Source organism: Hordeum vulgare, chromosome 7H (assembly GCF_904849725.1).
Source record: "Hordeum vulgare subsp. vulgare chromosome 7H, MorexV3_pseudomolecules_assembly, whole genome shotgun sequence".
Taxonomy (NCBI): Eukaryota; Viridiplantae; Streptophyta; class Magnoliopsida; order Poales; family Poaceae; genus Hordeum; species Hordeum vulgare.
In genome coordinates, this window is record NC_058524.1 from 413749464 (window position 1) to 413821552 (window position 72089).

At 44.6% G+C, this 72089-nt stretch overlaps 4 protein-coding genes across 5 annotated transcripts; 2 read left to right on the forward strand and 2 right to left on the reverse strand.

The window, feature by feature from the left end:
* Positions 1–32102: 32102 nt before the first annotated feature.
* On the forward strand, positions 32103–33260 carry LOC123407574. The gene has a single exon (XM_045100740.1). The coding sequence runs from the start codon at positions 32423–32425 to the stop codon at positions 32987–32989; it is 567 nt and encodes a 188-aa protein (XP_044956675.1). The 5' UTR covers positions 32103–32422; the 3' UTR covers positions 32990–33260.
* A 348-nt stretch (positions 33261–33608) lies between these two features.
* LOC123407575 (pre-mRNA-splicing factor SLU7) lies at positions 33609–37511 on the reverse strand. Its single transcript, XM_045100741.1, has 9 exons — positions 37327–37511; positions 36912–37075; positions 36703–36815; positions 36103–36513; positions 35847–35982; positions 35435–35734; positions 34619–34835; positions 34153–34256; positions 33609–34067 (listed from the first exon to the last, which is right to left on the reverse strand). Exons 1-9 carry the CDS (start codon positions 37340–37342, stop codon positions 33921–33923), a joined length of 1608 nt encoding a protein of 535 aa, XP_044956676.1. The 5' UTR covers positions 37343–37511; the 3' UTR covers positions 33609–33920.
* A 143-nt stretch (positions 37512–37654) lies between these two features.
* On the forward strand, positions 37655–43000 carry LOC123407576. Its single transcript, XM_045100742.1, has 10 exons — positions 37655–37887; positions 37985–38084; positions 38177–38281; positions 38382–38459; positions 38771–38826; positions 39190–39247; positions 39849–39974; positions 40109–40204; positions 40337–40408; positions 42517–43000. Exons 1-10 carry the CDS (start codon positions 37757–37759, stop codon positions 42577–42579), a joined length of 885 nt encoding a protein of 294 aa, XP_044956677.1. The 5' UTR covers positions 37655–37756; the 3' UTR covers positions 42580–43000.
* A 2671-nt stretch (positions 43001–45671) lies between these two features.
* Positions 45672–48342, reverse strand: LOC123407577 (uncharacterized membrane protein YuiD-like). 2 transcript variants are annotated; one of them, XM_045100743.1, is made up of 5 exons: positions 47992–48342; positions 47736–47892; positions 46862–46912; positions 46233–46325; positions 45672–45990 (listed from the first exon to the last, which is right to left on the reverse strand). In XM_045100743.1, the coding sequence occupies exons 1-5, from the start codon at positions 48132–48134 to the stop codon at positions 45913–45915; spliced, it is 522 nt and encodes a 173-aa protein (XP_044956678.1). In that variant the 5' UTR covers positions 48135–48342; the 3' UTR covers positions 45672–45912. The 2 variants fall into 2 exon arrangements, with proteins under 2 accessions (XP_044956678.1, XP_044956679.1); XM_045100744.1 differs by having other exon boundaries at positions 45672–45974; positions 47992–48252.
* Between the last annotated feature and the right edge of the window lie 23747 nt (positions 48343–72089).

A 72089-nucleotide genomic window follows, 5' to 3' on the forward strand; every position in this document is an offset into this window, starting at 1 on the left:
CCATCTTGGTCATCATATAAACTCCTTGAACCCAACAGATGGACTTCAAGAAGTGCCTATGGACAAATCCTATAAATGTAACTCAAGGCAACCATTAGTCCATAGGAATTGTCATCAAGTACCAAAACCACATATGGAGATATATGCTCCAATATATGCTCCAACAGGATCAGATCGTCGTGGGCATTGGCAACGTACTCCAGGTCGTCGAACTTAATCTGCTGCTCCGTGGCGAAGCCGACGATTTGGTCAAGGTGACCGGCCGTGTTAGCTTGTACGACGATGCCGCCAAACGCGAAGAACTGGTCGAGGTTGAAGGCATCCCCGGTGTTGTTGCTATCGCTGATGATCAAGTGAGCCATCGATCCTTCAGTGATCCCACAGGAGAACTCTCAATGAAAGCACCAATGTCGGTGTCAAAACCGACACATCTCGGTAGGGGGTCCCAAGCTGTGGATCTTAGATCAATGGTAACATGCACAGGGGAGACGATGTTTACGCAGGTTCGGACCCTCTTGATGGAGGTAAAACCCTACGTCCTGCTCTTGTTTATATTCATGATGGAGTATCGAGTACAGAGTTGATCTACCTCGAGATCATATGTTGTGGTCTAAACCCTACGGGTAATGATGTTGTGTATCGACTTCATCTACGGACTAAAATCCTCTGGTTTATATAGACACCAGGGGCACCTAGGGTTACATATGGTCGGTTACATCCGGGAATAAACATGCCGATATTATCATCTTGACTTGGAGCACACACCAATGCTTCAGAAGTTTCCATCCTCAACACGACGTCACCTTGTAGTCCGGCTCTTCAATGATGGTCATAGAGCAGCCCATGAGTCTGGCCCGTAAAGATAGGCCGACGGTCCGAGGACCCCTTAGTCCCGGACTCCCTCGACGGTGGCGGACGAATTCGGTGACCGGGCACGGTAGAGAGATGCGACCACAGTTTGAATGAAACCCATCCATGGTATGGCAGACGAGGGAGATGTGGGAAATTTGGGATCAAAACCACGTGGCGGGTGGGGCGGCATGCCCGCCACCGCATACACTTGGAGTGGCGGGCACACTCGGCACCCGCCATCGCAAATCTCTCACGTGGCGGCCCACCTACCACGACCGTCACTTCAAACATTTTTTTGTGTTAATCCTTCTAATCTATCCATCTTCAATTACAGTTGTTCAACAAACACCTGAAATAATAAAACTTACATCCAGATTTGTAGACCACCTAGCTAGGAAGCCCGGTGCTAAAAAAATTGCAATTTTTTGAGTTGGTTTGCAATCTTTGTGGCATTAATTGAATTTCCGACAACTAAAAAAGGCAAAAATATTTGGGCGTGCAAACGAACTTGAAATGTGATCAAACTTTGCATGTTGTCTTCATTGGACACCTATAAGGTGTGCTAAAACTTTAAAATCGTTACGACAAATATCTGATGCACATTGCGTGTCAACTGGACACTCTTTCACCAAGTGTAAGTGTAAGGATTTCGAACGAAAACAGCCCCCTCACACACATAAATCTTAAGACCATGCGGTTATGAATATGCCAAAGATATAGAGATGTGAGATCTCTATGAATGAAGAACCGGCAAAAACTCCAACATCGAAAACATCATAGTAGATGCATATGGACTCCGTTTTCGATGAACTCGAGCTTGTCATGAAGATGACCATAAGCTCTAAAACTCACAAAGAGAAACACCAACTAAGAACCAAGAAGTATGATGCAAGGATGCAAATGGTTTGAGCTCTCAACGAACGATACGATCAAGCTACTCACTTGAGAGCCCCCCTTGATAGAACAACAATCTATCCTAACCAGAAAACCTATCAAGGGCAAACCTATACCTTGCACCTCATCCTCTTGAGCTAGATGATGATGATCTTGGCTTCCTCAAGATGGACCACCTTTCTTGATTGTGTTGGCTTGATGAATACTAGTTGATTGCTCCCCCATACTCACTATGGGTGAGCCACTCTTCAGCGTATCTTCACAAGTCCATTGCCACCATAATGGACGGCAAGCTTCAAGCATGCTATCTTCGTGCTGATCCACTTGAACTTGCACGTCGCAATCTTGATGACGATCACAACTTGACGTCATACTCCATGGGATGTATGAGATCTTCCCTTTGACGCAAGCTCATGGAAACACACCTAACCCCCACATAGAACTCTCACGAAGACCATGGGTTAGTACACAAACACGTAATGGACAATGCTTACCATACCATGGGATCACTTGATCCCTCTCGGTACATCTTGTACGCTTTGTGTGTTGATCATCTTGGTTTACTCTTTGTCTGAGATCTTGATCAACCATTGATGATGATCACAACTTGACGTCATACTCCATGGGTTGTATGAGATCTTCCTTTTGACGCAAGCCCATGTAAACACACCTAACCCCCACATAGAACTCTCACGAAGACCATGGGTTAGTACACAAACACGTAATGGACAATGCTTACCATACCATGGGATCACTTGATCCCTCTCGGTACATCTTGTACGCTTGGTGTGTTGATCATCTTGATTTACTCTTTGTCTGAGATCTTGATCAACCATGTCTCTCTATGACCATTCTTTGGATAATACCTTGGATACCATCTTGGTCATCATATAAACTCCTTGAACCCAACAGATGGACTTCAAGAAGTGCCTATGGACAAATCCATACCATGGGATCACTTGATCCCTCTCGGTACATCTTGTAGGCTTTGTGTGTTGATCATCTTGATTTACTCTTTGTCTGAGATCTTGATCAACCATGCGTCTCTATGACCATTCTTTGGATAATACCTTGAATACCATCTTGGTCATCATATAAACTCCTTGAACCCAACAGATGGACTTCAAGAAGTGCCTATGGACAAATCCTATAAATGTAACTCAAGGCAACCATTAGTCCATAGGAATTGTCATCAAGTACCAAAACCACATATGGAGATATATGCTCCAATATATGCTCCAACAGGATCAGATCGTCGTGGGCATTGGCAACGTACTCCAGGTCGTCGAACTTAATCTGCTGCTCCGTGGCGAAGCCGACGATTTGGTCAAGGTGACCGGCCGTGTTAGCTTGTACGACGATGCCGCCAAACGCGAAGAACTGGTCGAGGTTGAAGGCATCCCCGGTGTTGTTGCTATCGCTGATGATCAAGTGAGCCATCGATCCTTCGGTGATCCCACAGGAGAACTCTCAATGAAAGCACCAATGTCGGTGTCAAAACCGACACATCTCGGTAGGGGGTCCCAAGCTGTGGATCTTAGATCAATGGTAACATGCACAGGGGAGACGATGTTTACGCAGGTTCGGACCCTCTTGATGGAGGTAAAACCCTACGTCCTGCTCTTGTTTATATTCATGATGGAGTATCGAGTACAGAGTTGATCTACCTCGAGATCATATGTTGTGGTCTAAACCCTACGGGTAATGATGTTGTGTATCGACTTCATCTACGGACTAAAATCCTCTGGTTTATATAGACACCAGGGGCACCTAGGGTTACATATGGTCGGTTACATCCGGGAATAAACATGCCGATATTATCATCTTGACTTGGAGCACACACCAATGCTTCAGAAGTTTCCATCCTCAACACGACGTCACCTTGTAGTCCGGCTCTTCAATGATGGTCATAGAGCAGCCCATGAGTCTGGCCCGTAAAGATAGGCCGACGGTCCGAGGACCCCTTAGTCCCGGACTCCCTCGACGGTGGCGGACGAATTCGGTGACCGGGCACGGTAGAGAGAAGCGACCACAGTTTGAATGAAACCCATCCATGGTATGGCAGACGAGGGAGATGTGGGAAATTTGGGATCAAAACCACGTGGCGGGTGGGGCGGCATGCCCGCCACCGCATACACTTGGAGTGGCGGGCACACTCGGCACCCGCCATCGCAAATCTCTCACGTGGCGGCCCACCTACCACGACCGTCACTTCAAACATTTTTTTGTGTTAATCCTTCTAATCTATCCATCTTCAATTACAGTTGTTCAACAAACACCTGAAATAATAAAACTTACATCCAGATTTGTAGACCACCTAGCTAGGAAGCCCGGTGCTAAAAAATTGCAATTTTTTGAGTTGGTTTGCAATCTTTGTGGCATTAATTGAATTTCCGACAACTAAAAAAGGCAAAAATATTTGGGCGTGCAAACGAACTTGAAATGTGATCAAATTTTGCATGTTGTCTTCATTGGACACCTATAAGGTGTGCTAAAACTTTAAAATCGTTACGACAAATATCTGATGCACATTGCGTGTCAACTGGACACTCTTTCACCAAGTGTAAGTGTAAGGATTTCGAACGAAAACAGCCCCCTCACACACATAAATCTTAAGACCATGCAGTTATGAATATGCCAAAGATATAGAGATGTGAGATCTCTATGAATGAAGAACCGGCAAAAACTCCAACATCGAAAACATCATAGTAGATGCATATGGACTCCGTTTTCGATGAACTCGAGCTTGTCATGAAGATGACCATAAGCTCTAAAACTCACAAAGAGAAACACCAACTAAGAACCAAGAAGTATGATGCAAGGATGCAAATGGTTTGAGCTCTCAACGAACGATACGATCAAGCTACTCACTTGAGAGCCCCCCTTGATAGAACAACAATCTATCCTAACCAGAAAACCTATCAAGGGCAAACCTATACCTTGCACCTCATCCTCTTGAGCTAGATGATGATGATCTTGGCTTCCTCAAGATGGACCACCTTTCTTGATTGTGTTGGCTTGATGAATACTAGTTGATTGCTCCCCCATACTCACTATGGGTGAGCCACTCTTCAGCGTATCTTCACAAGTCCATTGCCACCATAATGGACGGCAAGCTTCAAGCATGCTATCTTCTTGCTGATCCACTTGAACTTGCACGTCGCAATCTTGATGACGATCACAACTTGACGTCATACTCCATGGGATGTATGAGATCTTCCCTTTGACGCAAGCTCATGGAAACACACCTAACCCCCACATAGAACTCTCACGAAGACCATGGGTTAGTACACAAACACGTAATGGACAATGCTTACCATACCATGGGATCACTTGATCCCTCTCGGTACATCTTGTACGCTTTGTGTGTTGATCATCTTGGTTTACTCTTTGTCTGAGATCTTGATCAACCATTGATGATGATCACAACTTGACGTCATACTCCATGGGTTGTATGAGATCTTCCTTTTGACGCAAGCCCATGTAAACACACCTAACCCCCACATAGAACTCTCACGAAGACCATGGGTTAGTACACAAACACGTAATGGACAATGCTTACCATACCATGGGATCACTTGATCCCTCTCGGTACATCTTGTACGCTTGGTGTGTTGATCATCTTGATTTACTCTTTGTCTGAGATCTTGATCAACCATGTCTCTCTATGACCATTCTTTGGATAATACCTTGGATACCATCTTGGTCATCATATAAACTCCTTGAACCCAACAGATGGACTTCAAGAAGTGCCTATGGACAAATCCATACCATGGGATCACTTGATCCCTCTCGGTACATCTTGTAGGCTTTTTGTGTTGATCATCTTGATTTACTCTTTGTCTGAGATCTTGATCAACCATGCGTCTCTATGACCATTCTTTGGATAATACCTTGAATACCATCTTGGTCATCATATAAACTCCTTGAACCCAACAGATGGACTTCAAGAAGTGCCTATGGACAAATCCTATAAATGTAACTCAAGGCAACCATTAGTCCATAGGAATAGTCATCAAGTACCAAAACCACATATGGAGATATATGCTCCAATATATGCTCCAACAGGATCAGATCGTCGTGGGCATTGGCAACGTACTCCAGGTCGTCGAACTTAATCTGCTGCTCCGTGGCGAAGCCGACGATTTGGTCAAGGTGACCGGCCGTGTTAGCTTGTACTACGATGCCGCCAAACGCGAAGAACTGGTCGAGGTTGAAGGCATCCCCGGTGTTGTTGCTATCGCTGATGATCAAGTGAGCCATCGATCCTTCGGTGATCCCACAGGAGAACTCTCAATGAAAGCACCAATGTCGGTGTCAAAACCGACACATTTCGGTAGGGGGTCCCAAGCTGTGGATCTTAGATCAATGGTAACATGAACAGGGGAGACGATGTTTACGCAGGTTCGGACCCTCTTGATGGAGGTAAAACCCTACGTCCTGCTCATGTTTATATTCATGATGGAGTATCGAGTACAGAGTTGATCTACCTCGAGATCATATGTTGTGGTCTAAACCCTACGGGTAATGATGTTGTGTATCGACTTCATCTACGGACTAAAATCCTCTGGTTTATATAGACACCAGGGGCACCTAGGGTTACATATGGTCGGTTACATCCGGGAATAAACATGCCGATATTATCATCTTGACTTGGAGCACACACCAATGCTTCAGAAGTTTCCATCCTCAACACGACGTCACCTTGTAGTCCGGCTCTTCAATGATGGTCATAGAGCAGCCCATGAGTCTGGCCCGTAAAGATAGGCCGACGGTCCGAGGACCCCTTAGTCCCGGACTCCCTCGACGGTGGCGGACGAATTCGGTGACCGGGCACGGTAGAGAGATGCGACCACAGTTTGAATGAAACCCATCCATGGTATGGCAGACGAGGGAGATGTGGGAAATTTGGGATCAAAACCACGTGGCGGGTGGGGCGGCATGCCCGCCACCGCATACACTTGGAGTGGCGGGCACACACGGCACCCGCCATCGCAAATCTCTCACGTGGCGGCCCACCTACCACGACCGTCACTTCAAACATTTTTTTGTGTTAATCCTTCTAATCTATCCATCTTCAATTACAGTTGTTCAACAAACACCTGAAATAATAAAACTTACATCCAGATTTGTAGACCACCTAGCTAGGAAGCCCGGTGCTAAAAAATTGCAATTTTTTGAGTTGGTTTGCAATCTTTGTGGCATTAATTGAATTTCCGACAACTAAAAAGGGCAAAAATATTTGGGCGTAAAAAACGAACTTGAAATGTGATCAAACTTTGCATGTTGTCTTCATTGGACACCTATAAGGTGTGCTAAAACTTTAAAATCGTTACGACAAATATCTGATGCACACTGCATGTCAACTCGACACTCTTTCACCAAGTGTAAGTGTAAGGATTTCGAACGAAAACAGCCCCCTCACACACATAAATCTTAAGACCATGCGGTTATGAATATGCCAAAGATATAGAGATGTGAGATCTCTATGAATGAAGAACCGGCAAAAACTCCAACATCGAAAACATCATAGTAGATGCATATGGACTCCGTTTTTGATGAACTCGAGCTTGTCATGAAGATGACCATAAGCTCTAAAACTCACAAAGAGAAACACCAACTAAGAACCAAGAAGTATGATGCAAGGATGCAAATGGTTTGAGCTCTCAACGAACGATACGATCAAGCTACTCACTTGAGAGCCCCCCTTGATAGAACAACAATCTATCCTAACCAGAAAACCTATCAAGGGCAAACCTATACCTTGCACCTCATCCTCTTGAGCTAGATGATGATGATCTTGGCTTCCTCAAGATGGACCACCTTTCTTGATTGTGTTGGCTTGATGAATACTAGTTGATTGCTCCCCCATACTCACTATGGGTGAGCCACTCTTCAGCGTATCTTCACAAGTCCATTGCCACCATAATGGACGGCAAGCTTCAAGCATGCTATCTTCTTGCTGATCCACTTGAACTTGCACGTCGCAATCTTGATGACGATCACAACTTGACGTCATACTCCATGGGATGTATGAGATCTTCCCTTTGACGCAAGCTCATGGAAACACACCTAACCCCCACATAGAACTCTCACGAAGACCATGGGTTAGTACACAAACACGTAATGGACAATGCTTACCATACCATGGGATCACTTGATCCCTCTCGGTACATCTTGTACGCTTTGTGTGTTGATCATCTTGGTTTACTCTTTGTCTGAGATCTTGATCAACCATTGATGATGATCACAACTTGACGTCATACTCCATGGGTTGTATGAGATCTTCCTTTTGACGCAAGCCCATGTAAACACACCTAACCCCCACATAGAACTCTCACGAAGACCATGGGTTAGTACACAAACACGTAATGGACAATGCTTACCATACCATGGGATCACTTGATCCCTCTCGGTACATCTTGTACGCTTGGTGTGTTGATCATCTTGATTTACTCTTTGTCTGAGATCTTGATCAACCATGTCTCTCTATGACCATTCTTTGGATAATACCTTGGATACCATCTTGGTCATCATATAAACTCCTTGAACCCAACAGATGGACTTCAAGAAGTGCCTATGGACAAATCCATACCATGGGATCACTTGATCCCTCTCGGTACATCTTGTAGGCTTTGTGTGTTGATCATCTTGATTTACTCTTTGTCTGAGATCTTGATCAACCATGCGTCTCTATGACCATTCTTTGGATAATACCTTGAATACCATCTTGGTCATCATATAAACTCCTTGAACCCAACAGATGGACTTCAAGAAGTGCCTATGGACAAATCCTATAAATGTAACTCAAGGCAACCATTAGTCCATAGGAATTGTCATCAAGTACCAAAACCACATATGGAGATATATGCTCCAATATATGCTCCAACAGGATCAGATCGTCGTGGGCATTGGCAACGTACTCCAGGTCGTCGAACTTAATCTGCTGCTCCGTGGCGAAGCCGACGATTTGGTCAAGGTGACCGGCCGTGTTAGCTTGTACGACGATGCCGCCAAACGCGAAGAACTGGTCGAGGTTGAAGGCATCCCCGGTGTTGTTGCTATCGCTGATGATCAAGTGAGCCATCGATCCTTCGGTGATCCCACAGGAGAACTCTCAATGAAAGCACCAATGTCGGTGTCAAAACCGACACATCTCGGTAGGGGGTCCCAAGCTGTGGATCTTAGATCAATGGTAACATGAACAGGGGAGACGATGTTTACGCAGGTTCGGACCCTCTTGATGGAGGTAAAACCCTACGTCCTGCTCATGTTTATATTCATGATGGAGTATCGAGTACAGAGTTGATCTACCTCGAGATCATATGTTGTGGTCTAAACCCTACGGGTAATGATGTTGTGTATCGACTTCATCTACGGACTAAAATCCTCTGGTTTATATAGACACCAGGGGCACCTAGGGTTACATATGGTCGGTTACATCCGGGAATAAACATGCCGATATTATCATCTTGACTTGGAGCACACACCAATGCTTCAGAAGTTTCCATCCTCAACACGACGTCACCTTGTAGTCCGGCTCTTCAATGATGGTCATAGAGCAGCCCATGAGTCTGGCCCGTAAAGATAGGCCGACGGTCCGAGGACCCCTTAGTCCCGGACTCCCTCGACGGTGGCGGACGAATTCGGTGACCGGGCACGGTAGAGAGATGCGACCACAGTTTGAATGAAACCCATCCATGGTATGGCAGACGAGGGAGATGTGGGAAATTTGGGATCAAAACCACGTGGCGGGTGGGGCGGCATGCCCGCCACCGCATACACTTGGAGTGGCGGGCACACTCGGCACCCGCCATCGCAAATCTCTCACGTGGCGGCCCACCTACCACGACCGTCACTTCAAACATTTTTTTGTGTTAATCATTCTAATCTATCCATCTTCAATTACAGTTGTTCAACAAACACCTGAAATAATAAAACTTACATCCAGATTTGTAGACCACCTAGCTAGGAAGCCCGGTGCTAAAAAATTGCAATTTTTTGAGTTGGTTTGCAATCTTTGTGGCATTAATTGAATTTCCGACAACTAAAAAAGGCAAAAATATTTGGGCGTGCAAACGAACTTGAAATGTGATCAAACTTTGCATGTTGTCTTCATTGGACACCTATAAGGTGTGCTAAAACTTTAAAATCGTTACGACAAATATCTGATGCACATTGCGTGTCAACTGGACACTCTTTCACCAAGTGTAAGTGTAAGGATTTCGAACGAAAACAGCCCCCTCACACACATAAATCTTAAGACCATGCGGTTATGAATATGCCAAAGATATAGAGATGTGAGATCTCTATGAATGAAGAACCGGCAAAAACTCCAACATCGAAAACATCATAGTAGATGCATATGGACTCCGTTTTCGATGAACTCGAGCTTGTCATGAAGATGACCATAAGCTCTAAAACTCACAAAGAGAAACACCAACTAAGAACCAAGAAGTATGATGCAAGGATGCAAATGGTTTGAGCTCTCAACGAACGATACGATCAAGCTACTCACTTGAGAGCCCCCCTTGATAGAACAACAATCTATCCTAACCAGAAAACCTATCAAGGGCAAACCTATACCTTGCACCTCATCCTCTTGAGCTAGATGATGATGATCTTGGCTTCCTCAAGATGGACCACCTTTCTTGATTGTGTTGGCTTGATGAATACTAGTTGATTGCTCCCCCATACTCACTATGGGTGAGCCACTCTTCAGCGTATCTTCACAAGTCCATTGCCACCATAATGGACGGCAAGCTTCAAGCATGCTATCTTCTTGCTGATCCACTTGAACTTGCACGTCGCAATCTTGATGACGATCACAACTTGACGTCATACTCCATGGGATGTATGAGATCTTCCCTTTGACGCAAGCTCATGGAAACACACCTAACCCCCACATAGAACTCTCACGAAGACCATGGGTTAGTACACAAACACGTAATGTGCAATGCTTACCATACCATGGGATCACTTGATCCCTCTCGGTACATCTTGTACGCTTTGTGTGTTGATCATCTTGGTTTACTCTTTGTCTGAGATCTTGATCAACCATTGATGATGATCACAACTTGACGTCATACTCCATGGGTTGTATGAGATCTTCCTTTTGACGCAAGCCCATGTAAACACAGCTAACCCCCACATAGAACTCTCACGAAGACCATGGGTTAGTACACAAACACGTAATGGACAATGCTTACCATACCATGGGATCACTTGATCCCTCTCGGTACATCTTGTACGCTTGGTGTGTTGATCATCTTGATTTACTCTTTGTCTGAGATCTTGATCAACCATGTCTCTCTATGACCATTCTTTGGATAATACCTTGGATACCATCTTGGTCATCATATAAACTCCTTGAACCCAACAGATGGACTTCAAGAAGTGCCTATGGACAAATCCATACCATGGGATCACTTGATCCCTCTCGGTACATCTTGTAGGCTTTGTGTGTTGATCATCTTGATTTACTCTTGGTCGGAGATCTTGATCAACCATGCGTCTCTATGACCATTCTTTGGATAATACCTTGAATACCATCTTGGTCATCATATAAACTCCTTGAACCCAACAGATGGACTTCAAGAAGTGCCTATGGACAAATCCTATAAATGTAACTCAAGGCAACCATTAGTCCATAGGAATTGTCATCAAGTACCAAAACCACATATGGAGATATATGCTCCAATATATGCTCCAACAGGATCAGATCGTCATGGGCATTGGCAACGTACTCCAGGTCGTCGAACTTAATCTGCTGCTCCGTGGCGAAGCCGACGATTTGGTCAAGGTGACCGGCCGTGTTAGCTTGTACGACGATGCCGCCAAACGCGAAGAACTGGTCGAGGTTGAAGGCATCCCCGGTGTTGTTGCTATCGCTGATGATCAAGTGAGCCATCGATCCTTCGGTGATCCCACAGGAGAACTCTCAATGAAAGCACCAATGTCGGTGTCAAAACCGACACATCTCGGTAGGGGGTCCCAAGCTGTGGATCTTAGATCAATGGTAACATGAACAGGGGAGACGATGTTTACGCAGGTTCGGACCCTCTTGATGGAGGTAAAACCCTACGTCCTGCTCTTGTTTATATTCATGATGGAGTATCGAGTACAGAGTTGATCTACCTCGAGATCATATGTTGTGGTCTAAACCCTACGGGTAAAGATGTTGTGTATCGACTTCATCTACGGACTAAAATCCTCTGGTTTATATAGACACCAGGGGCACCTAGGGTTACATATGGTCGGTTACATCCGGGAATAAACATGCCGATATTATCATCTTGACTTGGAGCACACACCAATGCTTCAGAAGTTTCCATCCTCAACACGACGTCACCTTGTAGTCCGGCTCTTCAATGATGGTCATAGAGCAGCCCATGAGTCTGGCCCGTAAAGATAGGCCGACGGTCCGAGGACCCCTTAGTCCCGGACTCCCTCGACGGTGGCGGACGAATTCAGTGACCGGGCACGGTAGAGAGATGCGACCACAGTTTTAATGAAACCCATCCATGGTATGGCAGACGAGGGAGATGTGGGAAATTTGGGATCAAAACCACGTGGCGGGTGGGGCGGCATGCCCGCCACCGCATACACTTGGAGTGGCGGGCACACTCGGCACCCGCCATCGCAAATCTCTCACGTGGCGGCCCACCTTCCACGACCGTCACTTCAAACATTTTTTTGTGTTAATCCTTCTAATCTATCCATCTTCAATTACAGTTGTTCAACAAACACCTGAAATAATAAAACTTACATCCAGATTTGTAGACCACCTAGCTAGGAAGCCCGGTGCTAAAAAATTGCAATTTTTTGAGTTGGTTTGCAATCTTTGTGGCATTAATTGAATTTCCGACAACTAAAAAGGGCAAAAATATTTGGGCGTGCAAACGAACTTGAAATGTGATCAAACTTTGCATGTTGTCTTCATTGGACACCTATAAGGTGTGCTAAAACTTTAAAATCGTTACGACAAATATCTGATGCACATTGCGTGTCAACTGGACACTCTTTCACCAAGTGTAAGTGTAAGGATTTCGAACGAAAACAGCCCCCTCACACACATAAATCTTAAGACCATGCGGTTATGAATATGCCAAAGATATAGAGATGTGAGATCTCTATGAATGAAGAACCGGCAAAAACTCCAACATCGAAAACATCATAGTAGATGCATATGGACTCCGTTTTTGATGAACTCGAGCTTGTCATGAAGATGACCATAAGCTCTAAAACTCACAAAGAGAAACACCAACTAAGAACCAAGAAGTATGATGCAAGGATGCAAATGGTTTGAGCTCTCAACGAACGATACGATCAAGCTACTCACTTGAGAGCCCCCCTTGATAGAACAACAATCTATCCTAACCAGAAAACCTATCAAGGGCAAACCTATACCTTGCACCTCATCCTCTTGAGCTAGATGATGATGATCTTGGCTTCCTCAAGATGGACCACCTTTCTTGATTGTGTTGGCTTGATGAATACTAGTTGATTGCTCCCCCATACTCACTATGGGTGAGCCACTCTTCAGCGTATCTTCACAAGTCCATTGCCACCATAATGGACGGCAAGCTTCAAGCATGCTATCTTCTTGCTGATCCACTTGAACTTGCACGTCGCAATCTTGATGACGATCACAACTTGACGTCATACTCCATGGGATGTATGAGATCTTCCCTTTGACGCAAGCTCATGGAAACACACCTAACCCCCACATAGAACTCTCACGAAGACCATGGGTTAGTACACAAACACGTAATGGACAATGCTTACCATACCATGGGATCACTTGATCCCTCTCGGTACATCTTGTACGCTTTGTGTGTTGATCATCTTGGTTTACTCTTTGTCTGAGATCTTGATCAACCATTGATGATGATCACAACTTGACGTCATACTCCATGGGTTGTATGAGATCTTCCTTTTGACGCAAGCCCATGTAAACACACCTAACCCCCACATAGAACTCTCACGAAGACCATGGGTTAGTACACAAACACGTAATGGACAATGCTTACCATACCATGGGATCACTTGATCCCTCTCGGTACATCTTGTACGCTTGGTGTGTTGATCATCTTGATTTACTCTTTGTCTGAGATCTTGATCAACCATGTCTCTCTATGACCATTCTTTGGATAATACCTTGGATACCATCTTGGTCATCATATAAACTCCTTGAACCCAACAGATGGACTTCAAGAAGTGCCTATGGACAAATCCATACCATGGGATCACTTGATCCCTCTCGGTACATCTTGTAGGCTTTGTGTGTTGATCATCTTGATTTACTCTTTGTCTGAGATCTTGATCAACCATGCGTCTCTATGACCATTCTTTGGATAATACCTTGAATACCATCTTGGTCATCATATAAACTCCTTGAACCCAACAGATGGACTTCAAGAAGTGCCTATGGACAAATCCTATAAATGTAACTCAAGGCAACCATTAGTCCATAGGAATTGTCATCAAGTACCAAAACCACATATGGAGATATATGCTCCAATATATGCTCCAACAGGATCAGATCGTCGTGGGCATTGGCAACGTACTCCAGGTCGTCGAACTTAATCTGCTGCTCCGTGGCGAAGCCGACGATTTGGTCAAGGTGACCGGCCGTGTTAGCTTGTACTACGATGCCGCCAAACGCGAAGAACTGGTCGAGGTTGAAGGCATCCCCGGTGTTGTTGCTATCGCTGATGATCAAGTGAGCCATCGATCCTTCGGTGATCCCACAGGAGAACTCTCAATGAAAGCACCAATGTCGGTGTCAAAACCGACACATCTCGGTAGGGGGTCCCAAGCTGTGGATCTTAGATCAATGGTAACATGAACAGGGGAGACGATGTTTACGCAGGTTCGGACCCTCTTGATGGAGGTAAAACCCTACGTCCTGCTCTTGTTTATATTCATGATGGAGTATCGAGTACAGAGTTGATCTACCTCGAGATCATATGTTGTGGTCTAAACCCTACGGGTAATGATGTTGTGTATCGACTTCATCTACGGACTAAAATCCTCTGGTTTATATAGACACCAGGGCCACCTAGGGTTACATATGGTCGGTTACATCCGGGAATAAACATGCCGATATTATCATCTTGACTTGGAGCACACACCAATGCTTCAGAAGTTTCCATCCTCAACACGACGTCACCTTGTAGTCCGGCTCTTCAATGATGGTCATAGAGCAGCCCATGAGTCTGGCCCGTAAAGATAGGCCGACGGTCCGAGGACCCCTTAGTCCCGGACTCCCTTGACGGTGGCGGACGAATTCGGTGACCGGGCACGGTAGAGAGATGCGACCACAGTTTGAATGAAACCCATCCATGGTATGGCAGACGAGGGAGATGTGGGAAATTTGGGATCAAAACCACGTGGCGGGTGGGGCGGCATGCCCGCCACCGCATACACTTGGAGTGGCGGGCACACTCGGCACCCGCCATCGCAAATCTCTCACGTGGCGGCCCACCTTCCACGACCGTCACTTCAAACATTTTTTTGTGTTAATCCTTCTAATCTATCCATCTTCAATTACAGTTGTTCAACAAACACCTGAAATAATAAAACTTACATCCAGATTTGTAGACCACCTAGCTAGGAAGCCCGGTGCTAAAAAATTGCAATTTTTTGAGTTGGTTTGCAATCTTTGTGGCATTAATTGAATTTCCGACAACTAAAAAGGGCAAAAATATTTGGGCGTGCAAACGAACTTGAAATGTGATCAAACTTTGCATGTTGTCTTCATTGGACACCTATAAGGTGTGCTAAAACTTTAAAATCGTTACGACAAATATCTGATGCACATTGCGTGTCAACTGGACACTCTTTCACCAAGTGTAAGTGTAAGGATTTCGAACGAAAACAGCCCCCTCACACACATAAATCTTAAGACCATGCGGTTATGAATATGCCAAAGATATAGAGATGTGAGATCTCTATGAATGAAGAACCGGCAAAAACTCCAACATCGAAAACATCATAGTAGATGCATATGGACTCCGTTTTTGATGAACTCGAGCTTGTCATGAAGATGACCATAAGCTCTAAAACTCACAAAGAGAAACACCAACTAAGAACCAAGAAGTATGATGCAAGGATGCAAATGGTTTGAGCTCTCAACGAACGATACGATCAAGCTACTCACTTGAGAGCCCCCCTTGATAGAACAACAATCTATCCTAACCAGAAAACCTATCAAGGGCAAACCTATACCTTGCACCTCATCCTCTTGAGCTAGATGATGATGATCTTGGCTTCCTCAAGATGGACCACCTTTCTTGATTGTGTTGGCTTGATGAATACTAGTTGATTGCTCCCCCATACTCACTATGGGTGAGCCACTCTTCAGCGTATCTTCACAAGTCCATTGCCACCATAATGGACGGCAAGCTTCAAGCATGCTATCTTCTTGCTGATCCACTTGAACTTGCACGTCGCAATCTTGATGACGATCACAACTTGACGTCATACTCCATGGGATGTATGAGATCTTCCCTTTGACGCAAGCTCATGGAAACACACCTAACCCCCACATAGAACTCTCACGAAGACCATGGGTTAGTACACAAACACGTAATGGACAATGCTTACCATACCATGGGATCACTTGATCCCTCTCGGTACATCTTGTACGCTTTGTGTGTTGATCATCTTGGTTTACTCTTTGTCTGAGATCTTGATCAACCATTGATGATGATCACAACTTGACGTCATACTCCATGGGTTGTATGAGATCTTCCTTTTGACGCAAGCCCATGTAAACACACCTAACCCCCACATAGAACTCTCACGAAGACCATGGGTTAGTACACAAACACGTAATGGACAATGCTTACCATACCATGGGATCACTTGATCCCTCTCGGTACATCTTGTACGCTTGGTGTGTTGATCATCTTGATTTACTCTTTGTCTGAGATCTTGATCAACCATGTCTCTCTATGACCATTCTTTGGATAATACCTTGGATACCATCTTGGTCATCATATAAACTCCTTGAACCCAACAGATGGACTTCAAGAAGTGCCTATGGACAAATCCATACCATGGGATCACTTGATCCCTCTCGGTACATCTTGTAGGCTTTGTGTGTTGATCATCTTGATTTACTCTTTGTCTGAGATCTTGATCAACCATGCGTCTCTATGACCATTCTTTGGATAATACCTTGAATACCATCTTGGTCATCATATAAACTCCTTGAACCCAACAGATGGACTTCAAGAAGTGCCTATGGACAAATCCTATAAATGTAACTCAAGGCAACCATTAGTCCATAGGAATTGTCATCAAGTACCAAAACCACATATGGAGATATATGCTCCAATATATGCTCCAACAGGATCAGATCGTCGTGGGCATTGGCAACGTACTCCAGGTCGTCGAACTTAATCTGCTGCTCCGTGGCGAAGCCGACGATTTGGTCAAGGTGACCGGCCGTGTTAGCTTGTACTACGATGCCGCCAAACGCGAAGAACTGGTCGAGGTTGAAGGCATCCCCGGTGTTGTTGCTATCACTGATGATCAAGTGAGCCATCGATCCTTCGGTGATCCCACAGGAGAACTCTCAATGAAAGCACCAATGTCGGTGTCAAAACCGACACATCTCGGTAGGGGGTCCCAAGCTGTGGATCTTAGATCAATGGTAACATGAACAGGGGAGACGATGTTTACGCAGGTTCGGACCCTCTTGATGGAGGTAAAACCCTACGTCCTGCTCTTGTTTATATTCATGATGGAGTATCGAGTACAGAGTTGATCTACCTCGAGATCATATGTTGTGGTCTAAACCCTACGGGTAATGATGTTGTGTATCGACTTCATCTACGGACTAAAATCCTCTGGTTTATATAGACACCAGGGCCACCTAGGGTTACATATGGTCGGTTACATCCGGGAATAAACATGCCGATATTATCATCTTGACTTGGAGCACACACCAATGCTTCAGAAGTTTCCATCCTCAACACGACGTCACCTTGTAGTCCGGCTCTTCAATGATGGTCATAGAGCAGCCCATGAGTCTGGCCCGTAAAGATAGGCCGACGGTCCGAGGACCCCTTAGTCCCGGACTCCCTTGACGGTGGCGGACGAATTCGGTGACCGGGCACGGTAGAGAGATGCGACCACAGTTTGAATGAAACCCATCCATGGTATGGCAGACGAGGGAGATGTGGGACATTTGGGATAAAAACCACGTGGCGGGTGGGGCGGCATGCCCGCCACCGCATACACTTGGAGTGGCGGGCACACTCGGCACCCGCCATCGCAAATCTCTCACGTGGCGGCCCACCTACCACGACCGTCACTTCAAACATTTTTTTGTGTTAATCCTTCTAATCTATCCATCTTCAATTACAGTTGTTCAACAAACACCTGAAATAATAAAACTTACATCCAGATTTGTAGACCACCTAGCTAGGAAGCCCGGTGCTAAAAAATTGCAATTTTTTGAGTTGGTTTGCAATCTTTGTGGCATTAATTGAATTTCCGACAACTAAAAAAGGCAAAAATATTTGGGCGTGCAAACGAACTTGAAATGTGATCAAACTTTGCATGTTGTCTTCATTGGACACCTATAAGGTGTGCTAAAACTTTAAAATCGTTACGACAAATATCTGATGCACATTGCGTGTCAACTGGACACTCTTTCACCAAGTGTAAGTGTAAGGATTTCGAACGAAAACAGCCCCCTCACACACATAAATCTTAAGACCATGCGGTTATGAATATGCCAAAGATATAGAGATGTGAGATCTCTATGAATGAAGAACCGGCAAAAACTCCAACATCGAAAACATCATAGTAGATGCATATGGACTCCGTTTTCGATGAACTCGAGCTTGTCATGAAGATGACCATAAGCTCTAAAACTCACAAAGAGAAACACCAACTAAGAACCAAGAAGTATGATGCAAGGATGCAAATGGTTTGAGCTCTCAACGAACGATACGATCAAGCTACTCACTTGAGAGCCCCCCTTGATAGAACAACAATCTATCCTAACCAGAAAACCTATCAAGGGCAAACCTATACCTTGCACCTCATCCTCTTGAGCTAGATGATGATGATCTTGGCTTCCTCAAGATGGACCACCTTTCTTGATTGTGTTGGCTTGATGAATACTAGTTGATTGCTCCCCCATACTCACTATGGGTGAGCCACTCTTCAGCGTATCTTCACAAGTCCATTGCCACCATAATGGACGGCAAGCTTCAAGCATGCTATCTTCGTGCTGATCCACTTGAACTTGCACGTCGCAATCTTGATGACGATCACAACTTGACGTCATACTCCATGGGATGTATGAGATCTTCCCTTTGACGCAAGCTCATGGAAACACACCTAACCCCCACATAGAACTCTCACGAAGACCATGGGTTAGTACACAAACACGTAATGGACAATGCTTACCATACCATGGGATCACTTGATCCCTCTCGGTACATCTTGTACGCTTTGTGTGTTGATCATCTTGGTTTACTCTTTGTCTGAGATCTTGATCAACCATTGATTATGATCACAACTTGACGTCATACTCCATGGGTTGTATGAGATCTTCCTTTTGACGCAAGCCCATGTAAACACACCTAACCCCCACATAGAACTCTCACGAAGACCATGGGTTAGTACACAAACACGTAATGGACAATGCTTACCATACCATGGGATCACTTGATCCCTCTCGGTACATCTTGTACGCTTGGTGTGTTGATCATCTTGATTTACTCTTTGTCTGAGATCTTGATCAACCATGTCTCTCTATGACCATTCTTTGGATAATACCTTGGATACCATCTTGGTCATCATATAAACTCCTTGAACCCAACAGATGGACTTCAAGAAGTGCCTATGGACAAATCCATACCATGGGATCACTTGATCCCTCTCGGTACATCTTGTAGGCTTTGTGTGTTGATCATCTTGATTTACTCTTTGTCTGAGATCTTGATCAACCATGCGTCTCTATGACCATTCTTTGGATAATACCTTGAATACCATCTTGGTCATCATATAAACTCCTTGAACCCAACAGATGGACTTCAAGAAGTGCCTATGGACAAATCCTATAAATGTAACTCAAGGCAACCATTAGTCCATAGGAATTGTCATCAAGTACCAAAACCACATATGGAGATATATGCTCCAATATATGCTCCAACAGGATCAGATCGTCGTGGGCATTGGCAACGTACTCCAGGTCGTCGAACTTAATCTGCTGCTCCGTGGCGAAGCCGACGATTTGGTCAAGGTGACCGGCCGTGTTAGCTTGTACGACGATGCCGCCAAACGCGAAGAACTGGTCGAGGTTGAAGGCATCCCCGGTGTTGTTGCTATCGCTGATGATCAAGTGAGCCATCGATCCTTCGGTGATCCCACAGGAGAACTCTCAATGAAAGCACCAATGTCGGTGTCAAAACCGACACATCTCGGTAGGGGGTCCCAAGCTGTGGATCTTAGATCAATGGTAACATGCACAGGGGAGACGATGTTTACGCAGGTTCGGACCCTCTTGATGGAGGTAAAACCCTACGTCCTGCTCTTGTTTATATTCATGATGGAGTATCGAGTACAGAGTTGATCTACCTCGAGATCATATGTTGTGGTCTAAACCCTACGGGTAATGATGTTGTGTATCGACTTCATCTACGGACTAAAATCCTCTGGTTTATATAGACACCAGGGGCACCTAGGGTTACATATGGTCGGTTACATCTGGGAATAAACATGCCGATATTATCATCTTGACTTGGAGCACACACCAATGCTTCAGAAGTTTCCATCCTCAACACGACGTCACCTTGTAGTCCGGCTCTTCAATGATGGTCATAGAGCAGCCCATGAGTCTGGCCCGTAAAGATAGGCCGACGGTCCGAGGACCCCTTAGTCCCGGACTCCCTCGACGGTGGCGGACGAATTCGGTGACCGGGCACGGTAGAGAGATGCGACCACAGTTTGAATGAAACCCATCCATGGTATGGCAGACGAGGGAGATGTGGGAAATTTGGGATCAAAACCACGTGGCGGGTGGGGCGGCATGCCCGCCACCGCATACACTTGGAGTGGCGGGCACACTCGGCACCCGCCATCGCAAATCTCTCACGTGGCGGCCCACCTACCACGACCGTCACTTCAAACATTTTTTTGTGTTAATCCTTCTAATCTATCCATCTTCAATTACAGTTGTTCAACAAACACCTGAAATAATAAAACTTACATCCAGATTTGTAGACCACCTAGCTAGGAAGCCCGGTGCTAAAAAATTGCAATTTTTTGAGTTGGTTTGCAATCTTTGTGGCATTAATTGAATTTCCGACAACTAAAAAAGGCAAAAATATTTGGGCGTGCAAACGAACTTGAAATGTGATCAAACTTTGCATGTTGTCTTCATTGGACACCTATAAGGTGTGCTAAAACTTTAAAATCGTTACGACAAATATCTGATGCACATTGCGTGTCAACTGGACACTCTTTCACCAAGTGTAAGTGTAAGGATTTCGAACGAAAACAGCCCCCTCACACACATAAATCTTAAGACCATGCGGTTATGAATATGCCAAAGATATAGAGATGTGAGATCTCTATGAATGAAGAACCGGCAAAAACTCCAACATCGAAAACATCGTAGTAGATGCATATGGACTCCGTTTTCGATGAACTCGAGCTTGTCATGAAGATGACCATAAGCTCTAAAACTCACAAAGAGAAACACCAACTAAGAACCAAGAAGTATGATGCAAGGATGCAAATGGTTTGAGCTCTCAACGAACGATACGATCAAGCTACTCACTTGAGAGCCCCCCTTGATAGAACAACAATCTATCCTAACCAGAAAACCTATCAAGGGCAAACCTATACCTTGCACCTCATCCTCTTGAGCTAGATGATGATGATCTTGGCTTCCTCAAGATGGACCACCTTTCTTGATTGAGTTGGCTTGATGAATACTAGTTGATTGCTCCCCCATACTCACTATGGGTGAGCCACTCTTCAGCGTATCTTCACAAGTCCATTGCCACCATAATGGACGGCAAGCTTCAAGCATGCTATCTTCGTGCTGATCCACTTGAACTTGCACGTCGCAATCTTGATGACGATCACAACTTGACGTCATACTCCATGGGATGTATGAGATCTTCCCTTTGACGCAAGCTCATGGAAACACACCTAACCCCCACATAGAACTCTCACGAAGACCATGGGTTAGTACACAAACACGTAATGGACAATGCTTACCATACCATGGGATCACTTGATCCCTCTCGGTACATCTTGTACGCTTTGTGTGTTGATCATCTTGGTTTACTCTTTGTCTGAGATCTTGATCAACCATTGATGATGATCACAACTTGGCGTCATACTCCATGGGTTGTATGAGATCTTCCTTTTGACGCAAGCCCATGTAAACACACCTAACCCCCACATAGAACTCTCACGAAGACCATGGGTTAGTACACAAACACGTAATGGACAATGCTTACCATACCATGGGATCACTTGATCCCTCTCGGTACATCTTGTACGCTTGGTGTGTTGATCATCTTGATTTACTCTTTGTCTGAGATCTTGATCAACCATGTCTCTCTATGACCATTCTTTGGATAATACCTTGGATACCATCTTGGTCATCATATAAACTCCTTGAACCCAACAGATGGACTTCAAGAAGTGCCTATGGACAAATCCATACCATGGGATCACTTGATCCCTCTCGGTACATCTTGTAGGCTTTGTGTGTTGATCATCTTGATTTACTCTTTGTCTGAGATCTTGATCAACCATGCGTCTCTATGACCATTCTTTGGATAATACCTTGAATACCATCTTGGTCATCATATAAACTCCTTGAACCCAACAGATGGACTTCAAGAAGTGCCTATGGACAAATCCTATAAATGTAACTCAAGGCAACCATTAGTCCATAGGAATTGTCATCAAGTACCAAAACCACATATGGAGATATATGCTCCAATATATGCTCCAACAGGATCAGATCGTCGTGGGCATTGGCAACGTACTCCAGGTCGTCGAACTTAATCTGCTGCTCCGTGGCGAAGCCGACGATTTGGTCAAGGTGACCGGCCGTGTTAGCTTGTACGACGATGCCGCCAAACGCGAAGAACTGGTCGAGGTTGAAGGCATCCCCGGTGTTGTTGCTATCGCTGATGATCAAGTGAGCCATCGATCCTTCGGTGATCCGACAGGAGAACTCTCAATGAAAGCACCAATGTCGGTGTCAAAACCGACACATCTCGGTAGGGGGTCCCAAGCTGTGGATCTTAGATCAATGGTAACATGCACAGGGGAGACGATGTTTACGCAGGTTCGGACCCTCTTGATGGAGGTAAAACCCTACGTCCTGCTCTTGTTTATATTCATGATGGAGTATCGAGTACAGAGTTGATCTACCTCGAGATCATATGTTGTGGTCTAAACCCTACGGGTAATGATGTTGTGTATCGACTTCATCTACGGACTAAAATCCTCTGGTTTATATAGACACCAGGGGCACCTAGGGTTACATATGGTCGGTTACATCCGGGAATAAACATGCCGATATTATCATCTTGACTTGGAGCACACACCAATGCTTCAGAAGTTTCCATCCTCAACACGACGTCACCTTGTAGTCCGGCTCTTCAATGATGGTCATAGAGCAGCCCATGAGTCTGGCCCGTAAAGATAGGCCGACGGTCCGAGGACCCCTTAGTCCCGGACTCCCTCGACGGTGGCGGACGAATTCGGTGACCGGGCACGGTAGAGAGATGCGACCACAGTTTGAATGAAACCCATCCATGGTATGGCAGACGAGGGAGATGTGGGAAATTTGGGATCAAAACCACGTGGCGGGTGGGGCGGCATGCCCGCCACCGCATACACTTGGAGTGGCGGGCACACTCGGCACCCGCCATCGTAAATCTCTCACGTGGCGGCCCACCTACCACGACCGTCACTTCAAACATTTTTTTGTGTTAATCCTTCTAATCTATCCATCTTCAATTACAGTTGTTCAACAAACACCTGAAATAATAAAATTTACATCCAGATTTGTAGACCACCTAGCTAGGAAGCCCGGTGCTAAAAAATTGCAATTTTTTGAGTTGGTTTGCAATCTTTGTGGCATTAATTGAATTTCCGACAACTAAAAAAGGCAAAAATATTTGGGCGTGCAAACGAACTTGAAATGTGATCAAACTTTGCATGTTGTCTTCATTGGACACCTATAAGGTGTGCTAAAACTTTAAAATCGTTACGACAAATATCTGATGCACATTGCGTGTCAACTGGACACTCTTTCACCAAGTGTAAGTGTAAGGATTTCGAACGAAAACAGCCCCCTCACACACATAAATCTTAAGACCATGCGGTTATGAATATGCCAAAGATATAGAGATGTGAGATCTCTATGAATGAAGAACCGGCAAAAACTCCAACATCGAAAACATCGTAGTAGATGCATATGGACTCCGTTTTCGATGAACTCGAGCTTGTCATGAAGATGACCATAAGCTCTAAAACTCACAAAGAGAAACACCAACTAAGAACCAAGAAGTATGATGCAAGGATGCAAATGGTTTGAGCTCTCAACGAACGATACGATCAAGCTACTCACTTGAGAGCCCCCCTTGATAGAACAACAATCTATCCTAACCAGAAAACCTATCAAGGGCAAACCTATACCTTGCACCTCATCCTCTTGAGCTAGATGATGATGATCTTGGCTTCCTCAAGATGGACCACCTTTCTTGATTGAGTTGGCTTGATGAATACTAGTTGATTGCTCCCCCATACTCACTATGGGTGAGCCACTCTTCAGTGTATCTTCACAAGTCCATTGCCACCATAATGGACGGCAAGCTTCAAGCATGCTATCTTCGTGCTGATCCACTTGAACTTGCACGTCGCAATCTTGATGACGATCACAACTTGACGTCATACTCCATGGGATGTATGAGATCTTCCCTTTGACGCAAGCTCATGGAAACACACCTAACCCCCACATAGAACTCTCACGAAGACCATGGGTTAGTACACAAACACGTAATGGACAATGCTTACCATACCATGGGATCACTTGATCCCTCTCGGTACATCTTGTACGCTTTGTGTGTTGATCATCTTGGTTTACTCTTTGTCTGAGATCTTGATCAACCATTGATGATGATCACAACTTGGCGTCATACTCCATGGGTTGTATGAGATCTTCCTTTTGACGCAAGCCCATGTAAACACACCTAACCCCCACATAGAACTCTCACGAAGACCATGGGTTAGTACACAAACACGTAATGGACAATGCTTACCATACCATGGGATCACTTGATCCCTCTCGGTACATCTTGTACGCTTGGTGTGTTGATCATCTTGATTTACTCTTTGTCTGAGATCTTGATCAACCATGTCTCTCTATGACCATTCTTTGGATAATACCTTGGATACCATCTTGGTCATCATATAAACTCCTTGAACCCAACAGATGGACTTCAAGAAGTGCCTATGGACAAATCCATACCATGGGATCACTTGATCCCTCTCGGTACATCTTGTAGGCTTTGTGTGTTGATCATCTTGATTTACTCTTTGTCTGAGATCTTGATCAACCATGCGTCTCTATGACCATTCTTTGGATAATACCTTGAATACCATCTTGGTCATCATATAAACTCCTTGAACCCAACAGATGGACTTCAAGAAGTGCCTATGGACAAATCCTATAAATGTAACTCAAGGCAACCATTAGTCCATAGGAATTGTCATCAAGTACCAAAACCACATATGGAGATATATGCTCCAATATATGCTCCAACAGGATCAGATCGTCGTGGGCATTGGCAACGTACTCCAGGTCGTCGAACTTAATCTGCTGCTCCGTGGCGAAGCCGACGATTTGGTCAAGGTGACCGGCCGTGTTAGCTTGTACGACGATGCCGCCAAACGCGAAGAACTGGTCGAGGTTGAAGGCATCCCCGGTGTTGTTGCTATCGCTGATGATCAAGTGAGCCATCGATCCTTCGGTGATCCGACAGGAGAACTCTCAATGAAAGCACCAATGTCGGTGTCAAAACCGACACATCTCGGTAGGGGGTCCCAAGCTGTGGATCTTAGATCAATGGTAACATGCACAGGGGAGACGATGTTTACGCAGGTTCGGACCCTCTTGATGGAGGTAAAACCCTACGTCCTGCTCTTGTTTATATTCATGATGGAGTATCGAGTACAGAGTTGATCTACCTCGAGATCATATGTTGTGGTCTAAACCCTACGGGTAATGATGTTGTGTATCGACTTCATCTACGGACTAAAATCCTCTGGTTTATATAGACACCAGGGGCACCTAGGGTTACATATGGTCGGTTACATCCGGGAATAAACATGCCGATATTATCATCTTGACTTGGAGCACACACCAATGCTTCAGAAGTTTCCATCCTCAACACGACGTCACCTTGTAGTCCGGCTCTTCAATGATGGTCATAGAGCAGCCCATGAGTCTGGCCCGTAAAGATAGGCCGACGGTCCGAGGACCCCTTAGTCCCGGACTCCCTCGACGGTGGCGGACGAATTCGGTGACCGGGCACGGTAGAGAGATGCGACCACAGTTTGAATGAAACCCATCCATGGTATGGCAGACGAGGGAGATGTGGGAAATTTGGGATCAAAACCACGTGGCGGGTGGGGCGGCATGCCCGCCACCGCATACACTTGGAGTGGCGGGCACACTCGGCACCCGCCATCGCAAATCTCTCACGTGGCGGCCCACCTACCACGACCGTCACTTCAAACATTTTTTTGTGTTAATCCTTCTAATCTATCCATCTTCAATTACAGTTGTTCAACAAACACCTGAAATAATAAAACTTACATCCAGATTTGTAGACCACCTAGCTAGGAAGCCCGGTGCTAAAAAATTGCAATTTTTTGAGTTGGTTTGCAATCTTTGTGGCATTAATTGAATTTCCGACAACTAAAAAAGGCAAAAATATTTGGGCGTGCAAACGAACTTGAAATGTGATCAAACTTTGCATGTTGTCTTCATTGGACACCTATAAGGTGTGCTAAAACTTTAAAATCGTTACGACAAATATCTGATGCACATTGCGTGTCAACTGGACACTCTTTCACCAAGTGTAAGTGTAAGGATTTCGAACGAAAACAGCCCCCTCACACACATAAATCTTAAGACCATGCGGTTATGAATATGCCAAAGATATAGAGATGTGAGATCTCTATGAATGAAGAACCGGCAAAAACTCCAACATCGAAAACATCATAGTAGATGCATATGGACTCCGTTTTCGATGAACTCGAGCTTGTCATGAAGATGACCATAAGCTCTAAAACTCACAAAGAGAAACACCAACTAAGAACCAAGAAGTATGATGCAAGGATGCAAATGGTTTGAGCTCTCAACGAACGATACGATCAAGCTACTCACTTGAGAGCCCCCCTTGATAGAACAACAATCTATCCTAACCAGAAAACCTATCAAGGGCAAACCTATACCTTGCACCTCATCCTCTTGAGCTAGATGATGATGATCTTGGCTTCCTCAAGATGGACCACCTTTCTTGATTGTGTTGGCTTGATGAATACTAGTTGATTGCTCCCCCATACTCACTATGGGTGAGCCACTCTTCAGCGTATCTTCACAAGTCCATTGCCACCATAATGGACGGCAAGCTTCAAGCATGCTATCTTCGTGCTGATCCACTTGAACTTGCACGTCGCAATCTTGATGACGATCACAACTTGACGTCATACTCCATGGGATGTATGAGATCTTCCCTTTGACGCAAGCTCATGGAAACACACCTAACCCCCACATAGAACTCTCACGAAGACCATGGGTTAGTACACAAACACGTAATGGACAATGCTTACCATACCATGGGATCACTTGATCCCTCTCGGTACATCTTGTACGCTTTTTGTGTTGATCATCTTGGTTTACTCTTTGTCTGAGATCTTGATCAACCATTGATGATGATCACAACTTGACGTCATACTCCATGGGTTGTATGAGATCTTCCTTTTGACGCAAGCCCATGTAAACACACCTAACCCCCACATAGAACTCTCACGAAGACCATGGGTTAGTACACAAACACGTAATGGACAATGCTTACCATACCATGGGATCACTTGATCCCTCTCGGTACATCTTGTACGCTTGGTGTCTTGATCATCTTGATTTACTCTTTGTCTGAGATCTTGATCAACCATGTCTCTCTATGACCATTCTTTGGATAATACCTTGGATACCATCTTGGTCATCATATAAACTCCTTGAACCCAACAGATGGACTTCAAGAAGTGCCTATGGACAAATCCATACCATGGGATCACTTGATCCCTCTCGGTACATCTTGTAGGCTTTGTGTGTTGATCATCTTGATTTACTCTTTGTCTGAGATCTTGATCAACCATGCGTCTCTATGACCATTCTTTGGATAATACCTTGAATACCATCTTGGTCATCATATAAACTCCTTGAACCCAACAGATGGACTTCAAGAAGTGCCTATGGACAAATCCTATAAATGTAACTCAAGGCAACCATTAGTCCATAGGAATTGTCATCAAGTACCAAAACCACATATGGAGATATATGCTCCAATATATGCTCCAACAGGATCAGATCGTCGTGGGCATTGGCAACGTACTCCAGGTCGTCGAACTTAATCTGCTGCTCCGTGGCGAAGCCGACGATTTGGTCAAGGTGACCGGCCGTGTTAGCTTGTACGACGATGCCGCCAAACGCGAAGAACTGGTCGAGGTTGAAGGCATCCCCGGTGTTGTTGCTATCGCTGATGATCAAGTGAGCCATCGATCCTTCGGTGATCCCACAGGAGAACTCTCAATGAAAGCACCAATGTCGGTGTCAAAACCGACACATCTCGGTAGGGGGTCCCAAGCTGTGGATCTTAGATCAATGGTAACATGCACAGGGGAGACGATGTTTACGCAGGTTCGGACCCTCTTGATGGAGGTAAAACCCTACGTCCTGCTCTTGTTTATATTCATGATGGAGTATCGAGTACAGAGTTGATCTACCTCGAGATCATATGTTGTGGTCTAAACCCTACGGGTAATGATGTTGTGTATCGACTTCATCTACGGACTAAAATCCTCTGGTTTATATAGACACCAGGGGCACCTAGGGTTACATATGGTCGGTTACATCCGGGAATAAACATGCCGATATTATCATCTTGACTTGGAGCACACACCAATGCTTCAGAAGTTTCCATCCTCAACACGACGTCACCTTGTAGTCCGGCTCTTCAATGATGGTCATAGAGCAGCCCATGAGTCTGGCCCGTAAAGATAGGCCGACGGTCCGAGGACCCCTTAGTCCCGGACTCCCTCGACGGTGGCGGACGAATTCGGTGACCGGGCACGGTAGAGAGATGCGACCACAGTTTGAATGAAACCCATCCATGGTATGGCAGACGAGGGAGATGTGGGAAATTTGGGATCAAAACCACGTGGCGGGTGGGGCGGCATGCCCGCCACCGCATACACTTGGAGTGGCGGGCACACTCGGCACCCGCCATCGCAAATCTCTCACGTGGCGGCCCACCTACCACGACCGTCACTTCAAACATTTTTTTGTGTTAATCCTTCTAATCTATCCATCTTCAATTACAGTTGTTCAACAAACACCTGAAATAATAAAACTTACATCCAGATTTGTAGACCACCTAGCTAGGAAGCCCGGTGCTAAAAAATTGCAATTTTTTGAGTTGGTTTGCAATCTTTGTGGCATTAATTGAATTTCCGACAACTAAAAAAGGCAAAAATATTTGGGCGTGCAAACGAACTTGAAATGTGATCAAACTTTGCATGTTGTCTTCATTGGACACCTATAAGGTGTGCTAAAACTTTAAAATCGTTACGACAAATATCTGATGCACATTGCGTGTCAACTGGACACTCTTTCACCAAGTGTAAGTGTAAGGATTTCGAACGAAAACAGCCCCCTCACACACATAACCCATTATTTTAAAATTAAACCTAAAACTTTTTCTACGAGTAATAGACGCCATTGAGAGCCTGATGCTAAAATTTGCAGCCTTTTGAATTGGTTTGCTATTTTACGACATTAGTTAAATTTTCGGCAACTAAAAAGGACAGAAAGCTTTGGACGTGCAAACGAGCCCGGAATGTGATCAAGTTTTGCATGTTGTCTTCTTTGGACATATGTAGGGTGTGGTAAAAATTTAAGATTGTACAACATGTGTGTGGCGGGTAATATGTACTACCCGCCACTACTAACTTCTAAGTATAAATATATATTTTTACCTGAGTAACTACGTTTTATCTGTGGCGGACATTGACACTAGCCGCCAGTGCTAACTTTTGAATGTAAAAAAGTTATTTGAGAGGGTCACTCTAATATATCTGTGGTGGTTATGTAAGGGTCCGCCACTGCTAACTTTTGGATATAAAAAAAGTTGTTTGAGAGGGTCATCCTAATATATCTATGGCGTTCATGTAAGGGTTCGCCACTGAAACTCCGCGTAGCAGCGCTGGGTGGGCAGCGCTGCCTGCCAATGCCCACTTTCAGTACAAGCGCAAATTTGAGGGAGTTCATTTCTAGCGGTCGCTCTTGCACACTCACCACTGCTAAGCTACCAGCGGTGACGGGTACATTTTATTACCCGCCACAGCTGTCTATCCAAAATTGCAGTGGCGGATGTGTGTTTGTACCCGTCGGTAATTTAAGTGTACTTACAAGCCTTTTTTTAGTAATTTTGTCTCTGCATCAATATGATGCATGCAGCCATATTATCAAGCATGCAGTCAATAAGGTATGTAATTCGGTACAAGCTCGCAAAGAGCGAACAACAAAAAGGATAAAAGTGTCATCACCGGCAAAAATAAGTTCAGATGACTAAATATCTAACCTATTATTGGATCATCATCTAAATCAGCTGTATGTATCCTGTACTACCATCTTTCAATGGTTGCGTCCATTGACCATATGTTTTTTTGGCTTTTGCATGGCTAAGTGACGGTCATGTACGAATTCAAGTAGTAGCTCTGAAGATGACCTGCAAAAAAATTATAATGGTTTGTTTGTTAAAGCTTACATCGTTTTGACAGTTTTAAATAGCCCAAAGTAGTGCACGCACGCTACGACTCGGATATGGACCATAATTTCAGGCTTTACTCCATCTAGTCACGTCTGAAATAATGTGGTTACATTATTCTAGAGCTATATTATGTGCCTGTAGATTTGATGCCTAGGATTCGTTTGCGTGAATCAAAGTAGAAACTCAGGCCCAAAATTCACACTCCCCTTAATATATGAACAATTTCCTTGGGCAAGCAAACAATCCACATATTACCACAATGCTTGGAGTTAGAGGATTAATTGCCTGAGCTACCATCTCTTGCTGATTTGTTGGAAGCGAGTAAAGCGACGGCCTATTCCTCCAACATTCCCTTAGCTTTCAAGCAACCAGCCAGCAAGAAGGAATCCACCCTTTTGTTGCAAGTTGGGACGAGTCGAGGAGAGGGATTTGTTCCCTAGGAAATGAAGAGAAGCTTCCTCCTTGACCACGCGATGTTTTCTTATTTTTTGAAAGAACGCGATATTCTCTTCTCTTCTCCTTTTCCTGGCAAGAGCGCTCTTCGATCAACATGCATGAGAAGTTGTCAGAATTCTTGGCGATTCGTACCAAATTGCAGTGCAGTGCGTCAAGCTTTTCAACCGAAGCTAGCAAAGGCAAACTGAGCAACGCTCCTGAGCTAACGAGCTAGTGTCCTCACCACCTTTAACAACCTTCGCCTCCGAGATAACCTCGTACTACTGACCACGCCAAAGAATAATTAATCTGCAAGCATACAGTAAGAAACTGACCAAGGGAGGAATTTACGGATTCTGTTCCCAGAGGAGGCCGGTGGGCGGTGGCCGCTCTTTCTTTGCTTGCTCTAAGCCAGGAGGTGAAGGCGTGTGACGCTTTGAGTGTGTTGCACTCGCCTTAGCCTCTGCTACTCCCTCTGTCCACATGAACAGGGGCAGCCAGCACAGATCCACACAGGATTGCTACTTGGCGCTGCCACGCTAGCTAGCTCTTCAATTCCTTAATAGTATAACATCAGGTAAGTGAATGAAATTCTCGAAGGATAATTTTGGATATTAGCAGAAATACGTAACATGTACTCGCAGGGCCACAGCAGAATAAGGAGGAGTATTCGTTTATGATTATTATGAGAGCGACATGATATATGGTGCCCCCGCAGGGCCACAGCAGAATCTAGTTCCTGGCAGGCATGCGATAGCATCGCAACCCCCTCCGTTAAGGAAAAGGAGAATCAGTGAAGACGGAAGCAAGCAAAGCGAGGCCATGGCATGCCAACCCCCAGAGCCAAACCCAACAAAGGAGAAAGGTGGTGGGAGTCAACCACATAGCGTGAGTCTTACCCGCCCCAACCGCCGAAAGCTATCCGACGCGGCCTTTACTCCTCACGCCAGCCAGCCAGCCAGCCCACGCTACAACTACAAAGAGCCGGCTCACGCCCTCCCGTGCTGGTGTCCCCTGCACACACACACACACTCCACACAACAATCTAGTCTCCTGATCTTGTCTCTCAATCCCGTAGATCACTTCCAGAGTAGCTAGCTAGCCACCTGCCCGGATTAGCCATGTCCTGCTTCGCCGTGCACACCTCCTCGTCGTCGAGGATAAGCGGCAGCAGGCAGCCGTGGCGGTGGTGGCGCAAGTGCGCTGGCCTCGCCGCCGCCGCGCACACCAAGCTCCGCCGCACCGTCCTACGCGTCCGGTGGTCGGCCACGGGGCGGCTCGGCGGCCACCGTCGGCGCGCGCCGGCGCCGCCCCTGCCGTCCGTGCAGCGCGGGGACCACATGAGCTTCGCGCCGGTCTACGTGGACGAGCTCTACAGCCAGCCCAAGGGCCTCAGCGTCGTGCACGAGGAGCAGCCCAGCACCAGCAAACCCTCACGTCCAGCCGGCGGTGCGAACAAGGCTCGCGTGCATGGCGTCGCCGCTGCTACCGGTGCACGTGGGGCGGCTGTGGCCGCCAAGAGCCTCGGCGTGAGGGGCTTCTTGCTGAGCCCGGGCAGAGGAGGCGTCGGGATGGGGGAGGTGGACTTGAGGGCCGAGATGTTCATCAGGAACTTCAGGGAGGAGATGAGGCTGCAGAGCCAGAGGTCGGCCGAGGAACTCCAGGCCATGCTTGCAAGAGGCCTGTGACAACCATCATGCTAAAATAACCGATCCCCTCATGGATGTAGTTAATTAGCCACGAGGATGCGTTAGATTAGCTATAGCTTGGTTTGGTTTGCGGCTTGATAAATGTTTGGTTTCGATTGGGAGCTTGGCTTTCGTCTTGTATATAGGATTGTAGAGCTTGGTTTTCGTCTTGTATGTATGTAGGGTTGTAGCATTCGTTGATCGCATGGAAGTACGTGTACTGTTGGTATTCATTACAATATCAAAAGATGAGAACAAAAAAATTGTGTAACTTCGTACTATACCGGACCATTATTGTGGCGCCTATCTTAGATGAAATTAGGGAACTTGTTCGTTCTTTATTATTCGGTATATCTTCCGATCGACAAACTTTGCAGCAAATTTGTGTGCCAAACAGGCTAGCGCCCTTGAGATGACAAACTGCAGGTTGGACTAATCCTAAGTTTTAGATTTGACTGTGAATTGTTTGTAATGACCCTGGGCAATGAGTCATTTTTTTTTATGTGCAACTTGACTGTAAAATGATGATATTTACATTGATAGACAACAGAAAACACAGCCTGAGTTGATGTCACCGATCATTTCTTCCACGGAAAATAAAGCATGCGACCTGAAGATCTAAACAAAAACTTATTACTCATGACCAGTACAAATATCCATATAAGTGGGCGTATGCCATGGTTACCAGGAGGTTACAAAGAACATATATGAGAACAAACTTCGTTCTGCTTTTGGACATCACGCGATCATATCTGTACTTCACAACATCAGTAACTCACAAACTAGCATGCCATCCCATCCTGTCTTCCTAGAGATGGCCGAGAATACAAACACTGACAATCCGCCAAAGGATGGACAGACAGGGGTTCAGGTGTAGCCAGCTTACACTTGCATCACACAACAGCTGCCACGCAACCAGGGACATGAACGCCTAATTGAGAAAATCTTTCATAGGATCGTCATGACGGACTCTCGTCATACGGTAGGCCTCCATGTCTTCCGCAGTGACCTCGTCGTTCCACTTCACATTGTACTTCCTCTTTCTTTCATCCATCTCTTCCTTCTTCCTCTTTGCCTCCTATATACAAAAAGGAAAAACTTCAGCACCAGCAACAATGAATCAACAAAGAAGATGCAAAGGTGGATGAATAAGAGATGCTAACCTTCTTTAAGGATTCCTCAAGCAACTTCTGGTCCAGAACAAGATCCTGAGGAATATCTGTTCCCCAAGTGGCTAGTTTCTTCTCTTCTTGTCGTACAGGTTCCTCTGCACCAAGTAATTCATGTTAACTTGATTGAGTCGTTCATGACCATGGTAGAGTAACACCTCAGTTGATTTAACAGTATAATAAACTAAGCTAACATGAATAAACTGAAATCTGGGAATACTTTCTTAACTAGGACAAGTTTCAGATAAACAGGACCTTCTTCTCTCACAAAACAGATCACTGCACAGTTGACAATAGCATGATCTAATATTTAATGCAATTTGGTGCTTTTTTTCAACAGCAATGGTTTTATCCTATGACTGTGCTAAAGATATCATTTCATGATTTTTTTTCCACTTTACAGTGCAATATTATTTAGGCATGCACAAATATAAGCCAAAATAATTGCTCAACAACACACCTTCAGCAGCCTCCTTGCGGGCCATATTTTCCCTCATCAAATCAGCTGATGCTTCAGCAGCCTCGATTCCAGCAAGGCCCGTGCAGTAACTATTTTTAATAGTCTGCTTGCAGCACTTATAGCCCCATTGATGATCTTTCCACCAAGAACCCCACACTGTTGTGTGGTTATTAATTAGGACATCCTCTTCATATTTGCTCTTAGGAAGAGCTACATCCTGTAGAATAAATTTTCAATATACATTAGACATCAAGACGGAGAAATAGTGTGAACAGCTGAACTAGAATGATAGCATCCAATCTTAACTGTGGTAACAAAATAGCTGGCATCAATCAAGTAAAAGAAAATTCAGTTCTAAATTTATTTTAAATGACAAAGCAATACCCAATATATGGTAGTCACAACTCACATGACATGAGATCTCTAGAAAACTACATTCTAAGTTAATTGGTCAAAATTGACAGTAATCATCTTATTTTGAGAAGTTAATAGGAGACGCATGGTTATTTTTGGTATCCAATATGACTGCATATAACAAAAATCAGTATTATCATCATTTTTTATGCAACCCGCTGCAGTTAGCTGGCCTTCTCATGGTAGGATTCTAACAGTGCATATAAAATCATCTATAGTGAAACCCCGGGGTACTATATGGTGTGATGTTAAGAGAACAGTTACACAGAAGATTGTTCACACCATATAATTGATGTGAATCTTCAGAACATTATAATCAAATCACAACCTCACATCATAGCAACAGAAGAACAGCAAATGACTATAAAGGTATAGAATTAACACTCAGTATTATGTACCAACCTGTCCTTTGATTATGCGACCAGTCCGGTCATACTCAATCTCTTTCTCACTTTGCCCAAGAAGAAGCTCACGAGGGATTGGTTCGTCAGATGCAGCATTCCCATACTTCTCCATAATTTTGTCCTTGCTTTCAGATTTCAACTTCTCCTTCTTGATCTTGAAACTCTTGTACAGTAGTTCAGCTTGAGATGGGGCTGCTTGCATATGGAAATCCTGCCCCTTGTCAAAAGCCTCCCATGCATGGACATTGAGTTGCTTGAACTCCAGAGCTTGTCCACTAAGTCTATTTTGGTTATCACCCTGCATCATAATAATATATCAGAATACTGAAGCTGATAGCGTAACAAGGAGGAGATTTGACGCAACTTTTAACAGTGTAAGGAATATAACTTGTATGTTCTTTGTCACTTACCACATAGAATTTATCATTGGGGTCTGCATCTGGCAAAGGATCCTCACGCATGGAGCGGGTTTTCGGATCATAATACGCAGAGTTCACATCAAGATTCAGAAGATACTTTGCAGTGTCTTCTCTTATACGCAAATTCCTGTGAAGATCAATAATAAGCATATGCATTAGAACTGATTCTTCATTCACCTCAGGTTCACACGACCAAATATAATCTGGAATTTTCAAGGGACAACATTTGTTTCCAACAAGGACATACCTCACAGTTCCAGTGCTTCCACCACCTGTCGTGCGCACACGTTTCTCTACCTTAGCGAAATCCATTTGAGCGCTCTCATCAACTTTAGCCTCATCTATCTTCAGGCCATCTTCTTCATCCTCTTCACTGGCCACATTCTCACCATCCTGCTCACCATCCTTCTCCTCGAGCTTCTTGAGCTGTTGTTCTTTGAGGAACTTTTTCCTGGCCTCTTCTCTAGCTTCATAATCTTGGATAACACGAGTGTAGGTCGATGTGTCATAACCATTCCAACGGTCACGCTTTCCATCATAGTCAAGCTCAAACGACTCAACTTTCTCATCCGGTGCTATATTCATATTAGTATATTTAGCTCCAACATTCCGAGGTCGATCCATGCATGCCTTCTTAGTGTGAGTCATGGCTCCACAGCTGAAATATCAAGAGACATTATCTGTAAGAAATGCTTGACTACAGAGTCTAAAGAACATCCATGCTAAGTATAATGTCTTTGGGGACTTCATTACACAAGTCGCGGCAAGGACTAACAAGAAAATCCACGTAACATTGAGCATCAATGCTGGACGAAAATTAGCAGCATGAGTTGAACACCGCACTTACTTTTCGCAAGCGCCTTTTCTGTATTTGTTGGCCTGGAAAAGCCTGGCACCCCTATCGTACCACGCTTTTGTGTAATTCGGATCCGATTTCCATTTCCGCTGATGCTTCAAACTCTGAAACCCATCCAACCAATACAGAGTCAGGGATCCACTAACCAAATCACCCCCACCGCAGAAACTAGAATTTTAACAGGGCACACAACAACTTACCGGCTTCTCGGCGTTGAGATACCATGGGGCCGAGGACATATACTGCGGGATGTGAGGGTTAATCTCATTTCCATCCTCGTCGACTTCGGCAGGGGCGAGCCCCGCCTTACGCGCCTCCTCAAGCTCGAGCTGCTTCCGGTGGTCCTCACGAGACTTGAACGATACTGCCATGAACGCAAAAAATCACATCAATAAGGTAACTGTCGACGGAAATTCGACACACCGGTCAACAAATTAAGGAACGAAAAACCCGCGCGGCTCCCACAGAAACCCTAATTCCCTTCGAATCGAAAACCAATTCTGCCGCAGACTATCCCCCGGATCTAAAATCGGATAGAGTCCCCGCGGTTCACGATGCGAAATCCGAACCGGCGAGAACCGAAATAGGGTTAGGGTTTCGGAAAGACCGACTCACCTGAAGCGGTGGCCATGGCGCCTGCCTCTCCTAGTCTCGCCGGCGCTACGCGGCGGCGGGGACGAACGGCGGCGAGATAACGAGAGACGAGGAGAGAGGGGAACGCACACAAACGAATTTGGAGGATTTTTTTTTTCCCTTTTCTTCCCGGTGCCAGTTTATTATGCGTGGCGGCTAACCCACAACCGCCAAGGGATCCGACTCGAAGCCGGGAGCCCACGGTCACGGTGGTTACCGCCACACTGACGTGGACCGTCAACTGAGCCGGCCCGTTTAGAGCTACGGAAGAGCCCGCAAAGGCCCAACTGAGGCGCCCCAACCCCACCGTCCGGAACGACCCAGATAGGACTCGCCGGCTGCTTCGCCGTCTCCTCGCCGTCGCGTCGCGCAGAGGCTCTGAAACCCTACGCACCAGAACCCACCACTACCAATGGCGGCCGCGACGGCGACCGCTGCCGCACCGGCCGTGTTCGCCCCGGCGCTCGTCTCTCCCCTGTCGCGCCGCGCCTTCTTCCCGCTCCCCCGTCGCGCCGGCCAGCCCGCCATCCCTCGGTCGCTGCGGTAATCCCGTACCACCTCGCCCTTTTTTCTCGCTATTTTCTTGAGGATTTTATGGCTGGACGCGGTTAATCTTTTTAATTCTTGCCGGGAACTGAAGGCTCTTGGCGTCGGCGTCCCCGAGGAGATGTGGGGTGGCCGTGAATGCGGCGGCTGCGGCAGGGGCCGCTGACTTCAGCGACGATGAGAGCTCTTATGAGGTAGACGGTGAAATGGCTACATGGCCAGATTTCTATCTAATATTGTGCACTTGCCGAACCTGTATTTTGATTTTGGGCTGTTTGGGTGTTAGATTCTGGGCATTACCCCACTCGATAGTTTCGACAACATGAAACTAGCATACAAGAGGAAGCGCAAGGAAGCAGAGGAGACAGGAGATGAGGACTTCTTGGCCAAGGTTATGCGGTGTATTGAAGATTGACTGATTGCGTGATTTTGGCTTGCACGCCTTATTAGTTTGTTGTGGTGCGCTAATGGTGGAGCTATTGGGATTTCAGCTGGAGAAAGCGTATGACACTGTGATGATGCAGCAGCTGCAGTATAGGAAGAAGGGAGTTACATATGGATCGGTTCAGGTTGGCTGTTATGGCGTGCATGGATGCTGATTTTCATACTTGGGACATTCACAAGTTACAAGATTCACATTGCATTAGTTACCATATGTAGATATTTTTATTATATATCCTATTGGTAGGAGTAGAAGGATAAAATGGAGTAACAAAACATATCCTCTAGAAGGCATTGTCAGTCAAAAGTTGTAAATATCCTAGGAAGTGTACAGATGGATAGACTTGTAGGTTGAAACCATCTAAGTCCTTTCCTACTGATGTTCTCCACTTAATATGATTTTCTTCATTACTTGTCTCATTTACTTTCTGAATGTCAGGTATCAAAGGATATCAAGTATGCTGACAATCAACCAATAGTTCCTTGGGGACCCAGGTACATTTAACTCGAGTTCAGTATAAGGAATTTCTATTTCCTTGTTCCATCGAAATTATTTTTCTGGGTTCATTTTATTTATATGATGCACGTTATGAAAATGGCAAATTCATTATCTTTATTACTCATGAATGTCGTCATGAAAATGTTGCTGGGCAATTTTAACTCAGCAAGTCAGCATGACAAGCAGGCCTATCCCACAAGCATTCATTTAATTTGATACCAAAAACCAATACTCTTATTCCATATGGACAGCACAACATTTTTATTGACAAGGATATGTGCACCAAGCACTTGTAATTTGAAGTAAACAACAGCACGCATGTGAAGTTAATACTATTGATGAATTTATGCATCTTGCAGACCCTCCAAATCAGCAGTAAAGGATGTGCGCATAAATATGGCAATATCAGCAGCAACTGTATGGTCTTAACGCATTCCTAGCTATTACTGGTCTATTCGTTATCACGTTTTTATGCTTTTCATTGTCTACTTTCTGGTTATTGTGGCTATCACGTCCATATGATTATTCTTATAAGAAATTCGATTGATTTGAAGTTACCAACTCTAAAATATACTTAGGATTAGTTGTAATGTTTGAGCTTGCATTGAAATTTCTGCATGCATGTTAATTTAGTGTTGTTATTATCAGTTAAGAAATGACCCCATCCTCCTAGTTAAAAGTAGATGCCGTATTAGCCTAAAAGCCTGGTGTTCAATACTTCTCATTTTGTGTTCTTTGGGTAATGTTTCCATTAAATTGCCCTTATTAAATATTGGATGCTATGAATACCTCTCTGAATCTCTTCAATTTGTTCTTTGTCTAAATGCTCATATGTCTCCCTGGCCAATTTGTTAAGGCCTAACATATCAAAATCTAATGTGTTGATATTTTCCTCATCTTGTGTGCCCAAGGTTCGAATGCATCTATTTGGGCAAAGGAAATTATGTCTGGATATTTATTCCTTGACTAGAAGTGTATCTTTATTTTGCAAAATATGTTTATTTCAGTTATATTGCAGGTTGTTTGCATTGCTATCATCGGTAATGCGGACTGGAAGCCTTTGCAGTTCTTGTGTTTTGCTTTCTTCTACAGAATACTTCAGAAGCTGAGGGTTACTGAACCACCAATAACTCCAATATATAATGTGAGACCATTTCATAGTCACTTACTAGCCTGTAATTAGCACATTACTGTACAGTGTTGAACCATTGTTGTCTGCATGGATTTTATATGTATTCAGGATTTTGACATAATCATATTTTCTGGTGCTTTCTGCAGGAGTATGGTGAGGTTGAGGGAAGAGGGGTACGAATGGCAAAACGTGTATTCCGCGCTTTGGGTTTGATATTTGGATGTGTATTCGCTGCGTCCCTGGTCAGTGGTGTTATCTTACACAGTGCATTGCCGCTAGATTCTTCTCGGGTTTTCCTGCTGCAATGTTATCTATGACCGCTCGTAGTTTTTATTTGCATTTTGGTTGACTATTCTGTCTGCTATTCTTTTCAGGGTTATACAATAGCTCTTAACGTGGTTGAGTTATCTTGGCAGCAGACTCCCCAGATTGTTTATTACTACCAGGTATAATTAACATCAGTGTGCACTAGCTTTATTCATATCAAATGTGAAGTGTGTGTAGATGCATCAGACGCCTATATCTGGATAGGAGTGTAGACAACATAGAGAAGTACAAGATGGCAAAGAAGGCCGCAAAGTGAGCTGTGAGTGAAGCAAAGGGTCGAGCGTATGAGGACCTCTACCAACTGTTATACACGAAGGAAGGCGAAAGGAACATCTATAAGATGGCCAAGATCCGAGAGAGGAAGACGAGGGATGTTGACCAAATCAAGTGCATCAAGGACGGAGCAGAGCAACTCCTGGTGAAGAACGAGGAGATTAAGCAGAGATGGCGGGAGTACTTTGACAAGTTGTTCAATGGGGAGAGTGAGAGCTCTACCATTGATCTGGACGACTCCTTTGATGATACTAGCAGGTGTTTTGTGTGGCAAATCCAGGAGTCGGAGGTCAAGGAGGCTTTAAAGAGGATGAAAGGAGGCAAGGCGATGGGCCCTGATTGTATCCTCATTCAGGTGTGGAGAGGCCATACAATCTTCAAGAACAAGGGGGATGTTCAGAGTTGTACTAATTACCGTGGAATTAAATTGATGAGCCATACAATGAAGCTATGGGGAGAAAGTCATTGAGCACCGCTTAAGAAGAATGACAAGCGTGACCAAAATTCAGTTTGGTTTCATGCCTGGGAGGTTGGGAGGTCGACAATGGAAGCCATTTTCTTGGTACGACAACTTATGGAGAGATATAGGGAGCAAAAGAAGGACTTGCATATGGTGTTCATTGACTTGGAGAAGGCCTATGATAAGATACCATGGAATGTTATGTGGTGGGCCTTGGAGAAACACAAAGCCCCAACAAAGTACATTATCCTCATCAAGGACATGTACGATAATGTTGTGACAAGTGTTCGAACAAGTGATGGCGACACTGATGACTTCTCGATTAAGATAGGACTGCATCAGGGGTCAGCTTTGAGCCCTGATCTTTTTGCATTGATGATGGATGAGGTCACAAGGGATATAACAAGGAGATATCCCATGGTGTATGCTCTTTGCGGACGATGTGGTGCTAGTCGATGATAGTCGGACGGGGGTCAACAGGAAGTTGGAGTTATTGAGGCAAACCTTGGAATCGAAAGGTTTTAGACTTAGTAGAACTAAGACCGAGTACATGAGGTGCGCTTTCAGTACTAGTGTCTTTCAGTACTAGTAGACACGAGGAGGAGTGGGATGTTAGCCTTGATGGGCAGGTGGTGCCTCAGAAGGACACCTTTCAATATTTGGGGTCAATGTTGCAGAAGGATGGGGATATCGATGAAGATGTGAACCATCGAATTAAAGCCGGATGGTTGAAGTGGCGTCAAGCTTCTGGCATTCTCTGTGACAAGAGGGTGCCACAAAAGCTAAAAGGCAAGTTCTATAGGATGGTTGTTCGACCCGCAATGTTGTACGGCTTTGAGTGTTGGCCGACTAAAAGGCGACATGCGCAACAGCTAGGTGGCAGAGATGCGCATGTTGAGATGGATGTGTGGCCACACAAGGAAGGACCGAATATGGAACGATGATATACGAGATAGAGTTGGGTAGCGCCAATTGAAGAGAAGCTTGTCCAACATCGTCTGAGATGGTTTGGGCATATTCAACGCAGGCCTCCAGAAGCCTTGGTGCATAGCGGATGGCTAAAGCATACTGATAATGTCAAGAGAGGCCGGGGTAGACCGGACATGGGGAGAGTCCTTAAAGAGAGATCTAAAGGATTGGAGCATCACCAAAGTATTAGCCATGGACAGGGGTGCGTGGAAGCTTGCTATCCATGTGCGAGAACCGTGAGTTGGTCGCGAGATCTTATGGGCTTCACCTCTAGCCTACCCCAACTTGTTTGGGACTAAAGGCTTTGTTGTTGTTGTTGTGTAGATGCATCAGCCATATTGTAGGACCATCGTGATCTTTGAGTTGATCTGTACATTTGTGTTCATGGAGGGTAACATTCCATGTCAACAACATGCATGCTGGCTAGATTACGGATTGCAGATTCGACACACTTGTGGTCCTTGGCTGCATCATCTTATGCTTACCTCTGCCGTATTAAATTTATGCTTGTAATTATTTTTTCAGGAATTGATTGTTACAGCAGCTGCCTCTGTTCTGCTGTGCATCACGGCTTCGTACTACCGGTAAACAGTGCTGGAGGAATTATGTACTGGCTTAGGAAACCTTTGGATGTTAGGACGAGGTGGGCAACTTTTCGGTGAGACTCCACACTTGTGTAGTGGTGTCACATTAGGGAAAAGACAAGACGTGGACATGATTTTTTGAAATATACTTGTCCCAGCATTTGAGGTAGAGAATTTTGGGTGCATGCTTCTGCTTGAACAATTGTGGAACTCACCGTGCAGAAGGCGATGGATGGTGAACATATTTTGTGTGCATACTTAGCGGTGTAATGCATGAAAACATATCTGATTCTCATCCGTATTTAGACTGATGGGTCCTTCAAGCCTTTTTCTTGTGGTTTGTTTTGGTGTTGTCAGCAAACGTGGCTTACTTTGTACTGTACTCACTCCATTCCAAGGAAATTGAATTTCTAGGTTTGTCCTAAGTCAAACATCTTTCACTTTGACCAAGTCTATTGAAAGTTCTAGGCTTGTCCTAATTGAGTACTGCTCCCTCCTTTTTCGTTTATAGGGCTTAAATCTGAAATCTCATCAATTAAGGTGAATTATGAATGGATGACACTAGTTTTAACTAGTCAATTAAATATTTTTCACATATTCAATTTTAAGGTAATAAATGTAGCATCCTCCTTTTCATTGGACTTGCATGGTGGATGTACTCCCTCTGTCACGGTTTAAAAGGTGTGCATGGAAATTGTCTAGGACCTATTGATTGGTTGTGTAAAAAATAGCATTCACACTACGCATGCATATAGAAGTAGTATAACGGAGTACTAATTAGCTGCTAGGAGTAAATGTAGCGCGCCTCAAACCTTGTTTATTGTGAAAATGCACGTAAATTTAACCATGCCTTCTAAACCGTGACAGAGGTAGTAGAAAATGATGCATGCATAATCACTCATTTTCTTTCTCTGAACTCTATGAATTAAATATGGCGTGAGACTTAAAGCAATTTAACTTAATTAGACTTAAAATGAGCCTAATATAATTGAAATCTGAAATTTTTGAGATGAGCCCTATAAACCGAAAAGGAGGGAGTATCCCTGTAAAGTTTTATAAGATTATATAGAGGGGATCTACTGATGTGTAAAGTTGTCCCGACCATTAAAATAAGTATAAGGGCCCGACCATTAAAATAAGTATAAGGGCCGCACAAACGTGTTTTGAGGGTTAGCGCGGGCAGCCCACGTCAATCCTCAAAACATTGTTTTTTTTAATTTGACACGTATATATCGTACTCCCTCGTTTCCGGTTTATAGGGTTTAAATCTAAAATTTCATCAACTAAGGTGAAGGATGACATTAGTTTTAACTAGTCAATGAAATATTTATCACATATTCAATTTCTGAGACAATAAATGTAGCATCCTCCTTCTTAGGCTGGTCATAGTGGAAAATAACATACAGTAGTATCATGCATATGATACTATTGTATGATACTACCTTTATAGTGCATAGTATCATAAATTAGTATCATATGTGGTCTTATTTATTGCCATGCATGACACAAAGTAGCATTGCATTTAACATGTTATAGTATCTACCTATGTTACTCTAACTCTCTCTCTCTTCTTTAATTGTCTGCCACATCAGCATATTTGCTAGTCCCAAGTATATGATACTACCTTAGTTACTCTCACTATGGCCAGCCTTATTAGACTTGCATGGTGGATGTAGAAAACGATGCATGCATAGCCATTCATTTCCTTTTTCTAAACTCTGTGAATTAATTATGGCCTGAGACTTAAAGCACTAAAATCTGAATTTTTTTAGATGAGCCGGAAATGTGGGAGTATTACATAAAAATATGATAAAATTTGAATATTACGATACAACAATCATTCAAATTACAATAATTATTCAAATCTAGAAATTAAACGTATAATCCATTACAAGATTTGTTTTGAATATAACAATAATAAAATCATACATGAACTAAATTAAATGAACGTAAAAATGACAGGGTTTATTATTGTCCATGCTTTTGTCGATTGTTCTCGAGCAGTGTCTCTTTGTTCCAGTCGTCAGACTAGGATGAATTCGTGAATATTCCCAGTTCCGCTACCAATTCGCAAAGCCATTTTTCTGCAAATTGTAAACGAGTTTTGCGGATCGGTGATGTACGGAGTATGCTAGAAATCCTCTAAATCTAAAGCTGCACAAAATTCATACAATATGCACCTACCAAAAATCGTTTGTGTAGGAATAACAGTTTCGCTCGCTAACAAATGTTCATTCTTAACAACGGTGTCTTCAAGCCCTAGGCGATGAATGTTGTGCCTATGCTTAGTACAATGATAATTTAAGAGCAAGTACAATAGAATGACATAAGCGGTTTATAAGAGATATCACATCAGATTTCTGTTTACTTGAAGGAGAAATGAGAGGAGAAAGAAGAGAAACGGACTATAAACTTACGGTCGAATGTAGCCACAACGCTAGGTCGGGGAAGATGGGTCGTGAGGTAGGGTAAGAAAGCCTTGCTCTCCTTTGTTTCTCACCCGCCATCCTTTGACTAACCCTAGGCGCCCAGCGCTTATCCCCAACAAAGGCAGCAGGCCTCCGCTCAGAGCATGGTTAATAATACAGTCAACAATCGGCTGTAAGGAGTTGCCATGTCATATAGAGCCAACCTAATAGCCGGCATATACAATATTAAGTTTTAGATGTGTAATACTTTAGTAGTAGTTGGCTCACCTTATAATCTCACAAAGTGTCTTGGGTCTTGTGTTGCAGCTGGCTACTCATCAAGAACCCGTTTTTCTTCTATCTCCTCTCTCTCCTCCAACTAAGCAAGAATATAATATTTTAATCCTTATAACCTGCTTATGTCATCTTATTGTACTTGCTCTTAATTTTTCACTGTCCTTGACTGAAGAAATACATAGCCAAAGCGTTTGACACAGTTGCGTTGAGACTTGAAACTTTGAAGTAACACATTTTCGCCCCTCTTTGGTTTCAATCAAGAAAACTGTCACACGTGTACGTTGTACCAAATCAGAAAACTTCAAAGTACCAAAGGGTTCCGATTGTTTTATACTTCTATTCAATTAGAACCAACTGATTCAGAAAAAGATCAAACAACCAAGAGACCAAATTTCACATCAACAACATAGAATATAACAAAATGGTAATTTACCAGTTAGTTACAAAAGAATGGGACAATTTCTCTCTTTCTCAAGAAGCTGAATTGCAGCAAAATAAATACGCCTATACAAAAAGCATTATCTAGAACAAGCTGGCCTCCTGAAACCATAAACCCAATCTGTATGTATTCTAATACTTCAATGCAAGCAATGCTGAAGCTATGGAGACCGTGCATCCACCTGTCAAGAGAATCAACCACGGTTACCAAGCCCAGCCATCATTTCCGTAAATGTGGCTACTGCAAATCCAAGCACTGCGCCAGCAAAAACCTGATAAGATACCTCAGAGTCAATAATGTGTTACATATGTGAGACCAAGAATGTTGAATATGTCTCATGGTTTCGTGCACTTTCAACAGGTAAGCAAATATGATGGAACAGGGACTAATCGCTTCATGCATTGTATTTACTTAATTAGCCTATTTGCAATTGTGTGCAAGTACCATGTGTTAGTTGAAGAATTAGGCATTCATCTTCCTTAGCATGGTTGATAAGGGAGCAACAGATCAAACCTGAGGAGGCGTGTGTCCTATGAGCTCTCGCAACGGTCTTGTTTCAGCAAGTGGATGCTCTGATGGTAACTCGTACACAATTTGATTCAAGACCTAGGAATTTATTTAAACAAGTTATAGCTGAATGGCAATAGAAGCATCGCCAGAAGAGCAGAAAAATATATACTCAACAGAAAATTATGGTGCTTCCCAGGTTATACACATGGACTTAATAATAGCATGGCCTCTTAGGTTCACAAATTTTTGCTAGCATGGTCAGTTCACAAATTTTCGCTAAAGACACGGATTACAAATGACTTCTGTAGTAAAATGTTATTGATTGTTGTATGAATTATTTAAGTGCACACAAGCAACAAACAAGCAAGGAAGTACATACGGTGCTAGTACTGCAGACTACAAAGTGTTACAACATGCCAAAAAATGCAACAAAGTTTAGATTGTTCCAGGCATCGAGCCAACTAGGCGTGCACCTTTGACGCCGAATAAGAGGCCCTAGTTTTAGCAATGAGCTGCCACTTGCCATTCATAAAGTTGTTTGGTATTACCAGTATTCCTTGACATAATCTTTTGCCTCCATAAATTATTTTATTTTTGAGTGGTTATATATATTTGAAGGTTTTAGGTTGTACCTCTGCTTGCCTTCCTGCATGTAGCCTAACACCAAAAGCATCATACATCACCTGCAAATTTGTATGCCAAAAAAGATGGCTTTAGCGAACAGTAGCGCATATATAATGCAAAGTGCTGCATTTTCTGAAGAATAAGAACATAGAATCATAAGCAAAAAAGACCAGCTCGTCGAGATACCACAATGCAAGATGTAGGGGAGTTAAAAAAACACATGATACAGCCATGTGATTAAGCGGCGAGCCTATCTGTTTGTATGGATGTGCCTTGCAATGAACTCATCCACGTGATTGATTTTCAGTACTACATATGCACAAGTAGGGGTGATTTCCTCATGCTCGCTAGTCGCTACTGTCCTGCTTTCTACTCCCTCCGTCCCAAAATAAATGTCTCATCTTTGTACTAACTCTAGTACAAAATTGTACTAAGCTCGAGACACTTATTTTGGGATAGAGGAAGTACTTGTTTGCTTAACTTCGCAAACTAAGCAAAGTCAGGTCTCAGGTGCGATAGGCGCAAGTACATCTTCACAGTCAAACAATATCACCACCATGGCTACGCCATGGCCCAATCACATCCATTGTCCTCTATGTAATCACGGGTTTCAGGTATTTAAGTTACTTGCATTTTCTTCTCATATGTACTGTACTTTCTGTTAATAACTGAACCAAGATATGCCGTCTTTAGGTTTCTACTGAAACTTCAATCTTGACTTAGAATTAACTAATGAAGTGATCCAAGAAATGGACGAAATGATGTAGGTTTGCCAAATTATATTTACCAGAAAAGGGTACTACTCGTCAGATCGACGGCCCATTATCGAAAGATCCGACATTTCTAACAGCTAGAAACAATCAACGGAGAAACGTCGCTAACCACAGAGGCGAAGATGGCAGCGGTGGCGAAGAGCGAGCTGCTGAACCCTTCCTGTAGGCCGATCGCGACTGCGAGCGCGGTGACGGTGGCCGAGTGCGAAGACGGCATCCCTCCGGACCCCACCAGCTGCTTCGCGTCCCACCGGTTCTCCTTGTACCTAAGCACGCGCGCACGGATCCCGTGACGGAGAGCTCAGATCCAGCCGGCGGCGCCGGATGCCGGGGTAGGGCGGGTGAGGCGCGAGAGAGAGGCATACCATGTGGTGAAGACCTTGATGGACTGGGCGATGGCGAAGGCCAGAACGGCGGCGATGAGCGGGCAGTTGCCGAACACGGCCAGGTAGGAGAAGGAGGGCGACGCCGCGGGCGGAGGCTGCGCGGCGGAGGCGGCGTCTCCCATCGCGGCCGGCTGGTTCTAGAAGCTTCCACCCTCCGCCTCCTCCTCCTTGCGAGAAGAGAAGATCCGGGTCCGCTCCGACACGCTCACCCGCCGCGGTGCAGTCGACCCGGTCAGTCCTAGGCGAGGTGCCGGCGATTGGAGATTTTGGAAGCGTCCGAGCTGGCAAAATGGGCCCGGGCAGCTGTTAGAGTTGATGGACAAGCGACTATCGACGAAATAGGGTTTCCCCGCTATATATTACATATATTACAGTATAAAAAGATGATTAAGTATCTACCGGTGTATTACTCCCAAACATTTACCGTCTTCATCTTCTACCACATGTTCATGTAGCCTGATATGTTTAGCATGCCCTGCATAAGACCATCTAAGATAGTTGCACAACTTCGGCTCGTACGTACGTCTCTTGTGAGTAATCCTGGCTAAACGGGCCGGCCCGCCACAATCGTGCCAGCCACGGCACGTCTAGGCCCGATTATTAGTCGGTCCGTGTCGTGCCGGCCCACCGACGCAGCCTCCCGGTCCAGGCACGACACAGAGGCTACGGGCCGGCCCGTAGGCACGTCAGACCCGTTAGCCTGATAGTTTTTTTTTTATTATTTTAGGTTGCTATTTGGGCTGATTTTTGGTCTATTAGGCTGTTTTTGGGCCGACTTTAATATATTAAGCTGTGTTTTGGATAGATTTTGATCTATTAGGTTATTTTTTATCTCATATATATATAAAAATAATAAAATGTTAAATGGACCGTGCCGTGCCGGCCCGCGTGCCCAACCTCCAGGCCTAGGCACGACCCGAGGCGCGCCGCGTGCCTGGCACAGCCCGTTTAAGTCGTGTTGGACCCAACCCGTGTCGTGCTTGGCCTGCGGGCAGTCGGACCGACCCGTCAGGTACAACCCGTTTGGGTAGCTTTGCTTGTGAGAAGATCTTTATAAATTTATGTAACAACAGGTCTGTTAGAGAATAATTCTGCAACAACAGTTTTGTTACTGATTAATTCTACAACAAGGTTGTTGTTGTGAAAATATTCTGTAATTTTTTTGCAACAAGACTTTTATCACAAAAAATTCTACGACAAGACCTATGGTGCAAGGAAAAAACCGTAACAAAACCTTTGTTGAAAAAACACTACGGCTTAACCTATATTGTAAAAAAATCTGCAACTTGACCATGTTACAAAATTCTGCAACATTATCCATGTATGTTTTTGAAACATGAGGAGTGTTACAGTGATAATGTAATGGTGCGATGATGTAGGTAAAAAAATTCTGACATATAATCCCTCGTGCAAAAGAATTCTCGAACATAATTCCTATTGCAAAAAAGATTCTCCAACATAATATTTGTTGCAAAAATTTATGTAACACAACCTCTCTTACCAATGTCTTTGCAACATGACCTCCATTGCAAGAAAATTCTGCAACAGAGCCTATGTTGCAGAAGTTGCAAAAATGTAGTAGTCACTCATATCCGACGACTCATCCAGCACCGGGCGTATGTCGCCTCCGCATGACACGTGTACCATGCATGGCCCACGCGGCCATTACATCTTCATTGTATTTTTTCTACAATGATATCTATGTTGCAAAAGTTCCTTCTGCAACAACATTGATATTAGAAAATTGAAGTCACAAAACAAAATTCTACAACAAGTCAGATGTTGCGGGAAAAAAAGGCAACAAGACCTCCACCGCAACAAAAAAAATATGAAACAAGACCTATTTGCAAAAAAATGCAACGCTATGTGTGTTATAAATACTTTTGCACCAAGACTTGTGTTGCAAAAAAAAAACTTGCAACACATCCTTTATTGCAACGTGAGAACAACATTGAGCATGGGATATAACGGCTCGCTATCTAGCTGGATCACACTTACACGCTAACAAAAGTTCTTTGAAACATTATGCCCACGTGTCATGTCAAAGCAACGGCTACAACGTCGCATGGGTGAGCACCTACGTTAGCTGTAATCATATGAAATAAAAAAATTGCTACTACTAATCAAACGGCTCGCAAACATGCATGATGAATTGATCCACTGGCTAGCGAGCCGGCGGATCCTCGCTTACGATGCGTCGGATGACGCGTAGTGCCCCCTTTATAAAGTCTCGACCAAAGCATACAAGTGACAAGAAGGTTTGTAACACCTTAAAAATCTAACCATGATTTTATGTACTAAAATTTGACTATGATTATTTTTTTAAAATGGGTTTTCTGTTGACTTCAAACCCATTTCTCTTTTCTCTGAATTATAAAATTTTCTTCCCAAGTAGGAGTTTTTGAAAAATATGATATGACTTGAGTGCTTTCCTCAATATTCTCCCTTTCATTTGCCAAATCCAGTGAAGGCCTTTTTATAAATATTTTTTCAAGTTCCATTTATTCAAAAAGGTCTTTTAATTCCTTTAAGGGTCTAATTTGAACTGCAACCATGTGCTAACTTCTTGTAAAAATTCCACAAAAATTTGTTGATGGCCTATGATGTTCCTGGATTAATTTTATGCAAAAACCTAGCCATGTATTTTGGAAAAATTGAGCATATTATCTTCTTTTCTATTCTAGTCCAGTTGGTATTTTCAACTACAACCACTAGATCTACTCTTTCAAAAATGCTACAAAAACTGGGAGATGTCAAGGGAGGTATGTAAATCAATTTTATGCAAAAACCCACCTTGGTCCTTTGAAGAATTTGAGCACCTCATCTCCTTTTCTATTTTGGACTAGTTTAGCCGTTTGCGCTGCAACCCCATTGTTTTCTGCCCCAAAGCCTTTGAGATTTTTACTGCTTGTAGGGGACCCTACCAAACCCTTAAGTCAAGAAGTTTAGCCCCATTGGCATTGTTTGAGACCATTTTATAACTTTATTTTGTTTCTGTCAAGAAATGAAATTTTACGAAACTTGTACTAGGAAGTTTTTGTTTTTCCCAAACCAACCATGCCATCATTCTCATCATTCATAGAGACCCCAACCTGGGAATTTTGAGGACCAACAAGGTTGTCTTGATGCCCATGGCATTCTGTCGAGCACCTAGTGTGCCTCAACAGAATTGGCATGATGATAGCATTGCATCGTGTATTTGCCCCAGTGACCAAACCACCATGTCCACCAGATCTAGTAAGTTTCATTGGCATCCTAGCTGCCCCTGGCCTTTAGTCGAGCACTTGGTGGGCATGTCTAGAGCGCGGCGAGAGCGCACGTTTTGCACGTGCTGCACAAGAGTTGCCGCGCCAACCTACACTGTTTTCGTGGCGCCCCCCACAGTAGCCGCGTGCAGCTCTCCCTCGCTAGCACTCATGACCTCCCTTGTTGCGCACCTGAGCCCCCTGTAGTCGTGTTGGTCACCGACGCCTACAGCGTGTGTCGCGGCGATGGCAGCACCGCCATAACCGCCGCTGCCGCGAGCTCACCTATGCGCCCGTCATCCTCCCTCGTCTTGTAGCTCAGCCCCAGCCTGGACACCCCCTCGACTGTCCCCAACGTCGCCACATCGCCTGCAGCGCCAGAAGCGGTCGGCCGCTGAGCTTATCCACGACCACGACGGAACCTACCTCGATGTGCTATAAATAGGGTGCCCCGAGCTCGCAGCCGAAGCATGAGCCCTCCATTGACCCGCAGGAGCCTTCCAGTTGAGCAAATTGAGACCGAGGGGGTCATCTCTTTCGTCTCCGGTAGCAATGGCCGATGCCGCCATTCGGTCAAATTCACCCCGATTGGAGCACCCCCCCTCCCTCTCTTGCTCCTACAGCCCCCTGTAATTCTCCTAGATCCATCTCGAGGCCAATTTTAGCAAGAGGAGCACCAGAGAGAGATGCCCAATTTTGGTTCTCACGGAGCTTCTCGGGTGAGCTCGCCGGTGGCGATTCAGCCCCCTCTGGCGACCTAGCTGTTGGGGAACGTTGCATGGGAAACAAAAAATTTCCTACGCACACGAAGACCTATCATGGTGATGTTCATCTACGATAGGAGATTTGGATCTACATACCCTTGTAGATCGCACAACACGAAGCGTTAAGAAACGTGGTTGATGTAGTGGAACGTCCTCACGTCCCTCGATCCGCCCCGCGAACCGTCCCACGAACCGTCTCGCGATCCGTCCCACGATCCGTTCCGATCTAGTGTCGAACGGATGGCGCCTCCGCGTTCAGCACACGTACAGCTCGACGATGATCTCAGCCTTCTTGATCCAGCAAGCAAGACGGAGAAGTAAATGAGTTCTCCGACAGCGTGACGGCGCTCCGGTGGTGGTGAGGATCTACTCCTGCAGGGTTCCGCCCGAGCTCCGCAGAAATACGATCTAGAGGTAAAACTATGGTGTCTAGATCTGAGTTCCACGTGGCAAAAGTTGTCTCAAATCAGCCCTAAATCACCACTATATATAGGAGGGAGGGGGAGGAGGCCTGCCTTGAGGGCCAAGCCCTCAAGGGTGCGCCGGCTAGGGGGGAGGAGGAGTCCTACTCCAATCCTAGTCCAACTAGGATTGGAAAGTGGAGTCCTTCTCTCCCTTCCCACCTTTCTCTCTTTTTTTTCTTTTCTTTGGTTTTCTTTATCTGGCGCATAGCCCTTCTTGGGCTGTCCCACCAGCCCACTAAGGGCTGGTGCGCCACCCATAAGTCCTTTGGGCTTCCCCCAGGAGGGTTGCCCCCCTCTCGGTGAACTTCCAGAACCCATTCGTCATTCCCCGTACAATCCCGGTAATGCCCGAAAACCTTCTGGTAACCAAATGAAGTCATCCTATATATCAATCTTCGTTTCCCGACCATTCCGGAAATCCTCGTGACGTCTGTGATCTCATCCGGGACTCCGAACAACATTCGGTAACCACACATATAACTCAACTATACTAAAACATCGTCGAACCTTAAGTGTGCACACCCTGCGGGTTCGAGAACTATGTAAACATGCCCCGAGGCACTCCTCTGTCAATATCCAATAGCGGGACCTAGATGCCCATATTGGATCCTACATATTCTCCGAAGATCTTATCGGTTGTACCTCAGTGTCAAGGATTCATATAATCATGTATGTCATTCCCTTTGTCCTTCGGTATGTTACTTGCCCGAGATTCGATCGTCGTTATCCGCATACCTATTTCAATCTCGTTACCGGCAAGTCTCTTTACTCGTTCCGTAATACAAGATCCCGTGACTTACACTTAGTCACATTGCTTGCAAGGCTTGTGTGTGATGTTGTATTACCGAGTGGGCACCGAGATACCTCTCAGTCACACGGAGTGACAAATACCAGTCTTGATCCATACTAACTCAACGGACACCTTCGGAGATACCTGTAGAGCACCTTTATAGTCACCCAGTTACGTTGTGATGTTTGATGCACACAAGGTATTCCTTCGGTGCCAGTGAGTTATATGATCTCATGGTCATAGGAACAAATACTTGACATGCAAAAAACTATAGCAATAAAACGACACGATCAATATGCTACGTTCATAGTTTGGGTCTAGTCCATCACATGATTCTCCTAATGATGTGATCCAGTTATCAAGTGACAACACTTGCATATAGCCAAAAAACCTTGACTATCATTGATCAACTGGCTAGGGACATTGTTTTGTCTATGTATCCACACACGTATCTATGTTCTCATTCAATACAATTATAGCATGGATAATAAACGATTATCACAAACAAAGAAATATAATAATAACCAATTTATTATTGCCTCTAGGGCATATTTCCAACAGTCTCCCACTTGCACTAGAGTCAGTAATCTAGTTCACATCACCATGTGATTTTAACGAATCCAACACCCATATAGTTCTGGGGTGTGATTACGTCTTGCTCGTGAGAGCGGTTTTAGTCAATGGTTATGAATCTTTTCGATCTGTGTGTGCTTTACAAATCTTTATGTCATCTTATAGATGCTGCTACTACGTGCTATTCGGAAATACTCCAAATATCTACTCTACTATACGAATCCGTTTCACTACTCAGAGTTATTCGGATTAGTGTTAAAGCTTGCATCGACATAACCCTTTATGAAGAACTCTTTAACCACCTCCATAATCGAGAAAAAAATCCTTCGTTCACTAATTTACCAAGGATAACTTTACCGTTGTTCAGTGATTCAATCCTGGATAACTCTCTGTACCTCTTAATAGACTTGTGGCAAGGCACACATTAGGTGCGGTACACAACATGGCATATTGTAGAGTCTACGACTAAGGCATAGGGGGACCACCTTCGTACTTTCTCTTTCTTCTGTCGTGGTCAGGCTTTTGAGTCTTACTCAAATTCACACCTTACAACACATCCAAGAACTCTTTGTTTGTTGATCTATTTTGAACTCCTTCAAAAACTTGTCAAGGCATGCATTTCATTTGAAAGTTCTGTCTAGCATTTTGATCTATCTCCATAGATCTTGATGCTCAATATTTCAAGTAGCTCTATCTAGGTCTTCCTTTGAAAAACCCCTTTCAAAAAACCTTTATGCTTCACAGAAATTCTACATCACTTCCGATCAACAATATGGCAACCACATATACTTATCAGAAATTCTATAGTGCTCCCACTCACTTCTTTGGAAATACAAGTTTCTCATAAACCTTGTACAAACCAAAAAGCTTTGATCATCTTATCAAAGTGTATATTCCAACTCGAAGATGCTTGCACCAGTCCATAGAAGGATCGCTGGAGCTTGCATACTTGTTAGTATCCTTAGGATCGACAAAACCTTCTGGTTGTATCACATACAACCTTTCCTCAAGGAAACCGTCGAGGAAACAATGTTTTGACATCCTATGTGCAATATTTCATAAATAATGCAGCAACTACTAACATAATTCCAACAGACTTTGAGCATCGCTACGAGTGAGAAAGTCTCATCATAGTCAGCTCTTTGAACTTGTCGGAAACATCTTTGCGACAAGCTGAGCTTTTCTTAATGGTGACTTTTCACCATCATCGTCTATCTTCCTTTCAAAGATCCATCTTTACTCAATAGTCTCATGACCATCAAGTAGTTCTTCCAAAGTCTACATGGATCCTCTCTCGGATTTCATGGCCTCCAGCCATTTGTCGGAATCCAGGCCCACCATCTCTTCTCCATAGCTCGTAGGTTCATTGTTGTTCAACAACATGACCTCCAAGACCGGGTTACCGTACCACTCTATAGTAGTACGCGACCTTGTCGACCTACGAGGTTTGTAGTAACTTGATCCGAAGCTCAATGATCACCATCATCAGTTTCCACTTCAATTGGTGTAGGCGCCATAGGAACATCTTCCTACGCCCTGCTACACACTGGTTGAAGTGACGGTTCACTAACCTCATCAAGTTCCACCACCCTCCCACGTTCGAGAGAAATGTTTCCTCGAGAAAGGACCAATTTCTAGAAACAAACACTTTGCTTCCAGATCTGAGATAGGAGATGTATCCAACTGTTTTGGATATCCTATGAAGATGCATTTATCCGCTTTGGGCTCGAGCTTATCAGACTGAAACTTTTTCACATAAGCATCGCAGCCCCAAACTTTCAAGAAACGACAACTTAGGTTTCTCCAAACCATAGTCTATACTGTGTCATCTCAACGGAAATACGTGGTGCCCTATTTAAAGTGAATGCGGTTGTCTCTAATGCATAACCCATAAACGATAGTGGTAATTCGATAAGAGACATCATAGCATGCACCATATCTAATAGGGCGTGGCTATGATGTTCGGACACACCATCACACTATGGTGTTCCAGGTGGCATGAATTGCGAAACAATTTCCACATTGTCTTAACTGTGTGCCAAAAACTCGTAACTCAGATATTCATCTCTATGATCATATCGGAGACAGTTTATCCTCTTGTCACAACGATCTTCACTCTGAAATAGCTTTGAACTTTTCAATATTTCAGACTTGTGATTCATCAAGTAAATACTCCTGTATCTACTCAAATCGTCAGTGAAGTAAGAACATAACGATATCCACTGCGTGCCTCAGCACTCATTGGACTGCACACATCAAAATGCATTGCTTCCAACAAGTCACTTTCTTGTTCCATGTGGTATGATTTTGCATGTCTCAAGTGATTCAAAATCAAGTGAATCCAAACGATCCATCCGCATGGAGTTTATTCATGCGTTTATACCAACATGTATGGTTTGCATGTCTCAAACGTTTCAAAAATGAGTGAGTACAAAGATCCATCATCATGGAGCTTCTTCATGCATTTTACACCAACATGACTCAAGCGATAGTGCCACAAGTAAGTGGTACTATCATTATTACTTTGTATCTTTTGGCACCAATATTATGAACATGTGTATCACTACGATCGAGAATCAATAAACCATTGAAGGTAATTATTCAAGCAAATAGAATAACCCTTATTCTCTTTAAATGAATAATCGTATTGCAATAAACACAATCCAATCATGCTCATGCTCAACGCAAACACCAAATAACAATTATTTAGGTTTAACACCAATCCCGATGGTAGAGGGAGCGTGCAATGTTTGATCACATCAACCTTGGAAACACCTCCAACACCTATCGTCACCTCGCCTTTAGCTAGTCTCCGTTTATTACACAACTTTCATTTCGTGTTTCTAATCACTTAGCAACCGAACCGGTATCCAATACCCTCGTGCTACTAGGAGTACTAGTAAAGTACACATCAATATCATGTATATCAAATATACTTTTGTCGACTTTGCCAGCCTTCTTATCTGCCAAGTATCTAGGGTAGCTCCGCCTCAGTGACCGTTCCCCTCATAACAGAAGCACTTATTCTCGGGTTTGGGTTCAATCTTGGGTTTCTTCATTAGAGCAGCAACTGGTTTGATGTTTCTTGAAGTATCCCTTCTAGCCCTTGCCCTTCTTGAAACTAGTGGTTTTACTAACCATCAACAATTGATGCTCCTTCTTGATTTCTTCTTTCGCAGTGTCAAACATTGCGAATCGCTCAAGGATCATCATATCTATCCTTGATATGTTATAGTTCATCACGAAGCTCCAGCAGCTTAGTGGCAGTGACTTTGGAGAACCATCACTATCTCATCTGGAAGATTAACTTCCATTTGATTCAAGCGATTGTTGTACTCAGACAATCTGAGAACATGCTCAACGATTTGAGCTTTTCTCCTTTACTTTGTAGACAAAGAATCTTGTCGGAGGTCTCATACCTCTCAACAAGGGCACGAGCATGAAATCACAATTTCATCTCTTAGAACATCTCTTATGTTCCGTGATGTTTCAAAACGTCTTCGACGCCTTGCTTCTAAGCTATTAAGTATTGTGCACTGAACTATCACGTAGTCATCAAAAACGTGTATGTCAGATGTTCGCAACATCCACATACGACGCTCGAGGTGCACCACACCAAGTGGTGCATTAGGGACATAAGCCTTCTGCGTAGCAATGAGGACAATCCTTAGTTTTACGGACTCAGTCCGCAAAGTTGCTACTATCAACTTTCAACTAAACTTTCTCTAGGAACATATAAAAATAGTAGAGCTAGCGCAAGCTACATCTTAATTTGCAAAGACCATTAAACTATGTTCATGATAATTAGTTCAATTAATCATATTACTTCAGAACTCCCACTCAAAAAGTACATCTCTCTTGTCATTTGAGTGGTACATGATCCAAATCCACTAACTCAAGTCCGATCATCACGTGAGTTGAGAATAGTTTCAGTGGTAAGCATCTCTATGCCAATCATATCAAATATACGATTCATGCTCGACCTTTCGGTCTCATGTGTTCCGAGGCCATGTCTGCACATGCTAGGCTCGTCAAGCTTAACCCGAGTGTTCCGCGTGTGCAACTGTTTTGCACCCGTTGTATATGAACGTTGAGTCTATCACACCCGATCATCACGTGGTGTCTCGAAATGACGAACTGTAGCAACGGTGCACAGTCGGGGAGAACACAATTTCGTCTTGAAATTTTAGTGAGAGATCACCTCATAATGCTACCGTCATTCTAAGCAAAATAAGATGCATAAAAGGATTAACATCACATGCAATTCATAAGTGACATGATATGGCCATCATCATGTGCTTCTTGACCTCCATCACCAAAGCACCGGCACGATCTTCTTGTCACCGGCGCCACACCATGATCTCCATCATCATGATATCCATCAACATGTCGCCATTGGGGTTGTCGTGCTACTTATGCTATTACTACTAAAGCTACATCCTAGCAATATAGTAAACGCATCTGCAAACACAAATGTTAGTTTAAGGACAACCCTATGGCTCATGTCGGTTGCCGTACCATCAACGTGCAAGTCGATATTAACTATTACAACATGATCATATCATACATCCAATATATCACATCACTTCATTGGCCATATCATATCACAAGTATACCCTGCAAAAACAAGTTAGACGTCCTCTAATTTATTGTTGCATGTTTTACGTGGTTGCTATGGGTATCTAGTATGATCGCATCTTACTTACGCAAAAACCACAACGGAGATGTGCAAATTGCTATTTAACCACTTCAAGGACTGCCTTGGTCAAAACCAATTCAACTAAAGTTGAAGAAACCGACACACGCGAGTCATCTTTATGCAACGAGGTTGCATGTCAATCGATGAAACCAGTCTTTCGTAAGCGTATGAATAATGTCGGTCCGAGCCGTTGATGACCCACAAGTATAGGGGATCAATCGTAGTCCTTTCGATAAGTAAGAGTGTAGAACCCAACGAGGAGTAGAAGGATCTGACAAGTGGTTTTGAGCAAGGTAAAATCTGGAGGCACTGAAATTGTCGGTAACAAGTTATTGTGTGGTGAGATGATTCGTAGCAAGCAACAAGTAACAAAAGTAGCAACGGTGCAACAAAGTGTCCCAATCCCTTTTGTAGCAAGGGACAAGCCTGGACAAAGTCTTATAGGAGGAAAAACGCTCTCGAGGACACACGGGAATTTCTGTCATGCTAGTTTTCATCATGTTCATATGATTCACGTTCGTTACTTTGATAGTTTGATATGTGGGTGGACCGGCGCTTGGGTACTGCCCTTACTTGGGCAAGCATCCCACTTATGATTAACCTCTCTCACAAGCATCCACAACTACGAAAGAAGAATTAAGACAAAGTCTAACCATAGCATTAAACTAGTGGATCCAAATCAGCCCCTTACGAAGCAACGCATAAACTAGGGTTTAAGCTTCTGTCACTCTAGCAACCCATCATCTACTTACTACTTCTCAATGCCTTCCTCTAGGCCCAAATAATGGTGAAGTGTTATGTAGTCGACATTCACATAACACCACTAGAGGAAAAACAACATACAACATATCAAAATACCGAACGAATACCAAATTCACATGACTATTATTAGCATGACTTATCCCATGTCCTTAGGAACAAAAGTAACTACTCACAAAGCATAATCATAATCATGATCAGAGGTGTAATGAGTAGCATCAAGGATCTGAACATAAACTCTTCCACCAAGTAATCCAACTAGCATCAACTACAAAGAGTAATCAACACTACTAGCAACCTTACAAGTACCAATCAGAGTCGCGAGACGGAGATTGGTTACAAGTGATGAACTAGGGTTTGGAGATGAGATGGTGCTGATGAAGATGTTGATGGTGACGAGTCCCCTCCGATGAGAGGGGTGTTGGTGATGACGATGGCGACGATTTCCCCCTCCGGGAGGGAAGTTTCCCCGGCAGGATCGTCCTGCCGGAGCTCTAGATTGGTTCTGCTCAAGTTCCGCCTCGTGGAGGCGGTGAAACCACGAAAAAGCTCCTCCATGATTTTTTTCCTGGACGAAACCCTTCATATAGCAAAAGGGGGGGAGTGGGCCAGCAGGGTGCCAAGAAGCCCCCATGGCGCGGCCTGGGGGGTGGCCGCACCGTGCAGGCTTGTGGCCACCCCGTGGCGCCCCTCTGGCACTTCTTCGGCCCAGTATTTTTGATAAATCGGGAAAAATCCTCGCTGATTTTTACGGCGTTTGGAGTTGCGCAGAATAGGTATCTCAACTTTGCTCCACTTTCAGGCCAGAATTCCAGTTGCCGACATTGTCCCTCTTCATGTAAACCTTGCAAAATAAGAGAGAAAAGGCATAAGAATTCTACCGTGAAGTGAAATAACAGCCCAAGAAGCGATAAATATCAACATGAAAACATGATGCAAAATGGACGTATCAACTCCCCCAAGCTTAGACCTCACTTGTCTTGAAGCGAAATCCTAGCTCAATAAATATGTCCACATGTTTAGGGAGAGAGGTGTCGACAAAACATGATACGAACATGCATGCATCATGATCAAGATCAGAACAGCAATACCAACATAAAATCTCTCATGCTAAAGTGATAACTCCTTCACAAAGTAAAGCATGGATCAAGAACCTTACCGAGAAGTAACAACCGATAGCCTTTAGTCATGGAAGCAATTGCAATTTATCACAACATCAGAAAGAGTCAAATAAGAGCTTGTAAAGCAAATCCACATACTCAATCATTCTTTCGTTCTCTACAATTGCTACAACTCACGTGGTACTCATGAGATCAAGGTTGCAGCTGGACACAGAGAAAGACAGGGGCTTATAGTTTTGCCTCCCAACTGCTTACCTCAAGGGTAATGTCAACAATAATAATTCATGAATGCCTACCTCCAAGTTGACATATGAATATAGATCTTTGCCAAGCATGTGACATGTCACGCCCAAGACGCGACCCTATCCTCAATTTGGCACGAAGGCCTCGTCAGGGATAGAAGCGCATCTCGTCGTGTCGCAAGAATGGATATCGTTACAAGTACATGTACTGAAAAGAAGATATATATATATATATATATATATATATATATATATAAAATTGGCTTACACTCGCCACAAGCTACATCAGATTCACAACAGTACAATACATAAACATCATGTAGAAGAGCAGGGTCCGACTACGGACGAAAACAAACGAGAAAAGAAGAACGACATCCATCCTTGCTATCCCAGGCTGCCGGCCTGGAACCCATCCTAGATCGATGAAGAAGTAGAAGAAGAAGCAACTCCAAATGAACAATCAACGCGCTCGCGTCAAGTAACCTTTACCTGTACCTACAACTGGTGTTGTAGTAATCTGTGAGCCACAGGGGACTCAGCAATCTCATTTCCAAAGGTATCAAGACTAGCAAAGCTTAATGGGTGAGGTATGGTTAAGTGGTGAGGTTGCAGCAGCGGCTAAGCATATATTTGGTGGCTAATCTTACGAGTACAAGACATAAGAGGGGGGAAGATCTACGCATAGCGGGCGTGAACTACTGATGATCAAATTAATGATCCTGAACACCTACCTATGTCAGACATAACCCCACCGTGTCCTCGATCGGAGAAGGGAACTCACGAAAGAGACAGTCATGGTTACGCACACAGTTGGCAAGTTTTAATTAAGTTAACTTCAAATTATCTAGAACCAGTGCTAAACAAAGTTTCCACGTTGCCACATAACCGCGGGCACGGCTTTCTGAAAGATTTAACCCTGCAGGGATGCTCCAACTAGTCCATCACAAATTACCACAAGCCGCATAGAAATCCTCGATCACGAAGCTCGCGATCTCGTCGGATTCCTTAGTGGAAAACCTCAACTCTGAGATTACCCAAAGCATCACCGGAATCCTGATGCACAAGATATCTCGTCAAAGGTAAAACTAATCCAACAAGGCCGCCCAGCGTGTCGACGATCCCGATAGGAGCCGCGTATCTCGTTCTCAGGACACGACGGATAAGCTACGCATACGGAGGCCTGATAGAAATCACCCAATTTTCCTTGGGTTGGCCCCGCACAGTGCTCTGTTTTGGACCAGCACCATCAGCACTGGCCCTCCTGTATTATGTAGAATTACTCCTCGGGTAGCGCTAACTCCCTATGCATTTCAATGCTAACAAAATTATTATGTTGGGCAAATGTAGTACCAATGCTGGGCCTTGCCAGACCAGCTTTAATCTAAAACGAATTATCAAGGGGGTCCCCATAACAACCCCGGTCGTGTTAGGAGCGCTCAATTATGGAACATAACACCGGTAGCTGAAACTAAGGGGGCAAAGGTGGAACAAAACACCAGGCTAGAAAGGCCAATCCTGTTGGAAATATGCCCTAGAGGCAATAATAAAATGGTTATTATCATATTTCCTTGTTCATGATAACCGTCTATTGTTCATGCTATAATTGTATTAACATGAAACAGTAATACATGTGTGAATAAATAGATCACAATGTGTCCCTAGCAAGCCTCTAGTTGGCTAGCTCGTTAGTCAATAGATGATCATGGTTTCCTGATCATGGGCATTAGATGTCATTGATAACAGGATCACATCATTGGGAGAATGATGTGATGGACAAGACCCAATCCTAAGCCTAGCACTAGATCGTATTGTTCGTATGCTAATGCTTTTCTAATGTCAAGTATCTTTTCCTTCGACCGTGAGATTGTGCAACTCCCGGATACCGTAGGGGTGCTTTGGGTGTATCAAACGTCACAACGTAACTGGGTGACTATAAAGGTGCACTACGGGTACCTCCGAAAGTGTCTGTTGGGTTGGCACGAATCGAGATCGGAATTTGTCACTCCATGAGACGGAGAGGTATCTCTGGGCCCACTCGGTAGAACATCATCATGAGCTCAATGTGACTAAGGAGTTAGTCACACGATGACGTGCTACGGAACGAGTAAAGAGACTTACCGGTAACGAGATTGAACAAGGTATAGGTATACCGACGATCGAATCTCGGGCAAGTTCTATACCGACAGACAAAGGGAATCGTATACAGGATTGATTGAATCCTTGACATTGTGGTTCATCCGATGAGATCACCGTGGAGCTAGTGGGAGCCACCATGGGTATCCAGACCCTGCTGATGGTTATTGGCCAGAGAGGTGTCTCGGTCATGTCTGCCTGTCTCCCGAACCCGTAGGGTCTACACACTTAAGGTTCGACGACGCTAGGGTTATAGGGAATTGTCATACGAGGTTACCGAAAGTTGTTCGGAGTCCCGGATGAGATCCCGGACGTCACGAGGAGCTCCAGAATGGTCCGGAGGTAAAGATTGATATATAGGACGGATGGTTTCGGATACCGGAAGTGTTTCGGGCATCACCGGTAACGTACCGGGACCACCGGGACCACCGAAGGGGGGCAACGACCACGGGAGATAAGGTGGGCCAAGTGGGTGTGGGAACCAGCCCCTAGGTGGGCTTGTGCGCCTCCCCACTCAGCCCATAGCGCAAGGGAGAGAAAAGGGGGGGCAAACCCTAGGCCAGGTGGGCCTAAGGCCCACCAGATGGTGCGCCACCCCCTCCTCCCCCTTCTGGCCGCCGCACCTCCCATCTGGGGGGGCTGCCGCAACCCCTAGGGTGGGAACCCTAGGGGTGGCACCCCCTCTCCCCTTCCCCTATATATATCGGGCACTTTTGGCCATTGAGACACACGGTTTTTCCTCTCTCTCGGCGCAACCCCGCTCCTCTCCCTCCTCTCTGTCGGTGCTTGGCGAAGCCCTGCCGGGAGACCTCGTCTCTCCATCGAAACCACGCCGTCGTGTTGCTAGAGTTCTTCCCCAACCTCTCCCTCCTCCTTGCTGGATCAAGGTGCGGGAGACGTCACCGGGCTGCACGTGTGTTGAACGCGGAGGTGCCGTAGTTCGGCACTAGATCGGAATCGCTGCGAGTACGACTCCATCAACCGCGTTCTAGCAACGCTTCTGCTTAGCGATCTTCAAAGGTACGAAGATGCTCTTACCCCTCTCTCATTGCTGGTCTCTCCATAGGAAGATCTGAATATGCGTAGGAAAATTTTGAATTTATGCTACGTTACCCAACAGTGGCATCCGAGCCAGGTTTTCTATGCGTAGATTCTATGCACGAGTAGAACACAAAAGTTGTGGGCGATGATTTGTCAATTTGCTTGCAGCTACTAGTCTTATTCTTTTCCGGCGGTATTGTGGGATGAAGCGGTCCGGACCGACTTTACACGTACGCTTACGTGAGACTGGTTCCACCGACAGACATGCACACCGTGCATAAAGGTGGCTAGCGGGTGTCTGTCTCTCCTACTCTAGTCGGATTGGGTTTGATGAAAAGGGTCCTTATGAAGGGTAAATAGCTTTGGCATATCATCGTTGTGGCTGTCACGTAGGTAAGAAGGCGTTCTTGCTAGAAACCCAAATCAGCCACGTAAAACTTGCAACAACAATTAGAGGACGTCTAACTTGTTTTTGCAGGGTTTGACATGTGATGTGATATGGCCAAAGTTGTGATGTTGCATGTATGATGTATGATATGATCATGTTATTGTAATAGGTTTCATGACTTGCATGTCGATGAGTATGACAACCGGCAGGAGCCATAGGAGTTGTCTTAATTTATTGTATGAGATGCAACGCCATGTGCTTACTACTTTTACTTCATTGCTAACGGTTAGCTATAGTAGTAGTGATAGTAGTAGTTGGCGTGACGACTTCACGGAGACACGATGATGGAGATCATGATGATGGAGATCATGGTGTCACGTCGGTGACGATGATGATCATGCGATGCCTGAAGATGGAGATCGAAAGAGCAAAGATGATAATGGCCATATCATGTCACTATATGATTGCATTGTGATGTTTATCATGTTTTACATCTTATTGCTTAAAACGACGGTAGCATAATAAGATGATCCCTCTTAAAATTTCGAGAACGTATTCCCCTAAGTGTGCACCGTTGCGAAGGTTCGTTGTCTCGAAGCACCACGTGATGATCGGGTGTGATAGATTCTAACGTTCGCATACAACGGGTGTAAGCCAGATTTACACACGCGAAACACCTAGGTTGACTCGACGAGCTTAGCATGTACAGACATGACCTCGAATACAAGAGACCGAAAGGTCGAACATGAGTCGTATGGTTGAATACGATCATCATGAAGTTGCTCACCATGGTGACTAGTCCGTCTCACGTGATGATCGGACACGGGTTAGTCAACATGGATCATGTATCACTTAGATGACTAGAGGGATGTCGATTTAAGTGGGAGTTCATACTTAATTTGATTAAATGAACTTAATTGTCATGAACTTAGTCTAAAAGTTGTCTTTATAAATATTGTAGATGTCCAACGTCAACCTCAATTTCAACGCATTCCTAGAGAAAAACAAGCTGAAAGATGATGATAGCAACTATGCGGACTGGGTTCGCAACTTGAAGCTCATCCTTGAAGCAGCTAAAAAGGCTTATGTCCTTAATGCGCCGCTAGGTGACCCTCCCGCTCCCGCAGCAGCCCAGGACATTCTGAACGTCTGGCAAACGCGGAGTGATGACTACTCTCTGGTCAGGTGTGGCATGTTATACAGTTTAGAAACAGGGCTCCAAAGGCGTTTTGAGCAACACGGGGCATATGAGATGTTCCAGGAGCTGAAGCTAGTTTTTCAAGCTCATGCCCGTGTCGAGAGATATGAAGTCTCCGACAAGTTCTTTAGCTGTAAGATGGAGGAGAACAGTTCTGTCAGTGAGCACATACTCAAAATGTCTGGGTTACACGGTCGTCTGACTTCACTTGGAGTCGAACTTCCGCATGATGCTATAATTGACAGAATCCTCCAGTCTCTCCCACCAAGCTACAAAGGCTTTGTGCTTAACTACAACATGCAAGGGATGAAGAAGACCATTCCCGAGTTGTACTCGATGCTCAAGTCTGCAGAAGTAGAAATCAAGAAGGAGCATCAAGTGTTGATGGTCAACAAGACCACTAGTTTCAAGAAAGGCACGGGTCAGAAGAACTTCAAGAAAGACGGCAAAGCTGTTGCCGCGCCCGGTAAGCCAGATGCCGGGAAGAAGAAAAAGAACGGACCCAAGCCTGACACTGAGTGCTTCTATTGCAAGGGAAAGGGTCACTGGAAGCGGAACTGCCCCAAATACTTAGCGGAGAAGAAGGCCGGCAACGTTAAAGGTATATGTGATATACAAGTTATTGATGTGTACCTTACCAGCGCTCGTAGTAGCTCCTAGGTATTTGATATCGGTGCTGTTGCTCACATTTGCAACTCAAAGCAGGAACTGCGGAATAAGCGGAGACTGGCCAAGGACGAGGTGACGATGCGCGTCCGGAATGGTTCAAAGGTCGATGTGATCGCCGTCGGCACGCTACCTCCACATCTACCATCGGGATTAGTTTTAAACCTTAATAATTGTTATTTAGTACCAACTTTAAGCATGAACATTGTATCAGGGTCTTGCTTAATGCGAGACGGCTACTCATTTAAGTCAGAGAATAATGGTTGTTCTATTTATATGAGTGATATGTTTTATGGTCATGCTCCGCTGGTGAATGGTTTATTCTTGATGAATCTCGATCGTGATGTTACACATATTCATAGTGTGAGTACCAAAAGATGCAAAGTTGATAATGATAGTCCCACATACTTGTGGCACTGCCGCCTTGGTCATATCGGCGTTAAGCGCATGAAGAAGCTCCATACTGATGGACTATTAGAGTCTCTTGACTTTGAATCATTTGACACATGCGAACCGTGCCTCATGGGCAAGATGACTAAGACTCCATTCTCAGGAATAATGGAGAGAGCAACTGACTTATTGGAAATAATACATACTGATGTGTGTGGTCCAATGAACGTTGAAGCTCGCGGTGGTTATCGTTATGTTCTCACTCTCACCGATGATTTGAGTAGGTATGGGTATATCTACTTGATGAAGCAGAAATCTGAGACGTTTGAAAAGTTCAAGGAATTTCAGAGTGAGGTTGAGAATCAACGTGACAGAAAAATTAAATGTCTACGATCTGATCGTGGAGGAGAATATTTGAGTCACGAGTTTGGCACACACCTAAGGAAGTGTGGAATCGTTTCACAACTGACGCCGCCTGGCACACCGCAGCGCAACGGAGTGTCTGAACGTCGTAATCGCACTTTATTAGATATGGTACGATCTATGATGTCTCTTACCGACTTACCGCTATCATTTTGGGGATACGCATTAGAAACTGTTGCATTCACTTTAAATAGGGCACCGTCTAAATCCGTTGAGACGACACCGTATGAACTATGGTTTGGCAAGAAACCTAAGTTGTCGTTTCTTAAAGTTTGGGGCTGCGATGCTTATGTGAAGAAACTTCAACCAGAAAAGCTCGAACCCAAAGCGGAGAAATGCGTATTCATAGGATACCCTAAGGAAACTATTGGGTATACCTTCTATCTTAGATCCGAAGGTAAAACCTTTGTTGCCAAGAACGGATCCTTTCTAGAGAAAGAGTTTCTCTCGAAAGAAGTAAGTGGGAGGAAGGTAGAACTTGATAAGGTAATTACACCCCCTCTCGAACAGGATAGTAGCGCAGCGCGGGAAGCTGTTCCTGTGGCGCCTACACCGACTGAAGAGGAAGTTAATGATGATGATCATGAAGCTTCGGATCAAGTTACTACTGAACCGCGAAGGTCCACAAGGGCACGCTCCACACCAGAGTGGTACGGCAACCCTGTGATGGAAATCATGTTGTTAGACAATGGTGAACCTTCAAACTATGAAGAAGCAATGGCGGGCCCGGATTCCAACAAATGGCTTGAGGCTATGAAATCCGAGATAGGATCCATGTATGAGAACAAAGTATGGACTTTGGTGGACTTGCCCGATGACCGGCGAGCCATAGAAAATAAATGGATCTTCAAGAAGAAGACTGATGCAAACGGTAATGTAACCGTTTACAAAGCTCGACTTGTCGCAAAGGGTTTTCGACAAATTCAAGGAGTTGACTACGAAGAGACTTTCTCTCCCGTAGCAAAGCTGAAATCAGTTCGAATCATGTTAGCAATTGCCGCCTTTTATGATTATGAAATTTGGCAAATGGACGTCAAAACAGCGTTCCTTAACGGGAACCTTAAGGAAGAGTTGTATATGATGCAACCAGAAGGTTTTGTCGACCCTAAGGGTGCTAACAAAGTGTGCAAGCTCCAGCGCTCCATCTATGGGCTGGTGCAAGCATCTCGGAGTTGGAACATTCGCTTTAATGAGGTGATTAAAGCGTTTGGGTTCATACAGGTTTACGGAGAAGCCTGTCTGTACAAGAAAGTGAGTGGGAGCTCTGTAGCTTTCCTCATACTATATGTGGATGACATATTATTGATGGGGAATAATATAGAGATGTTGGAGAGCATAAAGGCCTATTTGAACAAGAGTTTTTCAATGAAGGACCTTGGAGAAGCTGCATACATATTAGGCATCAAGATCTATAGAGATAGATCGAGACGCCTCATAGGTCTTTCGCAAAGTACATACCTTGACAAGATATTGAAGAGGTTCAATATGGAAAACTCAAAGAAAGGGTTCTTGCCAGTTTTGCAAGGTATGAGATTGAGTAAGACTCAGTCGCCGACCACGACAGCAGATAGAGAGAAGATGAGTTCTGTCCCCTACGCTTCAGCCGTGGGCTCTCTAATGCATGCCATGCTGTGTACCAGACCTGATATAAACCTTGCCATAAGTTTGGTAGGGAGGTACCAAAGTAATCCCGGTACAGAACACTGGACAGCGGTCAAGAATATCCTTAAGTACCTGAAAAGGACTAAGGAAATGTTTCTCGTTTATGGAGGTGACGAAGAGCTCGTCGTAAAGGGTTACGTCGACGCTAGCTTCGACACAGATCCGAATGACTCTAAGTCACAGACCGGATACGTATATGTGTTGAATGGTGGGGCAGTGAGCTGGTGCAGCAGCAAGCAAGAAGTCGCGGCAGCATCTACATGTGAAGCGGAGTACATAGCTGCTTCAGAAGCGGCTCATGAAGGAATTTGGATGAAGGATCTCATCACCTACCTTGGAGTGGTTCCAAGCACGTCGGGTCCTATGACACTCTTCTGTGATAACACTGGAGCCATTGCCATAGCCAAGGAGCCCAGGTTTCACCGGAAGACGAAGCACATCAAGCGCCGCTACAACTCCATCCAGGACCATGTCCAGAGTGGAGTGATAGATATTTGTAAAGTACACACGGATCTGAATATTGCAGACCCGTTGACTAAACCTCTTCCACGAGCAAAACATGATCAACACCATAATGCTATGGGTGTTCGATACATCACAATGTAACTAGATTATTGACTCTAGTGCAAGTGGGAGACTGTTGGAAATATGCCCTAGAGGCAATAATAAAATGGTTATTATCATATTTCCTTGTTCATGATAATCGTCTATTGTTCATGCTATAATTGTATTAACAGGAAACAGTAATACATGTGTGAATAAATAGATCACAATGTGTCCCTAGCAAGCCTCTAGTTGGCTAGCTCGTTAGTCAATAGATGATCATGGTTTCCTGATCATGGGCATTAGATGTCATTGATAACAGGATCACATCATTGGAAGAATGATGTGATGGACAAGACCCAATCCTAAGCCTAGCACTAGATCGTATTGTTCGTATGCTAATGCTTTTCTAATGTCAAGTATCTTTTCCTTCGACCATGAGATTGTGCAACTCTCGGATACCGTAGGGGTGCTTTGGGTGTATCAAACGTCACAACGTAACTGGGTGACTATAAAGGTGCACTACGGGTACCTCCGAAAGTGTCTGTTGGGTTGGCACGAATCGAGATCGGGATTTGTCACTCCATGAGACGGAGAGGTATCTCTGGGCCCACTCGGTAGAACATCATCATGAGCTCAATGTGACTAAGGAGTTAGTCACACGATGACGTGCTACGGAACGAGTAAAGAGACTTACCGGTAACGAGATTGAACAAGGTATAGGTATACCGACGATCGAATCTCGGGCAAGTTCTATACCGATAGACAAAGGGAATCGTATACGGGATTGATTGAATCCTTGACATCGTGGTTCATCCGATGAGATCACCGTGGAGCTAGTGGGAGCCACCATGGGTATCCAGACCCTGCTGATGGTTATTGGCCAGAGAGGTGTCCCGGTCATGTCTGCCTGTCTCCCGAACCCGTAGGGTCTACACACTTAAGGTGGGCCAAGTGGGGGTGGGAACCAGCCCCTAGGTGGGCTGGTGCGCCTCCCCACTCAGCCCATAGCGCAAGGGAGAGAAAAGGGGGGGGCAAACCCTAGGCCAGGTGGGCCTAAGGCCCACCAGATGGTGCGCCACCCCTCCTCCCCCTTCTGGCCGCCGCACCTCCCATCTGGGGGGCTGCCGCACCCCCTAGGGTGGGAACCCTAGGGGTGGCACCCCCTCTCCCCTTCCCCTATATATATCGGGCACTTTTGGCCATTGAGACACACGGTTTTTCCTCTCTCTCGGCGCAGCCCCGCTCCTCTCCCTCCTCCTCTCTGCCGGTGCTTGGCGAAGCCCTGCCGGGAGACCTCGTCTCTCCATCGACACCATGCCGTCATGTTGCTGGAGTTCTTCCCCAACCTCTCCCTCCTCCTTGCTGGATCAAGGTGCGGGAGACGTCACCGGGCTGCACGTATGTTGAACGCGGAGGTGCCGTAGTTCGGCACTAGATCGGAATCGCTGCGAGTACGACTCCATCAACCGCGTTCTAGCAACACTTCCGCTTAGCGATCTTCGAAGGTATGAAGATGCTCTTACCCCTCTCTCGTTGCTGGTCTATCCATAGGAACATCTGAATATGCGTAGGAAAATTTTGAATTTATGCTACGTTACCCAACAAAGCCTTCCACCTTTTACCAAGTATATAGGTGCATTAAATTAAATAGCATTTAATATGGTGATATGACAAGGGACCCATGTTATCATATGGAAGCAACTGCACCTGCAACTAGCAACGCTAACACAGGGTTAAGCAAGCGGTAACATAGCCAATCAGTGGTTTGCTAGGTCGAACATGTTGAAGGTTTTCATGGCATTGTTGAGAGGCTGATATTTAACATGTGGTAGGCAACGAGACATATTCGATAGCATCGAAATAACTAGCATGGCAATGCTAGTAATGGTATCTGGGGAAATGGTCATCTTGCCTGAGGTCCCGCTTGGAAGAAGAATGCATGCGTGAAGCAGACGAACCGATGTAGTCGAACGGGTCCTCACAATCCGGCACGCTACGGAACTCTATCGAGACGAAGCAAATCGGAAACACAAATCAACACACAGAATTCACCACACGATGCACAACACATATTATGCTTGAGCAGCTGAATACATGCAAGTCACGACATGACAATTCACACAATCAAACACTACACATTAAGTGAAGTTCAATATGCAACGAGTTGCATATTGGCGAAACTCCACGTTTATTTATTTAGTTCTATCCCGATTAGATATACGACAATATTAAATGTGGTTAAACATGGCAGAGGTGAAGCGTAAATAAACTATCTATCTAGGCATTTTAAAAGAGGTCGGAAATGTCATATAGCACCTCCGAAACGACCTCACATGTTAATTTACAATTCTGTCCAGATCTGAACTAACACATTTAATTAGTTGTTAAATAGAAAAACCAATAGGTTCACGTGATTCTACGCGTCGTGAAAAGCAATTTACACATAGAGAACATCTCCAACGGAGCTACGGTTCAAAAGATACGGACACCGCAAGATATGATGGCATGAATGCAATATGTGTGCAGCAACGGTCACGAGCACTTCAAAACATACAACCAGCAAGAGAAAATGAAACTACACGAGATTCTAAGCAAGTTTCATATAGGACTCGATCAAAACGGAGCTACGGATCAAAAGCTACGAGCAAAACAAGAAATCACTACAATCTCCCAAAATCAGCCAAATAGCATTTTCTACATCCCACAACTACGAGCTACAGAACTCCAATCTACTCAACCAAGGCATGACACGATAGAGGGAAAGAAGCACTACAACAAACAACTAACAACAACTAGCATGGCATCATGGATCACTAGGGAAAGAAGTCACAAAATGGCATCTCACACACTATTTCAAACTTAGTGAAAATAACACTTCATGAAAGTGCAGTTTTCGATCTGAAGGCATATTGACAGCAGCAAAACCATAAGCTACAGGGCTCCAAATGGCATGAAAATTCGTAGCATGCTAGA

Bases quoted from the DNA above. Each gene is read 5' to 3' on its own strand.
- LOC123407577 (XM_045100743.1), bottom strand. From the start codon at position 48,134: ATGGGAGACGCCGCCTCCGCCGCGCAGCCTCCGCCCGCGGCGTCGCCC. The intron at 47,893-47,991 runs GTATGCCTCTCT...GCGCGTGCTTAG, and splicing joins ATCAAGGTCTTCACCACATG to GTACAAGGAGAACCGGTGGG. The intron at 45,991-46,232 runs GTTTGATCTGTT...GTATCTTATCAG, and splicing joins TAGGACACACGCCTCCTCAG to GTTTTTGCTGGCGCAGTGCT.
- LOC123407575 (XM_045100741.1), bottom strand. The intron at 36,514-36,702 runs GTAAGTGCGGTG...TTGATATTTCAG, and splicing joins AGAAAAGGCGCTTGCGAAAA to CTGTGGAGCCATGACTCACA. The intron at 34,836-35,434 runs GTTGGTACATAA...TTTATTCTACAG, and splicing joins GTCGCATAATCAAAGGACAG to GATGTAGCTCTTCCTAAGAG.
- LOC123407576 (XM_045100742.1), top strand. From the start codon at position 37,757: ATGGCGGCCGCGACGGCGACCGCTGCCGCACCGGCCGTGTTCGCCCCG. The intron at 38,282-38,381 runs GTTATGCGGTGT...TTGGGATTTCAG, and splicing joins ATGAGGACTTCTTGGCCAAG to CTGGAGAAAGCGTATGACAC. The intron at 39,248-39,848 runs GTATGGTCTTAA...GTTATATTGCAG, and splicing joins TGGCAATATCAGCAGCAACT to GTTGTTTGCATTGCTATCAT.
- LOC123407574 (XM_045100740.1), top strand. From the start codon at position 32,423: ATGTCCTGCTTCGCCGTGCACACCTCCTCGTCGTCGAGGATAAGCGGC.